This window comes from Colius striatus, chromosome 27 (genome assembly GCF_028858725.1).
Source record: "Colius striatus isolate bColStr4 chromosome 27, bColStr4.1.hap1, whole genome shotgun sequence".
Classification (NCBI taxonomy): Eukaryota; Metazoa; Chordata; class Aves; order Coliiformes; family Coliidae; genus Colius; species Colius striatus.
The window spans coordinates 2,151,318-2,221,779 of record NC_084785.1 but is presented as its reverse complement, the minus strand read 5'-3'; the positions used below and the strand labels follow the sequence as shown (position 1 = coordinate 2,221,779).

General features: G+C 53.4%; 1 protein-coding gene across 1 annotated transcript; it reads right to left on the bottom strand.

The window, feature by feature from the left end:
- Nucleotides 1–31,777: 31,777 nt before the first annotated feature.
- ZMAT4 (zinc finger matrin-type 4) lies at nucleotides 31,778–61,409 on the bottom strand. Its single transcript, XM_010202260.2, has 5 exons — nucleotides 61,308–61,409; nucleotides 49,917–50,006; nucleotides 42,757–42,913; nucleotides 39,111–39,335; nucleotides 31,778–31,929 (listed from the first exon to the last, which is right to left on the bottom strand). Exons 1-5 carry the CDS (start codon nucleotides 61,407–61,409, stop codon nucleotides 31,778–31,780), a joined length of 726 nt encoding a protein of 241 aa, XP_010200562.2.
- Between the last annotated feature and the right edge of the window lie 9,053 nt (nucleotides 61,410–70,462).

The following is a 70,462-nucleotide window of genomic DNA, read 5'->3' as shown; positions in this document are numbered from 1 at the left end:
TGGAGAAGAGGAGGCTGAGGGGAGACAGGAGCACTCTGCAGCTCCCTGACAGGAGCCTGTGGGGGTGAGGGTTGGTCTCTGCTCCCAAGTGACAGGACAAGAGGAAACAGCCTCAAGGTGCTCCAGGGGAGGCTGAGGCTGGAGCTGAGGAAGAGCTGCTTCCCTGAGAGGGGTGTCAGACACTGGTAGAGGCTGCCCATGTGCTCTGCATCAGTAGCTGTACTCTGATCTCAGTGTCCTTATGACTCCAGACCACACACATGCTGCTGCTTCATTCTCTCCTGCATTACTTCATCCCACTCTCCCAGGAGACGAGTGGGTACCAGCAGCAGACAGCCTCTCCCCAGAGCAGGGAAGGGACACACGCTCAGACCTGGCAGCTACTCATGACAGACATCTGACAACGGTGGGACAGGTACCAGCAGCCTCTCAGCCATTCTCCACTGCTCTAACATCCACCAAAGAGAAATCAAACCCCTCAATCACCCCGGAGAGCCTGGAAGAAGGATCTGCCACTGCAGCCAGGCAGGTGGCAGCCAAATGCTCAGCACAGACACTGAGCTACACCCCTGGCCCTGGAATGAGCTGGGGTTGCTCTGCAATAAACCTGATGCTGGGCAGGGTTAGTGCCAGCTCTCTGCTGAATTTAGGGCTTGTCTCTCTCTCTCTCTGTCTGACCAGAGCTGCAGCAGCCATCCTGTTCCTGCTATCCAGTGAGAGGGTTCTCCTGGAGAACTGGTACCCAAACAAGTCCCTGTGCTGCATTTCCCAGGGACAGCTTGTCCCCATTTGCTTTCAGTAGAAGGGTTTTGCTAACAGCCCTACCTGGGTAAAGCACAAGGCATTTCCCATTAAATGAAGCAGGTGAGAAGGAACTGGATGAGCTGAGAAAGGAAAACCTCACCCAACCTCTGCTGCTCAGCAAAGCCACAGAGCCCCTCTGCAAAACACTCATGGAGCCACTGGAGAACCAGGGCAGAGAGGAACAGGGTGTAGGTAAGGAACAAGCTGTAGGTAAGGAACAAGGTGTAGGTAAGGAACAGGGTGTAGGTAAGGAACAGGGTGTAGGTAAGGAACAGGGTGTAGGTAAGGAACAAGGTGTAGGTAGGGAACAGGGTGTGTAATCCTGGGAAGCAACTGAGGAAAAGCACCTCGATGCTCCCCCAGGACCTGTGCTCTGTGGTTGCCCATCAGCTTTGTTTGCTGCCAAAGCCCTTGGCAGCTGTGCAGCATGCAGAAGAGGGATTTGTTGATGCTACAGAAGATGAAGTCCTGCACAGCAGTCAATAGGAAATAATGGCTAGCAGTTACACAGCTGGAAGTGCTGACTTGATCAGATTTTATGACTCTTTACTCTAGGGGTCTTCTTAATAAATCCACTGAGGGAAGTGTCATCTCTTTTATGGCAGCCTGTTCCAATGGTTTATTTTCTATGAAGGAGCAACTGGCAGTTTTACAAAACACTCCTTGGAGTCCCCAGCAGCCTCCTGTAGGTCTGAGGATGGCTGGAGATGGACAGAGCCCATCTGGTGTGTAATGCAGGGATGGCTTTGCTGCATCACCTGGAAACTGCAGCTGGATTCCTCCCCTCCTGCTCCAGCCCTGCACAGGGACAGGCTTCCCTGCAAAGCCACACAGCCAAGTGCTGAAAGGCCAGGTGACCTAAAAGCAGATGGAGGAGAAGCCTGGATTTTGTGGCAGCCAGGAACCAGCCTCATCCCCTGGGTGTGTGAGCAGAGGCCAGGCTTGTGCAGCTCCACTCACACCAGCCTGAGATTCCCCTCACAGGGCATTAGAACAGAGCTCACCTTTGCCTGTTGTATGCAGCCTTTACCTGCATTGTCATTCCAGCCACCCACCCTCCCCAGTGCTGAAAGCAGCCATGCAGCCTTTGCACATGGCATCCTCCCCATGGTAAATCTAATTAAACAGCCATTAAAATGTGTGTTAGCTTGATGATATCAAGGTGACCTGGAGCTGCTGCTAAATGTTAATAACAGCACTCCCCACTAACTGGCATTCAACAGGGAACAGGCAGTACTGTTTCTACTGATGTAGCCTTTAGATTAATATGGTTATTAAAGTGCTTTGTGTACTACAGATTCCCAAATAAATGAGTATCTCATTTTCTGGCAGCTGAAGTGTTTCGTGTGCCCCTGCAGCAATCCCAGCCCAGGCTGGCATCCAGCTGAGCACCCTGCCTGAGCTCCTGCTCCCACAGAGCATTGAGCAGGACACCAGTGGCAGCAGGGGATGCTGAAAGAAAGACACTGAGGGGCTGGAGCATCTCCTGAGCTGGGGAAGGGGCTGGAGGACAAGTGTGATGGGGAGCAGCTGAGGGAATGGGGGTGTTGAGCCAGGAGGCTGAGGGGAGACAGCAGCACTCTCTGCAGCTCCCTGACAGGAGGTTGCAGGGAGCTGGGGGTCAGTCTCTGCTCCCAAGTGATGGGACAAGAGGAAAGGGGCTCAATTTGCCCCAGGGGAGGTTGAGGCTGGAGCTGAGGCAGAACTGTTTCCCTGAGAGGGGTGTCAGCCCTGTGCCAGGCTGCCCAGGGAGCTGCTGGGCTTGAGCTCCATCAGCTTAAAGGTCTTTTCCAACCAAAACAATTCTATTAAATCCCCAAACCTTGATTCAGATCAAAAGCTGGAATCAATTCCCTGGGTCACCCCAGCCTGGCCTCAGGTGTCACAGCCACACAGAGCTCACCTTGGTGTCTGCAAAGCTGTCAACCAGCTTCCACACCCCCATCCAGAGCCAGACCTGCAAGTGCCCAACACAGAAACAGCCTTTTCTTTCTAATAAGCAGACAATTTACCCTGTGAAGGTTAATGACAGCAACATGCTAACTATGAGCCTGACAGCAGGGCACAGGGTCTGGCTGCTACTGCAGGATTGTACCCTGCTCTAACACATGTCATCATGCTGAAGCAAACCTTCCCCATGTCCAGCCAGGCAGAACTGCACCTAAAACACGATTGCCTTTGCTTGTCACCTGCTGTTTGGCTTTACAAGTTTATGCCTTTAACTGCAGCTGCAGTCAAAAATAGGAAATAAGGCACCAAGCTGCAAAGTAGCTGAGCAGGTGGGAAACATCCCACTTTCCCCTTGCACGTGGCAGCAGGCGTGATTTGGACACTTGGGCTCCATGGCTGCAGAAATCTCCCCTCCATCAGTAATCACCAATGACAACATCCACTTGCCATCACTCCCAACCATTCTGGGGCATCACATTGGAGCAGAGGGGATGGTTACTGTCTGCAAAACCTCCTCTGGAGGCTGAGGGGCCATTTCACACCTGCTTATAGCTTTACCTGAGGACAAATGGGTATAAAACCACCCTGTGGGCAGCTCTCCCACCCCCTCAGCACGTCATCCCAGCTCAGGTATTGGCACCCCCTCTGCTGAGGCATTGCTTTGGACATTACTTGCATGTGATGCTGCTGCTGGTAAAAGCAACCCCATTTTCCTCAAGGAGCAGAGATTGTTTTGCACAATTATGCAAACAAGCAGCCGTGTAACAGCTGAGGAGACAAACACATCAGGGAGATCAGTGCTGAAGGACTGGCACTAATGAACTGGGCTCAATTTCAGTGCTGTGCTCTGGTAGTGTGAGGAGGGAAAGCTGTGAGCCCTGGGGCTGCTGAGCCTGGAGAAGAGCAGCCTGAGCTCAGGGGCAGCTCAGCAATGCTGCTCAGTCCCTGCAGGGTGGGTGTTGAGATGGGGCCAGGGGCAGGACAAGGCGTGATGGGCACAGGCTGGCACACAGGCAGTGCCCCTGGCACAGGAGGAGAAAGTCCTTTGGTGCTGAGGTGGGGGAGCCCTGGCCCAGGCTGCCCAGGGACGGTGTGGAGGCTCCTTCTCCTTCCAACCCCAGCTGGACACATTCCTGTGCCCCCTGAGCCAGGGGAACCTGCTGGAGCAGGGGCTGGGTGAGCTCTGCAGGACCTTTCCAGCCCCCAGCACTCAGGGATTCTGGATGCAGGGGTGCTGAGTGACTGGGAGACAGAGGAATGATGAACCCCCATCCTGGGTCCAGTGTCAGAGGAATGAACTAAGGTTAAAAACAACAACAAAAAAGAAGGGAGAAGTGGAGCCAGGCTGTAACACAGAGGGCTTCTGTTCCCTGGGCTTTGGCAACCTTTCTAAAGACAAGTGTGCTAGTTCCAGGCCTCTTTTCACTTTCCCTTTCTCCTACATCCAAAAGAGATTTGCTGGGAGCACTCAGAGTGGTCAAATACTGAACTCTGTGCTGAGCACAGGCTATGAGAAATGGGCTCAGAGAAGTGACAGTAAGTCAGGGCTAAGCATTGCAGAGTCACTGTGAGCCTTGGGGGCAGCTTGGCCAATGCCCTTCCCAATGTCAGGGTGTCTGCAGAGGATGAGCCACTCAATCTGGCATTAGCCAGGTCAGGGCTGAGGCTTCTGGCCAACGAGAGCAATTCATCAGCTCCCTTGGAAGGGAAGCACCATGTGCCTGGTGCAATTGCATCTGAGCCTGCTTTCAGGTCTGTGTTTATTTTCAGATCTCTGTTGCTCTGACTGATTCTGAGTTGGAATTTCTCTGTGTAATACATGCCTTTGCATTAATCCTTCAGCTACCAGGACAGATTCTGTCGAGGATGGAAGGCACTAATGAGATAGCATCCCAGAGCCTGAGCAGTGCCCATTTATTACAGCTACAGAGATGCATTCAGCTGGGAGGAACTGCTCTTCACAAACCACTGCAAGGGGTGCACAACTGGCTCATTTTTCCCATGAGGAACTGTCTTCTTGCACACAAAGGGGTCAGGAGAGAGTGGCCTCATGGACAGACCTGCATGGCATGGGCACCTCGGCTGGCAGCTGGGGAGAGGACACATCTGCAAGCTCAGGATCTGTGCAAGGAGGCAACAAAGGGGATGATTTAGAAAATCCCAAATCACTGCTTGTTCAGCTACAGCCCAGGGTGAGAGCTGTTGGCAAGCTGGGTACAGCATTAACCACCCCACTGCCTTAATTCAGAGCAGAGGTGGCCCAGGCTGCTCCTACCTGCTTCCACCCAACTGCTCTGCCAGTGCCAGCCAGGAAGGCTTTGAAGAACAAGACTGAAAGAAAGAGAAGGGATAGCTATGGAGGATTGCTGTTGAGAGGGACACATGTGCCATAAATGAGCAATTCTATGCAGAAATCTACTGAATTTCACAGTGGGTAATGAATCAAATGAAGTGGAAAGCATGGCATGGACTGGAGACTTGCTGTAGTGACTAATGTAATTAACCTCTCTTGAAACAATTAAGCTCTCTAATTAGTGCTGCATGAGCAGGGCAACCAAAAGGGCAGGTGTGAGCCAGAGCTGGGGCAGCAAGAGGCAGGAGGTGCCTGACCACCCCAGGATGCTCCACCTCAAGGACAGGCAATTGCCCCAGCAGCACCACAGCAGCATCTTGGGGCAGTGTCCTGTGTCCTTGTGAGCAATTGATGCTCAGAGGGAAAAGCAGAGGCAGCCCAGGCTAAGACTCCTCCCAAACTCCTAGAACCACAATAATCAGGTTGGAAAAGCCCTTGAAGCTCCTGCAGTCCCTCCCCTGACACTGCCAAGGGGTCAGGATGCAGCCTGGCACAGCCTCTGCCTGGTGCCTGGCTGGGAAAGTCAAAGGTTTCTGTGTAACCTGAAGGAAAAACCCTTCTGCCAGTGTGAGCTACTTGGGGATAAAGTGGGGAAAGGCCAATAAAAGGAAATTAGGAACCAGAGACAACAAAGGCTGCTGCACTGCCTGGCACAAAGCAGCCCTGTGCTGAAGGAAGGAACCTGTCACAGCTCTTGAGGGGACTGGCCAAGACCAAGAGGAATGGGCCACAACATTCTGAGAGGTGTTTGCAATCAAGATCTCTTTTTTTTCCCTCTAAACCAGGGAGGTTTGTTGCCCCTGTGCCACAGGCAGAGCTGTGGAGCAGCACTGCAGCACACCCAGAGATGGGCAAGAGCTGGTGAAGGGTCTGGAGCTCAGGTCAGGCAGCATTCACACGCTCTGCTGAGGCAGGTGACAGCCTGTGCCAGGCTGCCCAGGGAGCTGGGGCAGTGCCCAGCCCTGGAGGGATCCCAAAGCCCTGGAGCTGAGGTGCTGAGGCTGTGGGTCAGTGCTGCAGCAGCTTCAAGGGCTTTAACAACCAGAATCATTCCATGAGAGGCAGAAGTGGGCAGGTCACTGAGTAAAGAGCCACCCCTGTTCTGCTGGCAGTGACTATACCTGTGCCCAAACCACGAGGCTGTTACTGCAGACTGATGGATGTCTCCTCTTTAGCCAGGTCTGGTTACTGCTCTGCAGAGTCCCCCCTCAGCCCTTGGGCAGCAGGAACAGGCTGCAGATGCCTTGCAGCTAGTGTTTGCTGCTGTGTTTTATGAATGCCTCTGGTTTAGCCAGCACTGCAATAACTGCAGAACATAAACCAGGCAGTAACAAAAGGAGTTTGCTGGGGGTTCTCTTGATTGCTACATCTCTCTTTGTCATCCAAAGGACTCTTCATGATTTGTTTCAGTGGCTGGATGAAAGGTTTTACTCTCCCTCTCCTGCAAGAAGTAGTGGGATGCATTGACTCTGTCAGGGTGAGCTGGTTTCCCTGCTCAAGGCTGGCTGGTGGCAGAGGAACACTGCAAAAATGCTTTTCCCTCCTTTCACTGCCCAAGGCATATGATGGAAGACAAGCTTACAGGTTACATGGCTCTTTCTTCATCCCTAAAAACATGCTCTGGGAGGCTCCCATTGCCAGAGTGTTGCTCCCTGGGAGAAGGCACATTCCCCCTCTATAGCAATTATTCTCAGCACTTGCTATTAGATTGATTGTGAAAACCCAACAGCATCACAGAAGGCTCTGGTGCTACTGAAACAAGCAGCTTCCTTCAGTGCTCCTGAGCTCAACCTCCTGCAGCACTGTCACACCCAGGGCTGTGCTCAGTGCTGAGCCCCTCACTCACTGCCAGAGACACCGAGGGGCTGGAGGGTGCCCAGAGCTGGGGAAGGGGCTGCAGCACAAGGCTGGGGAAGAGCTGAGGGAATGGGGGTGTTGAGCCTGGAGAAGAGGAGGCTGAGATGTAGCTCATAGACCAACACTTTATCCCTTGCCTGTGTGCTGGGACAGAAGCAGGAGCCTGGCTGATGAGGGTTCATCAGCATTCACAGGGGTTAAGTGACAAATTGGCACCTTCTCAGCAACCAGAGGCAGGGAGCTGGATGGTCCCTGAGCATGAAACCTGTGGCACTTGGGGTACTGAGACACCACAAGCTGAGAGCACCGTGGAGCAGCCTGGGATGGACAGTGGGCTTCTCCAGCCCAAGAGAAGTTCTTTATCCTTTCAGGCTCTGGCAGATATTTTGAGGTCTGTGCTCTGAGTAGGAAGGAGCAGAAGTGCCTGGGCTGTGCAGCCATGGGGCTGCTCCAGGGCAGCTGGGTCTGATGGAGGCTGAGACACCCACCCAGCCAAAGCCCACTGAGGTACATGGTGGGGTTTAAAACTGACCTGAGAGCAGTGGCTCATTCATAATCCATATTCTGCTCAAGCCCTGTGGCAGTGATGCTGGAGACACTTAATGCCTGCAAGGGAACAGAGTCCTGCCTGTATCATTTGCTTCTCTCTGGCTCATGCACCTATCATTTTCCTGTAGTTTGTTAACAATAAGTATCCACATGACTCATTTCTCTAAGGACAAAACACAGAGTGTTATTAATGTCTTGTTTCCCTTCACATATATGTCAGGCATTTACTGAATACAAACTTGAATAAGTAGGTGCCATCCAGAGCTGTGAAGCAGTATGTCACAGCAAACAAAGCCCAGCTGCTGGGAGCCTCACAGTAATTTTACAGCATTAAACTCCCATCAATTGCCCATAAACAATGAAGTTGTGGGGATGGCAGCTCACAATCAGGAGTGACTCATCTCCAGTTGCCATGCTGGGACCTATCTGCCACATGCAGACCACCTCAAGGTGATGCTTTCTGTTTGTTTCCTGCTAAAATTTGTGCTGACACCACAAGGGCTGAGCTCTGGCAACCCCCCAGCGTGACCCCAGCCACTCCTCTGCACTGCTGGGGGGGAAGATGCTGCTTGACTGGTGCTGAGCCTTGTGCACAAGCAACAGGACAAGAAATGGTCTCAAGTTGCACCAGGGGAGGTTTAGATTGGAGATGAGGAACTTCCCTGAGAGGGTTATGGGGAGCCCTGTGCAGTTCCCTGTCTCTTGTGGAGAGCCCAGAAGTGGAGGCAGGACTCCAGATGAGCCTCCCCAAGGCAGAACAGATGAGTAACTTTCAGCAGCAACAAGCCCTTGGACAGTTGCTCCTTCAACCCCCAGGCTGAGGGGCAGCTCCACATCTACCTGCCAGGGACCTCAGACAGAGCAGATGCTGCTTCAGGGCTCTGGGTAGATATGATCCACCTCAGAAACTGTCCTCCAGGATAGTGCTGGGGACAGGCTGGGGAGCATCCCTGGCATGTGAGTGTACTGTCACCTGCCTGTCCCCAGGCTGCCTCTGGCACCTCTCTCCAGCCTTAGCAGTGAGATTTCCATCTGCTCCCTGGGCACCACCCCAGTGCTTGCCTGGAACACAATGCTCATTATCAGCAGGGGCTGATAAGCAGAATTAGAACTGGGGCAGTAACAAGGTGTTACAAGGGACTCCTTATCAAACAAGTACAATTCTTCAACCTTTGATGTGGACAGTGCTCCAGAACTGGCAATTAACTGGGAGCATATCAGAGTGTGAGCAGCCAGTGCAGGAGGCTCAGCAAACCCTCCTGAGACCAGCTCTGGGGTGTCCTCATTGGAAATGCATGTCCTGGCCTCCCCTCACACCAAGCATGAGCAGGAGAGACAAGTGATGGACAAGACATTTCTTTATCTCCCTGTTCTGTGCCTCAGTCATAACCCAGAGACATCTCCCCAGGGAATAAACTCATTTACAAGCAGATGAGAGTGATGAGGAGACAGGCAGGGATGCAGGCCTCTGAGGAGCAATTAAAACAGTGAGAGAGTTGCTGCAAACCCCAGAGCTCAAGCTTCCATTGTCAAAACCCCCTCCTGGTCCATCCAAGTGACAACCAGCTTCCATCCCCTTCATTTAACGGGACCATGGACAAATTTGTTTCCCTGCTCTAACATATATTGGCTTGAACAAGCACCCTCCTCCCATTAGCAACCTACAAGGGGATGAAACAGTTAAGCAGAAGCTGATGAGAGCTCCAGGAGAGATGGGGACACCAGGAGAGGGTTCAGAGGGCTGGGTGCACCAAGGAAAAGGCACAGCTGGCAGCTCCCACCCTACACATGGCCAGATGTTGCCAGTTTCGGGGGCTTGCACCCTGCTGCTGAGCCTCTGAGCACCACATGAGCTGCCAAGCACAGCAAACCTCTCAGTCCACTCTGACACAGACCCACAAGAAGCTCCCCACTGCAGCCCATCTGCTCCAGGCTCCCAGGCAATGACTGTGCTGGCCACGCTCCTCCCAGCAGGCAGCTTCCACTCAGGGGCTGCTGGCATGGCTTCCCCCTTCCCCATGGCAAAGCACCACTGCAGGGAAGCAGCCACACTTGTCTCACTTTCCCCAGTGACAAACAGGCAGCCTGAGTCATGCTGGGCGAGCTCACGAGGCGCTGGCTCTCAGAATAGCTGTGCTGCACTGGCTCTGGGGTGCAGAGCCCAGCATGGAATCAGCAGCACTGACACGTGGCCCGTCTCTTCTTCTCCCCCTCCTCCTTCCACACAAGAGGGATGGAACATTTGGTGGAGATCCTGGAGGTGGTGTGCAGTGAGAGCCTCAGCAAGGGGATTGATTCCAACGTGAGGAGCAAATGAAGAAGGATGATGTGCTTCGTGTTATTGATCCTGTCTAAGAGCAATAATGGCAGGTCACTCCATCCTCCCCAGCTGCCTCACAGCCATGGAGAAACACAGGGCAAGGTGCTGTGTGACTGATAGCTGTGGGCTTCTCTATTGCAAGAGGGCACAGATTAAACACCCTGCAGCCACACAGGCTTCTGTCCCCCAGAGCCCAGGGACTGCTCCTGGGGTCCCAGCCCGATGCTCCCTGTGCACATGGGGCAGATGCTTCCCCTGGCAGGGTCATCTCACAAAGTGCAGACAGAGCTGTGTCTGCACCACAGGGCTGTTTCCCTTCAGTAACACAAATGCACACAATCTATTTCCATCCCCCTCTTGGTCCTGTCACAAGAACTGAAACTCACACTTATGGAATCATGGAATCTTTGAAAAGACCTTTGGGATCAGAGTCCCAGCCCTGCCCAGCACTGACCCCTCAGCACCTCAGCTTTGGGGTCCCTCCAGGGCTGGGCACTCCCCCAGCTCCCTGGGCAGCCTGGCACAGGGGCTGACACCCCTCTCAGGGAAACAGCTCTGCCTCAGCTCCAACCTCAACCTCTCCTGGGGCAACTTGAGGCTGTTCCCTCTTGTCCTGTCACTTGGGAGCAGAGCCTGACCCCCAGCTCCCTGCAGCCTCCTGTCACAGAGTGCTCCTGTCTCCCCTCAGCCTCCTCCAGGCTCAACACCCCCATCCCTCAGCCCCTGCCCATCAGACTGGTGCTGCAGCCCAGATCAGAAAGCAACTCATTTGTGACCAGCAAGGTGATTTTGCTTCACAAACCACACTACAAGCTGCAGTTCACACCCCAGGGTTTCATTGCCTTTGCCCTCCAGCCTTTCAATGGCAAACAAACCAGAAACCAGCACTTTCAGAATGGAGATGAGAGCGAGAACAACTTCTGATGGAGAGGAAGAGGAATTCTTGCCACAGATGGCATAAGGAGGGAGCATCATGCTGTGCACATCCAGGGGCCAAACCTTCAGCCCTTTCAAAGCGAGGTGCCAGCATCTGTGGAGGCAAGAGGAGAGCTGCAGAGCTCATGGATCACACTGCTGCCCCTGAAGCTGGGATGCAGCCATGACAATCATTCCCTGAGCTGGGAATAGTTCAAAGGGATGATTTTAAGGTACTTCCCCTGGAATCTTACCCCATGGATTCCCCAAGACTGAGGCAGCAGGAGCCTCTCTGCCTGGCTGCTGCTCAGCCTTGGCCTTTGGGGAGGGCTGGGATGGATTTCCAAGCTACCAAAATGAACAATCCTCACAACACATAATGAATAAATACCAACTGTGAATAAATAAGCCAGTGCTATTCCCCCAAGGGATGATCTCTCAGCCTTGCCTCACATTTCTACAGCAGAGAAAAATCAACCTGCAGAGAGTTTTGTGCACCACACTGAGCACTTGTCTCCAGCTGCTTTCTACCACCTTGCTCTCAGGTGGGTTTCTCACTAGCCTTTGCTGTTGCCATGTGGGGCTGCTGCTGTGTGCACCTACCATAGAAGTAGCCCCTTTCCCCATTCATCCCCAGCAGCAGCTGCTCCCCAGCTCTCTGGCCAGCACAGGCTGCTCCTGGGCCACTGTTTCTCCCCAGTGGCTCATGACTGATGGCATCATCCATTGGGTGAGATCCCATCACCTCTCCACCAGAAAACCTTTCCATGAGAACACTTTCTAGCCTGGCTGGCCAGCCCCAAGCCACAGCCAGGAGCTGTGCCTGTATCCCCACACACTCTGGCTCCAGCTCACACTTGAAGCTGTGATTGTGACCCAAAACCCTGGAGGCTCGTGGCCCTGCATATGAAGCAGCACAGTCCCTGCTTCTCCAGCTCTGCAAGATTAAAGAGTCTGATTGTACCTTCAGACAAATTGTGCCCCACTTTCTGCAGAGCTATGAATAGAAGATATTCTCCTAAGAAAAGCAGAGGGAAGACACCCATTCTGGCTCTATGAATAATGCATCTCATCCCAAAGCTGGACCTTGCAGAGAGAAACAAGTCACTGAGCTCAGACACAGAACAATCTCATCCCAATGGCTTTCTAATCACCCTCTTCCCTCCCTTGCTCTGGAGCTGATTCTGCTCTCATTAAATACCTTCAGAACACTAACCTGGGACTTCTCCACCCCACCAAAGAGCCTGGAGGGATGTCTCATCCAGGAACAGGGCCCTTCCCACACTCCAGCTGAGCCACACAGGACCTCCCATCTTCTCTGGGAGAAGGTCTCAGCAGCAAAGGGAAGGGCTCAGAGACCCCAAACCCCCTGGAATAAACCCTGTGGGGAGCAGTAAGGAACAGGGAGCCTGCCAGAGGCTCCAGCTTTGGTTCACACCACTGCCAAGCTCATGCTGGATGTGTCCTTTGCAGATTCTTTGTGTTTTCCCTGCTCAAATGGGATCACACAGGAGGAGCCCAGGAGATGCAGATGGGCAGTTTGGGGTGTGCTCCATCCAAACTGGAAAAGGCTGAGCAGGCAATCAAGCCCCAGTCACCCACCCCAGCACCCCAGCACTGCTCCCATGAGGTGGGAGCAAGGAGGCATCACCTCCCCAGGACATGGCTGCACCCTCCCATCCAGCTCTTCCTCCCTGCAAGAAAGCCTGATGTGAACAGCAGCAGCACCTGCAGCAGCTCTCCCAACTGGGTTCTCATCCAGCAAAGTGGGATTCATTAACACAGGAGGTTTAATTAGCTAATAAGGAGCTCTGAGAGCCTGAGGTGAAAGACAGCAGCTAACTGCAAAGTGTCACCATCCCACCTCAGCAGGAGTGCTCCATTGCCATCTTCACACTGCTTCTCCCATCCTTTCCCTGCTCCCCTGCCTTAGCACATCTCCCTCATGCAACAGCCTCCCTTCTTCTCCCCAAAGTCAGTGCCTGTCCTTGGCTCCTTCTCCAAACGTGGCCAGTAACAGAGAGCTCAGCTTTGGGTGCATTTGGGGTCGTTTATTCCATCATCAATATGTGCTTAAGCCACAGGGAGCTTCTGAAGACAAACTCACTCAGTTTCTGCTCGTGACAGAGCATTTATTAAACACACACTTCTCCTTTCCTCCTGACTCAGCACCCATCTGGGCTGTTTCAGACCATTACTCTGTGAAGGAGGCACCAGACTTGGTAAAACAAAAGGCAGCACAGCAGGATGAGGGGACAGGGAGCATCAGCTTTAATGGATTGCAAGGACACAGAGCAAAGCAGGCTGCAGAAACTCCTTCTGCTGCATGGGCAAGGCTCAGACAGTGCATTTGCAAACTTTTGATGCCCAGAAAGCAGCCAGAGAAATGCAAAGGCAACCAGCAGCATCCAGTTTGTGCATCTCAGATGCATGTTCTGAACCACCCAATTGCTTTGGTTGGAAAAGCCCTTTGAGCTGCTGCAGTCCCAGCCCTCCCCTCATTCTGTCACCTGAGGGAGCAGAGCAATACATTCCCCCTGACACAGCTGCAGGGCAGAACCTTGGAGTAGTTCTAAAACCTCCCTTCTCCCACCCAGCCACGACTCCCAGTTGTCAGGGAGAGGCACAAGCTGCACCCCAGGGCAGGATGATGAGGCTCAGCCCCTCAGGTGGGATTTTCCTTCCACTCCCAGGTGTTTCTCTACTTGTTCTTGCCAAGAAGTGACCTGTGCCTGTCCTGCTGCCTGTCCCAAGCCACCACCATTGCCACTCCAAGGACTTTCCAGCTCAGCCATCTGCACCCTCACACTCTCCCCTCCTGAGAGGTGGTTTGGAGCATCAGGAGGCTCAGGCACGTTCCTGTGGTGTTGCAACAGTTGAGCATCAATGAGGAAAGAGCAGGAGCCCAGTCACCCAGCTAACCTGTCCACAGGCTACAGCCAGAGCCACCCACAGAACAGACTGACCTGCTGGAACTGGGAGAGGTGAGCAGTCAGCAGCTCTTCTGCCTCCTCTTGCAATGGAATTTCCCTGAGCATTCTGGAATTGTGCCTTAATTAACTCTCAGTGCTCTCAGCTGCTCTCCCCTGGCTGAGCCACAGCCTGGCTGAGCTTCTGCTGCACATTCCCTGACAGCAAAGACAGACAAATTAATAGATGCTCCACGCTGAAGTTTCCAAAGGCCTTCTTCTGTGTCTTTCCAGCACAAGCCCAACAGAACTGCCTGTGCCAAGTGGTGCCTGCAAGTGCCTGGCAGCCAATGTGCTCTGCAGGCTCAGGAGAGATAAGCAAGTTAATGAGCATTTCTTCTCCCACCTCTGACCACTGCAGCAATCCCCTGTGAACTCTGCCTTTCTCTCTGCTGCAACCAGAGCAGAGCCTGGCTTTATAAACCTGCCCCTCAGAACATTGCTGGCAGAGGTTCTGGCTGATTGGGGTTGGAACATCAACAGACACAACAGCATTTAGCCAGGGACTGTGTTTTTCCTCCCACAGCAGCTCCTGAGGTGGTCACAGCTTGGGAAGCACATGCCCAGGGGGTTTATGCTTTGCAAAGACACTGCCCATGTCCTGGGCACTCTCCAGGGGTCATGGAAACAGATGCAGCTCTCTGAGGGTGCAGCCAGCAAGCACACTGGCCAAGGAAAACCTCCCTTGAGGACTGAGGAGGAGCTCTTCTCTGCCTTTGGATCTGTCCTGAGCACTGACCCAGAGGCTGCCCAGGGACCACCCTGAACACCCCCACAAACAGCAACCAAAGCACAGACTCTGGGCTTCGGGGATTTGGGGCTTTTTTTACCTTTGCTTCACTCAGTGTCTCATCCCCACACAGAGCCAAGGCCACATCCCATGTGCAACCAGCACCAGCTTCCCTCTTCCCCTCCATTCACACATGCTTTCCATCAGCACCAACACACTGAAGCTGGCAGCCAAGGAGGATGCCACGAGGATGCTGCCAATGGCCAAGCCCTCCCTGCAGCCCTGGGACTGCCTTGGCCAACATGGCACAGCTCCCTCCTGCACTGCCCAGCACCTGCCACGTTCTGAAGGGTGCAAAACCCTTCTTGTCCCCTGCTAACAATCACAACACCAACAATTGCCACTCTGGGCAGCACCATCAATAAATAAGATGAATAAACTGAGCCATGAACGTTGCTGAGGAGCCCCCAGTTGTAAAGCAGCTCATGCACCAGCTGCTGGGGACACCACAACAGGAAGAAAAACAACAATAAGGGGGAGAAGAAGTCTCAGTTACTCACCAGGCCTCGTGGATTGAGGTGCAGTGACAGCCCTTGTGTCTGCAGCTCCCCAGGAACCTCAGGGCTCTGCTACCTCCCAGCTCATCCCTCACCAGCCAGCTGATGCCATCCCCAGCAGCACATTGTGCTCAGGTCCAGGCTGAGCTGCAGCATAACCAGCTCTACTTGCTCAGCTCCAGGTTGGGCAATGCTTCCAGCTCCTAAAAGCACTTGGCTGCAGCATCTGGAACTTAATAGACAGAGCTGGGAGTCATCAGTCCAAGAGCCATTTACAGCTCGAGCTGTGCCGAGTGCTGAATGACTGTGGGGCTTTGCCACTGAGTTATGTACCACAGGCTTTTTAATAAGCCCCTGAAAGGGCAAGGCCATCTCATTGTGCTCAGTGCCAGGGCTGCTGCTGGCAGATTGACAGCCCATGTTGGCAAGAGATGGTGCATCCACCCCAGAAAGATGCAGTGCTGGGAACTGGAGCTGGGCCACTGCAGGAGGAGATGCTGCAGCACCATCTGCCCCTGCTGACACCAGTGATGGCAAGTGGGCTCTGAAGGAGAAGCTGACAATGGTGGGGGTTGGAAAGGCCCTCTAGAGATCATCCAGCCCAGCCCCATGGGCCTGGAGGAGACAGGCACTTCCCAGGGCTGAGCTCTGCAGTGTGAGGTAGGGATGTGCTGGGACGTTGGTGGGTCCCCAGCCCTGCAGGAGGGAGTCCCCAGCCACTGCCTCTTCCCCAGGGGAACACTCTGCTCAGGCTCAGCAAGCTCTAGAGAAAGCTTGTAGGTCATCTCCTCTTCCCTCTCCACACTCTGGAGCTGCAGGAGGGAAGGAGCCTCCAAGGACTGTCCACACTCAGGTGCTCCAAGGACAACATTTCACCTCTCCTTGCATCACAGGCTCTGACTCTCCTCTCTGGGGTCTTGCTCCCCCTGCCCACAGGACACAACCCACTTCTCCTCCCAGGGAGGTCCCAGTTGCTTCCTGCAGCCCCAGAGCTGGATCCCTCCCCCTGGCAGGGGAGCCCAGGTCCTGGTGCTTTAGGGCTGCTGGCTGAGCTGGGACCAGAGCTTGTGCCCCACATCACATCACCCCTGTCCTCACCTGCTCCTGAGCAGCTCTGCAGCCCCTCCTGCAGCACCAAGCAGCCCCAGCAACAGGCACAGCCCCTGCCAGGCAGCCAAGAGGACTGGGAGCCTGCCCAGCAGCTTTATGGGCATGCTCAGTGCTGGTGGCAAGGAGCTGGGTGGATCCAGGGCCAGCTGAGCTCCAAGGTGCAGCAGCCTGGCTTTGCCTGGGAGCAACACACAGGCAGCACCGTGGGAAATGCAAAGCAAGCCCAAGCTGCCAGGGGCAGCAGCAAGTGCTCTGCAGCTCAGGCAACCTCTGCTAGATGACATGAAGTGCTGCAGAGGGAAACCAAGCCTGCTCTTTGGGGTTGAGGCACGAAGAGCACAGACAACAGGTAAAAAGCAGCACACTTTGCATCCCAGGTGCATTCATTCTCTGGCCAAGGTTTGCTCTACAGGAGTCTCTCAAGCTGTAGGGAGCATAAAGGCACATTTCTGCTTTGCTGATGGAGAAAGTGGTTTTGCAGCAGCAAAAGTCACACTGGGCAGACACTGTGAGAGCAGCAAATCTGCAGGACAGCAATGGGTTAAAGAGCTATGCAGCAGCTCAGGCACAAAGCCATCCCATTAGCCACTCCTGTTATCCTTCAGGTGCTGTTCTGTGCTGGAGTTATAGGGCCCATGACCTCCAGCATCCCTGTTGTGCTGGTGGAAGCATTAGCAACAATACACTGAATTTCCATGGCATTCCAGGGCGAGATGTGTGGCCATTGCTGTTCCATGAGGAAAGGGGAGACAGGGAGTGACAAACCACAATGGAAGCTGCAGGAGGAATTACCTGGCCAAGAAAAATGAGGTAAAGTCTGAGGGGAGGAGAGCCAGGAGATGTGGGATGGCCCAGACTGACTGTGTGACACAGCATCAGGAGCAATGGCACATCCAGCCCATAGAGATGCCATTGCAGAGCTCCTTAGTGATACAGACAGAGACAGGTCATCTGGACCCTGTCACAGGCATAAATCTTTCCCAAAGGGCCAAATGACTTCATAAGCTTTGGGTCCTTCTCCAGGGCAGCTCTTTGCTGTCTCTGAAAAGAACAAGTGCTGTATGTGGGAGCTGAGCTTTGCCTTGCACTGGCACAGACGGTGCAAAGAGCTGAAAACACACCTTGGGAAACTGTATTTCCACTGAATCACTGGCTGAGCAGGGGCCAGCAGCCTGCCCAGGTGGGCAAGAAGGCCAAGGGCACCCTGGCTTGGGTCAGCAGCAGGACCAGGCAGTGCCAAAGGCAAAGTCCCTGCTCACTTATTGCTCAGTGAGAACGAGCCAGCAACACCCCAGTGACCTGTTAGAGAGCAGAGGAGCCATCAGGCATCCCCCTGCCAGCTGTATAGATTCTTTAACTGTGTTTAATTAAACAGCATACTTGTGCTGTATATTAAAATCACACAGCAGCCAACTATTTAAAACACAGACAGTGAAGGCTGCCAGCAGGGGAATGGCTCTGGAGCTGTGCAGCAGAGCAGCTTCCAAGAGAAAACACTCCTAAATCTCTCTGAGGCTTTTCCAAGTGACCCTCCTGGGATGGGCAGCCTGGTGTTGCTACACAGAGAGAAATGGGTCAGAGCCATCAGTCCTGAACTCAAACTGTGCCTGTGATGCTCACCATGGGGAGCAGAGGGGAGGCAGGGCCAGGCTTGTGTTTGCCACGGTGCCCTCAGCACTGGGAAGGTGGCAGCACTCCTGTCCTGCACACACCTGCCTGATCCCACATTCCCTGACAAAGATGATGATTTCCTCATTAAGAGAAGCTACTGGATCAATAGCACAGGGCTGGGAGTGAATTGAGGTCATCTGTCTGCAAAGGCCAGCAGCAGCCTCATTAAATCCTGTGTGTGTGAGTGGGGCTTTGCAGGGGATGCTGTTCTGAGCCCAGCTTCTCACCAGTTCTTCCTTTCTGGATAGAAAAGCTTGTTCTGATCTATTTCTGCACACCACCTATCTCCAGGCCTTTGAAAAATCCCCTTCCAACCCCAAAGTGCTGATCTCACCCCCCAGAGCTGCATTGCCCAGGTGCTGGGACTGGGCTGGGGGTTTGGCTCCAACCCCAACAGGGCACAGACAGGGGGTCTGTGGGACCCCAGGCAGCAGGAGATGCTGCTGGAGCAGCCCTTGTGTGGGAGGGTCCCACTTCCAACACTCAGCAGAGGCTCAGAGTGGGGATCCAGATGGGGAACAACGTTGTCCTCAGACTCAGACCCAAGGGAAAGCTCCGTGAGTGGTGTCCCAGCTCTGCTCCCCTGCCACTGCTGCTAATGAGACATGAGCCTTCCTCAGCCCAGGGAGGTGCCTCTGGTGCCCATCTCTGAGGGCTCAGGGCTGCCACATCCTACAGGTCAGCCTGGCTATTTGTGTCCTTGGGCTGACGAGGTGCAAACCAGCTCTTTTGTACTTTCAGCCCGACGTTCTCGCTGCTGGGCCAGGCTGCAGAGCTGCAGGGAGAGCCAAGCAGCCTGCCACCAGCTCTTTCTTTACACATGAACTTGGAAGAGGCTTTATGCGTTGGAGACCAGAGCCCTTGTTTCCAGGGGTGAGGAAAATCACCCAGTGTGGGCCTAACTAAGTGCCTCAAGGATTGTTTCAGGTGCTGTTGGACTGGCTGATGGGATAAAGGCTTGTAGAGAACTCAGCCTGTCCTCACCAAGAGGCAGTGTTGTCAAACACTAAATTGGAACCCATTCAGCTATTTACACTTACCACCACAACAGCTATGATTATATAAATGGACTGAAGCTCTGAGTGAAGCATCCAGCCCACACCTTTGCTTGGTCTCGTTCCTCCAGCCACTTTCCCACAGAGCAAATGCTCACAGCATTGCTTTTCCCTCCCTTTGGAGTCTGGGATTCACTTGTTTTCTTTGTCATCTGAGGTCACTGTGTCAAAGGGAGGTGTAAGTGGACAAGACCCACATGGAGAGATGTCCAGCAGCATCAGCTGCTGGTGTCCTGCCCTGTGCCCTCAGCAAAACCCCCCTCTGCAGCCCCTCAGCTGAGGGTGCTGGCAGGAGGACAAACCAGCTGCACCCACTGAGACACACAAAGGTGCTGGGAAAGTGAGGAGGTGATTAGAGAAGGAAGCTTATAGTTAGCTTCAGATCTCCTGTGGCTTAGGGCACAATAGGTAAGGAAGTGGAATAAAGGTGCAGTACATTGCTCTGCTTGAAGAGTTCTGTGGCTGCCTCCCAACCCAGCTCCTTAAAGCCAGGAGATGACATTTAGCAAAGAGAAACATCACCAGGTCAATGGGACCAGCTCCAGCATCCCTATTCTGACATTGGAAATAGAAGCTAGACCAGAAAATGTCTCAAGTCTTGCAGTTGAGCTCAGTGCAGTCATTTAAGTGGGAGTCATTTAAGTCAGGGGATCCTGAGCACTTCAGCACCAAACTGGGTCCTTCCTACCCCTGCAATGGATCTGGAGGTTCCCAGTAGCCCCTCACTGGTGGGAGAGGACTTCCAGCTGGTCCCAGGTGAATCCAGACACAGGCAGAAGCTGCCAGCACAGCCAGAAAGAGGAGCTCACACTTCCACAGGCATAGTTTGAAGGTTATAGAAGGTGGTTTTAAAGGTCAAGGCTTGCTAATTAAGTTGATGCAATAGGAACTTAACAAAGAAAGCACCACTCAGGTTCTAGGGGCATTCTTCTGCTGTGATGAATTTCTTTGTATGAAGCACTTCACACACTGTTGCCATAGAGCTCTGTTGCCTCAGCACAAGCAGCCAGCTGAAAAACACATGTGCTTTGTGCTCTGCTCTGTCTGAGCATCACAACACGACAGAAGGTCAGTGTCTCGCTCCCTTAAACCCAACCAAGTGCCTCAGCACCAGAGCATGAAGAGCTGCATCAGCTATGAGCTGCAAAAGCCTCACTGGATTGTGTCTAAAAGCTGCTGGTTTGGGTGTTAAGCATCACATCTCCAGCTGCCTCCCAGTGCCAGAGGTGTTGCTCTGCTCCTTAGAAGTCTGTGTGTGGCAAGGCACAACCAGACTGACACCTCAGCACTGACATTCACTGTCCTTACAGGAGTCTCTTGCAGGGAGCTTTGAGCTGGGGACAGACTGTTGACTTCTGTGACACAGAGATGTTGTGCATGAAAAGTGCACAGGGTGGGGCTGGGGGAGGGTTCCTTGATGAAGAAAATACATGCAAATGTTTTCAGGCTTCAATTTCAAGGCACCTTGGGGGATGCAATGGTTGCTCTGCATCCAAAGGTCTCTCATAGATGTGCTCCCAGTGTGTAAGCCTGGGTGATGGACTAGTCTCCCCATCAGAGTGTGCAGTCTGGAGGCATTTCTCCAGGGCTCCTTGCTTTAGCACCAGAAGATTTGTCCTTTTATGTCTTGCTTTGAAGGGCTGATGGATTGAGGAACAGCAAGAGATTAGAAGGATTTAGAGACCAAAGCTTGACTGACTGGACCAGGACAATACTGGCAACAAATGCAGAGGTTGTGCTGCTCGAGTCTGAAACAGGACAAAGTGTTCATAGGATCATGGAACTGGCTGGTTGGCAAAGCCCTTGAAGCTGCTGGAGCCCAGCCCTGCCCTCACCCTGCCCAGCCCAGCACTGACCCCTCAGCACCTCAGCTCCAGGGCTTTGGGATCCCTCCAGGGCTGGGCACTGCCCCAGCTCCCTGGGCAGCCTGGCACAGGGGCTGACATCCCTCTCAGGGAAAAAGCTCCTCCTAATCTCCCATCTCAACCTCCCCTGGTGCAACTTGAGCCCATTTCCCTTTGTCCTGTCACTTGGGAGCAGAGACAAGCCCCAGCTCCCCAGCAGCTCCCTGTCAGGCAGAGGGCTCCTGTCTCCCCTCAGCCTCCTCTCCTCCAGGCTCAACACCCCCATTCCCTCAGCTGCAGCACCAGAGCTGTCTCCACACCTGCCTCAGGGAAAGAAATTGTGTTTGTGCTGTAATTAATTTGCTGCAATTAGCTTGTAGTGATTTCTTGAGCACACAAAGTGAGAAGCTTTTTTCCCCTCTCCTGCCCAAATCCCTTTTGCAGCTGCCTGGGTGCAGCTTGGGGGAAGCTGCTGGGGCTGCAGGAGGGAAGAATCTGGGGGGAAAGAGGCTCCAAAAGTCAGCCTGCAGTTGCATGACTGATGTGCCCTCTTTCTGTAAATCATTCTCTCTGTAAGGAGACAGTTTAGCTCCAGCATCTCCTGTTATTAGCCAAAACTCAGTAAGTGAAACAGCCCCACAGCTAAGGGAATGCTTACTCATCTGTGAACAACCCATTCTCCTCCACACACGAAAGGCATCGATGCAAGAGCACAGATTAATCACATGGAGCTTCTTCAGGATCTTTTACTGTCCCCAGAGAGGAAACAATTGGATTCTGCAGCGAACCTGACCCGAGACTGAAGGCACAAGCCCAGCCCAGAGCCCCCCATGGCCCAGGCTCCTGCTGAGCACAGCTCTAGGCACTCTCTGGGATGTGGAAGAACAAAGCTCAAGCTCTTCTCTCTGGTTTGATCCCCTTTATGGCAAGGAAGAGGAAAACAAGGTGCTGCTGAGTGGGGAGCTGCAAGAGAGCTGAGGCACAGTTTGGGGGGGGGGTGACTGTTTGACAGCCACCTCCCCTCTGCTCTCAAACAGGACAAGCTGTAGGTGCAGGAGCCTCTGAACACCCCTGAGCACTCCTGCAACACATCACAGGTGGAAAACAAACCTTCAAAGGGAGGCACACAACTTACCCTGCTGGCACAGAGAATGGCTGTAAGGATGTGAGAGCACTGGAGGGACCAGGCTTTGTGATGAGCTCCATGGGCTCCCACTTTCCCCACACAGCAATGTAAGGGGAAAATCCCCTTCCAGACAGACTGCACCCTAGAGCCACTCATAACTCAATCCCTTTGCCCCTTTTCCAAGCAGGTGATGCTCTTCAAGGCTGTAACAGCACCCTGTGCATGTATTTGAAGCAGGAACAGGGAGAGGTTTCAAAGGCATTCAATGCAAGCTGCAAATAGAGTCCCAGGATGCTGGAAGGACCCTGCAGCCCCCAACCCCTGCTGAAGCTGTTTCAGGGGACACAGGAACAGATCCAGGTGGGTTTAGAAACAAAGACACTTGTATTTATTTCACCAGATTTGAGGATGACCAACACAGATTGCTCTGCTGTGACGAGTGAGTGAGCCCAGCTCTCACACTGGTGTTCCACAGCCCTGGGATCAAATGCCAGATGAAGAGAAACACTGCCCAGCTCAGGAGATGCACAACAGATTTCATACACAGTGGCAACAAAACAACACCCCCAAACCCAAATCACAGGAGTCTCAGCCTACAAGGGTAGCTCAGTCTTCACTGCTGGGAGGCAGAACAACACAGGCAGCCTTGGAGCAACAGCTCTCATTGATTTTCCTCCTGATTTCCAATGATTTCTCTCCTGGAAGATTTGGAAAGAGCCTTTTCAAAAGAAATCTGTTCAGTTGGGGCTCTCAATTGCCTTTGCAATGGAAAACAGAACCATTGGCACCAGCAGAAAGGGGGTTGTTGTCATGACAAGGGGGACCCCAGCAGCAGGCAGGGAGGGATCTCAGCATCCCAGCTGAGATGGGAATGAAGCAGACAGTGACACTGTATGAGCATTGGGAAGCCAAAGCAGCTTTGCCTGCCTCCAGCCCCCACTCTGCTCCAGCCAGCCAGGGAAGATGAACTCCATCCCACAGCAGGGAAGGAGATGAAAAGCAGAACCCCAGCAGCAGCAGATTCAAACTGTTTTTCTTCCTCTGGCACTGGAAGGTTCCCTCCAGGGAAAGGCTGCTCCTGCCTCAGCCCATGGGCTCATTTACCAGCACAACTGCTGGTAGTGGCAGAGTCCCACAGGTACCAGCAGTGCCTTTGGGACAGTTTGGTTGTAGCACATGCTGCTTTGTGACTTAATGACTCCAAATGTTGCCCCACAGTGTGGTTCAGTGGAGGTTTACAGTGAAGCTGCTTTGGTTTCACATGCACCTCTGCCACTCAGGGCTGCTCTGCTCTACCAAGCCTTGGGGTGTTGCATCCTTCAGTGAGACAGATGAAGGTTCCTGAGCAGTTCCCTGCAGCACCCATGGCCACAGAGCTTGCAGTGTATGGGCTGCCCTGTTACAAACACACAACAGCAGCAATCACTCCATGGACATAGGACATTTGCTTCACAGCTGCAGTTTTCCAAGCAATGCACCCAGATAGGTGTGATGTGACACACAGAGTGCTCCTCCACACCAGAGTGCAGAACAAGGGCTTATCCAGGAGTGCAGCAGGGCTTGCAGGACACAGATCCATCCCCTCTCTACCATCTGGCAGCACACTCAGCAGCCTGCAAGCCACAGTGGTGAGCTGGGGGTTGAAGGAAATGTTTCCCCCTATGCAGGGCCAGTAGCAGCAGGTCACTGCTCTTCTTTGAGATGCTGGAGAAGTGGGTTTCCACCTTGCTGGGAAATGCCCCCATGGCTGTGCACACATCAGTGCTCCCTCCCAAACACACCTCCAGCTCAGCCTGCACACAGAGGGGACAGCAAAGCCTGTTATTGCAGAGATGCTGAAGCAGGGAAACAGTCAGAGTCTTCAGAAGAATTGTGCTACTGACCACACACCAAAGCACCAGGTTGCAGTGTGAGAAGGTGCCTCACCTCCCAGCAGCATTCCCCAGGCAGGTTCTCTGCATGCAAGGGGCACAGCCAGGCCTGGCTCGTGTTGCTCGTGGTAAACCTGGCTCACATTTATTGCAGCTCTTTGCTTTGCAGTGCCTGAGGGAACAGACCTGGGGCTTTGTGCTGACTGCAGGGGAAACACAGAAGTCCTTGTGGGCTCTTTCTTTCCAGTGGAGTTACTGGTGCTTCTGCTCAAAGCCAGGGAAGAATAAACACCTCTACAGATGAGCAGCAAACTGCAGCAGACTGGGCCCCAGCTCTGTGCAAACAGCATTCTTCTGGCCCACTCAAAGCTGATTTGCAGGCAATTCTTTCTCTCTTCTTTGAGGTTTTCCCCCCTCTGTGAGCAAGAAACCCTCCTGTGCCCCAGTCCCTGCATGGGCAGTGGGATGGAGGGGCTGCCAGAGCCACCCAGAGCCTGGAGGGTCTGTAGCATGTCCAGCTCCTCGTTGATTCTCCCTCCAGGCTCAGCCCTGAGCGCTTCACCTCATCTTCTGTCGCAGGAAAAGCCTTTGGTCCAAACCCTCTGCCCACATGGCAGGGAGATGCCAGAGCTCAGCAGGAGACACGAGTGGCAAGTGGCTGGGGAGGCCATGCAGTGCTGGCCAGTGCCTTGGCAGAGGTTGGTACAGCTCCAGGAGCCCCAGCCCCTCCATCCTGTGGCACAGGGATCTCTGCCCTGGCACAGACCCACTGGTGCAGCAGCGAGGACTCACCAGCACCCGCCGCCTGGCGAGGGCAGCTCCAGGGACACACGATGCTCATCCTCAGGCTGCTGAGAACTGACTCTGCACACCAGCTCTCCACCACTGCTGCTTCTCCACCATCTCCCTAGGAGCAGGTAAGACCCTCAGAGCCAGAGCTGCCCACGTGGGATGGCCTGGCAAGCTGTGCCACTGCCCAGTGCCATCCTTCCCGCAGCATCCCGCTCAGCCTGGGTTGGCACCGCTGCTGGATCCAGCACCGAGCCTGTAGGAATCCCACCAGCAGGAAAAGGATTTCCCTGCTTTCCTTTTCCCTCTCCTTTGCTCAGGGAAGTGTTTGTTTCTCCAAAGACAAAGAGGAAAGGCAAAACTCGATCGGTGCCACACGCCCCGTGGCTCAGGGGTGGGTTTTGCTGCTCTCTGTGTTGACACAAACCATGCTGCAGGAGGTGAAGGGGGTGTGTTTATTTCTGACTGAAGGCTGATTACATCACTACCATGGATAATGTGATAGAATAACTGTATACTCTTGGGAGGAATCTAAGAACAGATATGAGGAAGGGATGTGGTTTGTTTGCCCCGTGTCTGAAGGTGAGGGGTGTCAAGTGCTGTATTTACAGGGTCCTTCTCATACTCTGGGCTCTGTGCTGAATAAATATGACCTTGAAAGGGTAAAAAAATCCATTGAAATAGTTCAACTCACCACAAAATTAAAAAACCAAACCAAAACCCAACCAAAGCTCCAGGTGTTTGTCCCAAGGGAAGGTTAGTTACAGGTACCCATCCACACAGGATCATTGTCCAGCAAGGCAGCCTCTCCTTCCTGACAGTTCCTCTCCACAGAAGAAGCCTCAGTGGTTTTCCTTGTCTCTGTTGATGAACTACTACTGGTTCTTCAGGCTGCAAGAAGGAATGAAGCACAAGTCAGTCTCTGCCTTGCCACACTGGTTCACAGAGGGTTTCTGTGCAGCTCCTCAGCTCTGCCCACGGAGGTGTCACCACCCTTTGCCCAGGCAGCCTCAGGGGCATCTCACTCCCTTTCCTCATCAGCATCTTACTCCCTTTCCCAGTGGAATGTCACTCCCTTCCCAGCAGCACCTCAGTCCCTTTCCCAGTGGAATCTCCCTCTCTTCTCCATGGACATCTCATGGTTTCCCCAGGAGCATCTCTCTCCTTTTCCCAGCAGTACCTCACTCCCTTCCCCATCAGCATCTCACTCCCCTCCCCATGAACATCTCACTCCCTTCCCCATGGACATCTCACTCCCTTCCCCATGGGCATCTCAGTCCTTTCCCCATGGGCATCTCACTCCCCACCCCATGAACATCTCACTCCCTTCCCCATGGACATTTCACTCCCTTCCCCATGGACATCTCATGGTTTCCCCAGGAGCATCTCTCTCCTTTTCCCAGCAGTACCTCACTCCCCTCCCCATGAACATCTCACTCCCTTCCCCATGGACATCTCACTCCCTTCCCCATGGGCATCTCAGTCCTTTCCCCATGGGCATCTCACTCCCCACCCCATGAACATCTCACTCCCTTCCCCATGGACATCTCACTCCCTTCCCCATGGACATCTCACTCCCTTCCCCATGGACATCTCAGCTTTTTCCCCAGCAGCATCTCTCTCCTTTTCCCAGCAGCACCTCAGTCCCTTCCCCATGGACATCTCACTCCCTTCCCCAGCAGCATCTCTCTCCTTTTCCCAGCAGCACCTCAGTCCCTTCCCCATGGGCATCTCACTCCTTTCCCCATCAGCATTTCTCTCCCTTTCCCATCAGCATCTCATCCCCTTCCCTGGCATCTCAATCCCTTCCCCAGCTGATGGTTCCCCCCACTCCTGCTGCCACCTCCAGCAAGAGCCAGCACTGAGGGCACATCCCAGACCAACCAGTTCTGGGATAAACCTGCAACATTTCTCCTGATGACTAAAGCAATGTTTTATGTGAGCAATGAGGAAACTTCCATTCTAAATATATGTCTATATAAATATAAAAAGCTCTATAAATAAGTCCCTGCCTAAAGCACATTTGCAGTTTTAAGGTCAGATTTGTATTTTATGAGGGAAAGCTGCTGTAACCAGTTGAAGACTCTGCTTTCTTTAGGTCCTCAGTCTAAATCTGTTGAAGAGCTCACCAAACCCTGCAGAAGTTGCCTGGCTGCTGACCCCAAGGCATTTTTGGCCCATGAGGAGTTTCTCACTCCACAAGCATCGCTGATCTCAGCCCAGAGCTTCTGCCCTACGTCACTGTAATGGATCTGTACACCAGACACCGTGAAGCAAAGCTGCAGGAGACATTCTGGGGCTTTCAAGTGATGATCAAAACAGAAGATAGCAGGGAGACCTTTATTTTCACTCACATTAAAAGGGAGGAGAGACAATTTAATCCTATAATGAGGGAAAATATGATACACTCTCTCTTCACAGTGTAATTACTCAGCTGCTCTCTGGAACTGAAATAATGACAAATTAAAATGCCTTTCAATCCCATCTACCTTTCATAACTATTCATCTTCTGGAGTTATTACCACTCTAAAGGCTTCTGTATATTTTAGGCAGCAGCCAGTGTATGTTCCAGCAAGCACATGGAAGATGCTGCTGCTCCCACTAAAAGCTGCAGCCATCAAGGTACAAAGGATGAATTATTTGGCTTTGTTGTAAAGTACCTGGGACCACTCAAGTATTTACTATAATTTCCTGCAATTTATTTGGAGTCTCCTGTCACAGAGTGCATTCATCCCTTCACTCATTCATTCATTCATGTGAGGATGTGCAGGAGGGAGGCTCAGCCTCCCAGCTGGAAACAGCCAAGGAGAGAAGGAATAGTGTTTGGCATAAAAGCTGACACAGTGTCAGGGCAGGATCCACCAAAGCCTTTCTCTAGTCCTGTCCCCTGGGTTTTGGCATCCCAGGGGTTTGCAGGGCCCTGCAGAGCTCTCCCAGCCCCTGCTACATCAAGTTCCCCTGGCTCAGGGGGCACAGGAACGTGTCCAGATGGGGCTGGAAGGAGAAGGAGCCTCCACACCCTCCCTGGGCAGCCTGGGCCAGGGCTCCCTCTGAAGCTCTGATTCCTCAAGAGCCAAGCAGCTTCTGTTAACAGCCAATCCCAATTAGACATCTGTGTTCTCAACCAGGGGATAAAAACATCAAGGAAAAGAGCAAACCAAGCCCATGGAGCTCTGCTGTCATTTGAAGCTGGCCACTGACCATCTGCAGCTGGAGTCCCCATCCCTGCAGACACTGAGGTGCTGAGGGACGTGGGTTAGTGCTGAGTGGTTGGACTCAATGGTTTTAAAGGGTCCTTCCCAACCAAAACAACTCTGTGATGCCACAATCTGGGCTTTCACAGAGGGCATCTCAATGCCCTGGGGAAGGGCTGTGCAGAAGGGTCTTCAGAGGACACCTGGCAAACTGGAAGTGACCATTCTCCATCCCTGGGAATTCCTTTGCCTGAGAACTGCCCTCCTTTGCTAGCTTCAACTCACCTCACCTCACTGGCAGCTCTAAGATTGGGGTCCTCCCTCTGTAGAAATCTCAAATCCAATGTATGAGTTTGAAAGGGAAGCCTGGAGGTGTATTAGCATCTATGAATGTGCAAATGAGCAGTTAAGAAAGCTCAGAATACATTTGTGAGCTCTGGATGTGGCAGAGAGGTCTGGCTGATCAAAGACACAGAATAAAAGCAAGGAGATACAGTTCTTCTTTATGGAAGTGGGAATCATTATCCCCCAGAGAGCCAGACCCTTAATTACTGGGGCTGGAGCTCAGCCTCTGATTGCTGCCAGCCAGAGCAGCAGAGGACAGCTCACAGGGCTCACTGCCTGGCATGTTATAACAGGGTTTGAGATGAGCACCCAGCCTAGGGACAGCCCTGGAATCAGCTGTGGGTCTGGGCTCTGGTGCACAGCCCTGGAATCACCTGTGGGTCTGGGCTCTGGTGCACAGCCCTGGAATCAGCTGTGGGTCTGGGCTCTGGTGCACAGCCCTGACAGCAGCTGTGGGTCTGGGCTCTGGTGCACAGCCCTGACAGCAGCTGTGGGTCTGGGCTCTGGTGCACAGCCCTGGAATCAGCTGTGGGTCTGGGCTCTGGTGCACAGCCCTGGAATCACCTGTGGGTCTGGGCTCTGGTGCACAGCCCTGGAATCAGCTGTGGGTCTGGGCTCTGGTGCACAGCCCTGACAGCAGCTGTGGGTCTGGGCTCTGGTGCACAGCCCTGGAATCAGCTGTGGGTCTGGGCTCTGGTGCACAGCCCTGACAGCAGCTGTGGGTCTGGGCTCTGGTGCACAGCCCTGACAGCAGCTGTGGGTCTGGGCTCTGGTGCACAGCCCTGACAGCAGCTGTGGGTCTGGGCTCTGGGGCTCTACCAACAGCACCTTTGCTCCTGGCATCCACAAGCCCCTGAAGAGCTACTGCAGAGCTGGGACTGGGTTCCTCCAACACAGCTCTTTCCTGCTGGACACCCTGATGGGCACAGCCACTGCTCCCAGCTGCTCCTTAAAGGAGGGAAATGCTTTTTGCAAAGCCCTAAGTTAATGTTTTCTGCACAAGCATCTCTTTGACCCTGGAATTTGAACATCCTCAGCTTTCTCCCACAACTACCTGGGACTTAATTCTCTGTTCTGTGTTGCAAATCACTTCTAGCTGTGACTTCTCATCTTTCCAGGTTACATAAACCAGAAATGAGGGTACTTTGGCTTCCTTCAGCCTATAGCAAGCAGTGAGGAGAGAGGCTGGCATGGGCCCTTCCTCCTGCAGCTCCTCACAGGCTGGTGTCTCGGCTGCCACTGGTCCCCACAGCTCCAGGGCACCTTGCTCACCCTTCCACTGCTCTTCTGCTCATTGCAGGGAGGGAGAAGGCAGAAGGGGAGACTAAAAAAACCAAACCTCACATCTATTTCTGGAAAGTAAGTCAAACATTGACTCAGTCATCTCCACACAGTTCATAAATCCCTAATTAAAGGCTCAGTGCTGCTCCTGCTGCAGATGTCCAGCCATGGTTCAAACCTGGCTTCTGTGCTGCTGTGTGTGGATGCAATGTTTAGTGCCAGAGCCCTGAGCTGCAGCTCCACTCTCCCAGCACATCTCAAAGCAGCCCTTGCTCAGCTGCAAGGTGTGAATGCACCTTCCCACCAGGGCTCCAGTGAACACTGCCTGGCCCCTGACACAGGCTGGATGGCAGACTGGTGATGCCTGCAAAGGAACAACTCTCCTTCTCTGCCTCTCAGCCCAGTTCCTGACTTTATGGCAGGGCAGAGAAAGGATGCATTTCTCCTTTAGCTCCAAATATACTGTTCCAAGCACATGCACCCTGGATTAGTAAAGGGAGTGAGCTGACATTATCTTGCTTTGCATATTCATTGGCCAGAGGGATAAAGACTAGCTCAATATTAGCTACCTCCTCCTGCATCTTTTATTCAACACCAAAATAACAGCCAAGATACTTTCAGCTCTCACAGCATCCCAGCATGGTGGGGGCTGCAAGGGCCCTGCAGAGCTCCCCCAGCCCCTGCTACAGCAGCTTCCCCTGGCTCAGGGGCACAGGAACGTGTCCAGATGGGGTTGGAAGGAGAAGGAGCCTCCACACCCTCCCTGGGCAGCCTGGGCCAGGGCTCCCTCACCTCAGCACCAAAGGAGTGTCACCTCCTGTGCCAGGGGCACTGCCTGTGTGCCAGCCTGTGCCCATCACCCCTTGTCCTGGCACTGGTCACCAAACCCTGGCCCCAGCCTCTGACACTCAGCCTTTAGGGACTGAGCAGCATTGCTGAGGGTCCCTCTCAGCCTTCCCTTCAGCCCCAGGACTTGCAGCCTTTCCTCACCACAGAGCACAATGAAGCTGCCAAAGCAGCTTTAAACAAGGAGAGTAAAGATCTGGTTACATACTAATTACAGGGTGGGAAGAGCTTTTGTGCACAACCCCAAGCTGCCAGTCTTTTGTCTCCCATGCCTCTGCACTTTCCTGTGGGCACTGGGGGGATGTGTGCTGTGCTTCACACCCAGCCTCAGAGAGAGCTGTGGAAGAATGAACAGTGCATGGAGCAAATAGAATAATCAGAGCAATTTCCCATCGAAATTGGTCAGACAAATGCCTCTAATTGGCATTCCATTATTACATTTGTAACATGCTTTCTTCTCAGTGTAGCCCTTTGTTTCCTCTTGTACTCAGTGCCCATGACAATCTCCTGTGACCAGATTGAAGTCATTATGAATAAATGATAAGAACCTAAATTTAGAGAGGCTGATAAGAATGTTCATTTGCACAAAGGGAAGGTCCTTAGAAAAGAAGGGGGAGTCCTGCAGGCTTCTGTGTCACCCTGGTGCTCCCTGCACAGGCTGGCTCCATCCTCACCAAGATGAAAGGGGAAGGGACCCTCCTACCAACAACCCATCTGCCTCCAGAGCTCTGGGGACCACTGTGAGTGCCACTGAGCCCTGGCACTGACATAGTGCTGTGTTGTTTGCCTTGCTGGTGGCCCTGGGAGCCTCCTCCCCAGAGCAAAAACCAAGGCTCTGCTCCCAATTCACAAGAGGAAAAGTCCTCAAGCTGCACCAGGGGAGGTTTAGATTGGAGAGGGGGTGGAGGCTCCTTCTCCAGAGGTTTCCAAACACAGCTGGACACGTTCCTGTGCCCCCTGAGAACCTGCCTTAGCAGGGCTTGGGCTGGAGATCCCTTCCAGCCCCCACCATGCTGGGATGCTGTGTGAGATGGAGGCAGTGTCTCTTCTGAGGTTTAACACATGAAAGGAGCTGCACAGTCAGTATCATTAAGCACAAACACTTGTGGCATCAGGACCAGACAGGATGAATGTCTTGGGGCTTTGCTGCCCACCTCTCCTTCAGCTGTCCCAAAGCAGCAGGCACTGCTCAGTCTGGGCAGGTATTTGGGTTCCCCAGCAGCCCCTGAGATGCTTTGGTGGGGAGGGACAGCACATCTGGCTATTGCAAAGCCCTGGAGCTGAGGTGCTGAGGGTTGGTGCTGGGCTGGGCAGGGTGAGGGCAGGGCTGGCACTGCAGCAGCTCCAAGGGCTTTACCAGCCAAAAGCATCTGATGATTCTGTGGCCATCCCAGAGTCTGCAGGCAGAAACCCAGCAAACCAGCACAACAGCAGCAGCAAAGGCAGCAGGCTGTGTGGAAATGGCAAGGAGGTGACAGCAGGTTTCCCTGTGCATGCTGAGACTGGCAGGACATTAAGAGCCAACAGCTTTGTCAGGGCTCTGGGAAGCCCAGCTGGGCTCAGCCCCGTGTTTCTGAAGCTGCTGGTGCCTCCAGGATCAGATGAGAGTCACTGGAGGGTGAAGTGTTTCTGTGTATGTATTCATCTAGGCAGGCTCAGACAGGAGCCCAGAGGGGAAAGGCAGAGAGATACCCACTTGGTCTGGTGTTTGGAGCCCTTCAGGTGTGCGTGGTACTGCTCTATGGAGTTGAGGGTGACGCTGCAGGTGCTGCACGTGTAGCTGCGCTTCAGCCCTGTGGAGAAAAGGCAGAGTGAGACAGAGCTGCAGCCCTGCAGCTCAGGGCCAGCTCAGGGCCAGCTCAGGGCAAGCTCAGGGCTGCAGCAGGAGGGAAAACATCTCTGTGTCTGGGCTAGGGAGTATTCAGAATCCAAGTGGCACCTGCAAAGTACAAATGAGTGAGGATGAGCAGAGCATCAGCCCTTGCCCACAGCAAACCTCTCTCGTGCATCACAGGCCACTCAGCCCTCCAATTGCCTTTCCATTCTCCCACAAGGGGCTGGAGCTGGGGAAGGGGCTGGAGCTGGGGAAGGGGCTGGAGCTGGGGAAGGGGCTGGAGCTGGGGAAGGGGCTGGAGCACAGGGGTGCTGGGGAGGTGCTGAGGGAATGGGGGTGTTGAGCCTGGAGGAGGCTGAGGGGAGACAGGAGCCCTCTCTGCAGCTCCCTGACAGGGGGAAAGGATAAGAAATGCTCATTTAATGCTACCCAAGTTCAGGTTTTTCCTGCAGACACTCAGACTGGCTTTTCCTCTGCTGCCACCCTTTCACCCCACATCATTTCAGACCTTCTAATGAAGGGAATTGTCCTGGGTGGCTCTCAGGGAAGGGGGGAAGGAGCCCAGGGTTACAGATGCAACCAGAGTAGCCTGAGAAAAACAATCTCCTGAGGTGCCCAAAGAGAGACAAAGCCACTATTTTCAGCTCTATTTATTGTACTAAATAAGCAAATGACTTCTTCCTCATTTAACAGCTTGCATCCCTCAATTATAATTTAATGACTTCAGGCTGAGAGTGTTTTCAGGTCTCAGCAGGACAAGGAAATCAAGCCTTTGCCACCTCTGGAAAGCTGAGCATCTAAAAATAGGAAGGCAGCAGGCAGGCAGCAATCAGGCTCAGAGGTGAGGGAGAAAAGGCCTTTTCCCCAGCCCCTGTGCTGCCCAGTGCCTGCCAAAACAGCCAAGATGAGTTTGGATTGGTGTCACTTTAGATTTCCTGTACAAATGCCCAGCATGGCTCATTCCTGAGGCATTTCTTGTCAGTGCCTGCCCTGCTGCACTCCTCCTTTTCCTCTGCAGAGGATGGCAGCCTGCTTAGCACATGCTGGGCCAAGCAGCTCTTTACACACCAATGCTCTGCTTTGCCTTTCTAGACAGTTTTTCACCCAAACCATCCCTCAGTGACTTTGGCAATCACAGGAGAGGATGCTGCTGCCAGGGATGTTCCTCCACACACTCAGTTCATCCCTTTCTCCTCTTTAAAACCACATTCCCTGAGGGAATGACCTGGGCCAGGAGACAGAGCAGTGCCTGGGTTCAGGGTGTGTGAGAAATGAGGAGCCTCTTTTAGGAACTGTTACAATCAAACCAGAGAAATGAGAAGCTGCTGCTTTTAGCAACTACTACAACCATCCCAGCTACTGCAGAGGGGAACAGAGTGTGGCTGAACACACATTAAAGACTTGTTTCCCTTCTGGACATCCCTGAGAGGGGGAGAAACCTGAGGGCTCTTACTCCTGCTATGTAGGGCAAAACCTGACATGAATTAAGCATCAAAATGCAGACCAAAGTGTTTCCAGCCCCAGATTCTGTTGCCTCCCTTCCTCTGCTGAGTGTCAGGAGAGTGGTTTCTCCTCTCCTCCCCTCTTTTGTGTTTTACCATCCTAATAACTCCCTTGGCATCACAGGCTGCATTAGCATGGCTGGCATTACACATCCACTGCACTGATGTTGAACTCACTTCTGTCCTGTCCTCCTCAAACAAAAGCCCACAAGGGATTGCCATGGTAAAGCCTCTGTGGTGGGGTTTCTGGCTTGCACTGATTCACCTCCACCAAGATCTGAGCAGAGCATTTCAAGCTTTAATTGAAGGGCTCAGCTTAAACCCACCAGAGCTGAGGGATTCTCAGCACAGGCTGCTGCACTCTGTAGGAACAGCTTTAATGCACCATGTCATAGTCTCCCCTGACTTTCTGCAGCAGTTTTTCTTTGCAGAGACTGTTAAAACAATTCCTTCAGAGCAAGTATGGCATTCTCAACTGAGCTGGTGCTGCCCATGATGAAGAGCACAGGCTGTACATGTGTACTCCCAAAAGCCACTTGTCCCTTCTGTTACACCCACAGACCTGCTCTTCTCCAGCACCTCACACAGCTCTCACCTGGGAACTCAGCCCAACAGAAGGTTCAACATCAAAGATCTCCAAATATCTCAAGATCACTGCTCCTCTGTGCAGAGCAGCAGGGGAAAAGAGGAAGGAAAAGCTGCTGCAGTACTGAGCCACTCACCTGGAGTTGATCTGCAACAGAACCACGCTGCACATAAGCTTCTGGCTGCCCTGCTGCTGAATTTATCCTTGATGCAGCAGCAGTGGCTTTATAGCTGAAGCCTCTGCCTGTACCTGGCAGCTCCTGCTCCCTTCATTAAGCCTACAGGTATCAGAAGCCACATCACTCTGTGCCACAGCACAGGGGAAAGGCTGGACCAGGCAGCACAGGGCTGACACCAGCCCCCTGCTGCAGCCCCAGCCCTCACTGTGCTGATGGTCACCCAGCACAGACCAGGACTGGGCAAGTAAGGGACTGGTGATACCTTAAATTAAGGTAATAAGGTTCTAATGCTCAGCAGCTAATTTAACAGCATACATTAACAGCAGCCTGATTGAATCTTAATTACTCGTGTAGGTGGAAGCACCATCAGCAATTACAGCTCCTAACTGGAGTCACTGATGGGTTTTTTTCCCCAGCAGTGTGTCAAGGCTGCTTATGATGATGAATAAGGGGGAATCCTGCCCCCACTGCCCACATCCAGCCCTGGCAGGACTCGGTGCTGCTCTGCAGGTGATGGAGTGCCCAGCCCTGGAGAGATCCCAAAGCTGTGGAGCTCAGGTGCTGAGGGCCCTGGGTTAGTGCTGGGCTGGGTGAGGGCTTAGATTTTGATCCTAAAGGTCTTTTCTAACCCAAACAATTCTATGATCCTGTGAAAACGAGATGTGGAGAAAGGAAAGCAGCCTCAAATGAGCTGCAGGATGAAAGCACAGGCAAAAATCACCTCCAGCACATCAAACCTCCCAGCATTGCTCTCCCTGGAGCTCACTAAAGCTGCCAATTTGGCTGAAACTGTAGTTTCATAAAATGCACCCAAACAAAGGGTGCTGGGAGTGGAAGCAGCAGCACAGCAGGCAGCCTGCAACAGGCAGGTGGTCCCAGGCACAGCACTCTGTGCCAGCAAATGCTCTCTCTGGAGTCACAGCTCCTTTTTGGCATCCTCCCTCCCCTGCACCATGGCATGCAGGCATGGAAAGCTGCATGTGCTCCCATGCACACTCAGTAAAACATGAACAAGGCCAGTCACTAATGTGACTCTGCATGAAATGCATTCCAGCACCTCCCAGGGCAGCACTTGTTCCATCACTCTCTATTAACCCAACGTGACAGCACCGAAGGAAACGTGTTTCTGAGGCACTGAGAGGAGCCACGAGCTGGGGAGGAAAATGAGACCCAGCCCTTGGCCTGACTTTGCAAGACAGCACCTGCAACTGTGACAATTGCCCTGAAATCACAAAGGCTTCAGGTGACAGCAGCCCTGTGCAGCCATCCCCATCCCACCCTGCTGCACTGGCTGCTGTGCTCTGGGGATTCAGAGCCATTCCCTGCACAGGCACCACGTTCTGCTCCAGGTCCTGGTGCTTTTCTTGTTCACCAAAGACCAAGTGCCCAAGAAGACCTCCACTCCTGTGGCTTTACAGCATCTAACCAGCTCCAGGTACAGAAGACTGGTCCAGAACCTGTCTCCATCCCTAGCTTGAATGCAGGTTTTACTGGAGAGCCTCAGAGGTGCTTTGGCAAGTTGCTTTTGGCACAGAAAGTTGACAAAGCCCAAGTTACAAACAGTGACAGGAGGGAGGGTCTGTCTGCTTGTAAAGCCTCCTGCTTATTTTGTTCATTCAAGGGGAAGGGAGAGGGAGAGGGAAAGGGAGAGGGAAAACAGGGAGAGGAAGGGGAAAGGGGGAAGAAAAGGAGAAGGGGAAAGGGAAAAGGAGTAAGAGCAGAGGGGTTTCCAGGCCAGCCCTTGAGCAGGGGTTTCTGGGCTGGCAAGGCCACCACAAAGCCACACAAACCCACCCAGAGCCTGAGCTGAAGCCTGCCCAGAGCAGTGCCATGTGCTGCCTGTGTGCCTGAGCAACTCGATGCATTGCAGCCCTAACTCGATCCAGACAAGAGAAATGCTGTCACTGAGGGGTTCCTTGTTCCTCCTTTTCTTCCCCCTCCTCTTTCTCATTTCTGAGAAGAAACTCAGACTTCAAAACAACAGGAGGAGCAGCACTTGGTGAGGAGCATCAATGCTTTTGTTCCCTATAAATATCAGCTGCCCAAAAATATCCCTCTCTTGTTATTTCTCCAAGCCCACATTCCTGTTTATCAATAAATATTTCATTACAGCCATTATCAAAACATCAAAAGCTGCTGAAGTGTTGTGGTGCAAGTGCCACAGCTCCTCCCAGGCTCACACAATGCCATCAAGTGCTTGTCTCCCTCAGCAGTCAAAATAGAATTAATATTTCAAGCTGTGAAGGCAGAAGGCACCAGGGACAGAGTGGAAAGGGAAGGAGTTTGAGCTCCAGCAAACAAGGAGGCAGGAAAACAAGTGCAGGGCAGAGGGAGCACAGGGCTGTGATGCCCAGCACCAAAGGCACCCACAGCCAGGGGCACACAGCACCCTGCTGACAACCTGGGGCTCACCAGCACTGGGCATCTCTGAACTGCCACTGCTGGCACTGCCCTGGGAGTCAGCTCTGACTTTCTCTGCCAAGGGAAGGCTGAAGGCAGATCTCACCTGTGTGGGCTACTGCAGCCAGGTGTCTTCTGCATCTGTAGAGATGTGCTCTGGCCTCACAGTTAAACACTCCCAGAGCACATCACAGCCCTGGAGTCATGGAATGATGGAATTGTGGTGGTTGGAAAAGCCCTTGAAGCTGCTGCAGTCCAGCCCTGCCCTCACCCTGCCCAGCCCAGCACTGACCTACAGCCTCAGCACCTCACCCCATGGCTTTGGGATCCCTCCAGGGCTGGGCACCCCCCCAGCTCCCTGGGCAGCCTGGCACAGGGCTGACACCCCTCTCAGGGAAGAAGCTCTTCCTCATCTCCAATCTCAACCTCCCCTGGGGCAACTTGGGGCTGTTTGCTCTCTCTGTCACCTGGGAGCAGAGGGGGTGTGCACAGCCACAGCACAGCTCTTGGCTCCCCTCTCCTGCCATGGATGGGCACTGGCAGGACCCACCCAGCTTCAGCTGCAAATCCCAACCACACACAGACCCACTGTAAAGCTAAAAACCAAGCTGATGAGCATGCAAAGCCCTCCAGTTTCAACTCTCCTAGGCACAAGCTAAATGAATAAAACACTTCACAACTGATTTATTTACAGTTAATGACACCCTCAGCCACTCTTGAGCTTGGCACAGTTCAAAGCACTGAGCACTTCCATGCTATTGTCCCAGGTTTGATTTCCAACAGTGGGCAGTGACTCAGCCCCATGAATCATTTATGGCATTGTGAGTCACACTGTAGGTAGCACATGAAGGATCTGGATCACCATTATAAGGTTTGAGACCAAGCCACACACGAGGCAGGTCACAGTCATTAGGATGGAGAGGAAAGTGATTTAATTTAGCAAAGGGGGAAATAAAGAATGTAGTTGACAGTGTCCCTGCAAGGTGGCCCTGGCAGAGCAGGCTGCAGCTCCTGGGGGGTCTGAAACCAAACCTGCACTTTCTCCTCAGCCTGCTCCAGTCAAACACTGCTTGTGCACACAGGGTTATAATCACAGAATCAATTTGGTTGGAAAAGCCCTTGAAGCTGCTGGAGTCCAACCTGTTCACTCCCCCTGCCCAGCCCAGCACTGACCCACAGCCTCAGCACCTCAGCTCCAGGGCTTTGGGATCCCTCCAGGGCTGGGCACTCCCCCAGCTCCCTGGGCAGCCTGGCACAGGGCTGACACCCCTCTCAGGGAAACAGTTCTGCCTCAGCTCCAGCCTCAACCTCCCCTGGGGCAACTTGAGGCTGTTTTCTCTTGTCTTGTCACTTGGGAGCAGAGCCTGACCCCCAACTCCCCACAGGCTCCTGTCAGGGAGCTGCAGAGAGGGCTCCTGTCTGCCCTCAGCCTCCTCTTCTGCAGCTGAATGCTGATGTACCCTCATCAGCCAGGCTCCTGCTTCTGTCCCAGCACAGAGGCAAGGGATAAAGTGTTGGTCTGTGAGCTGCATCTCAGCCTCCTCTTCTCCAGGCTCAACACCCCCATTCCCTCAGCCCTCCCCAGCCTTGTGCTGCAGCCCCTTCCCCAGCTCTGGCCACACTGCAGCCCCTCAGTGTCCCCGTGGCAGTGAGTGAGGGACCAGCACTGACACAGCCCTGGAGCTGCAGCCTCCCCAGATCACACCATGACCACAGAGAACGTTCAGGAGGAGGCTCTGAACTCTCCTGCCATTGCACCTCGGCACTGCTGAGGGCTCAGCCACATCCTCAGCTGCTGGGAACCAGCCCAACAGCCACACGTGATGCAGCCCGTCCTCCCCCAGCTCCTGCTGCAGCCACAGGGGCCCAGGGCTGTGTGTGGGGGCTTTGGCTGCAGCTCAGGAGGGGAGATCCCTCCAGGAAAGGCTCCAATCTGGGTGACCCCATCACCTGCAGAGCTGTGAGTGCCTGAGCTGGGACAGACACACAGACAGACCCTCTCCCTTCAGCAGCAACACAGAGGGAGAACTTTTTGCTTAACATACCCAGAGCAAATGCTGGGTCCTTGTGCTGTGCTGCTGGCCTGGGGCTTTTGCAGTGTTTTACAAGCACTAATTAAATCACAGAAGACAGCTAATGCCCCTCTGCCCATCAGGGAGATGTAGGGAGTGCTGTGACTCCAGCAACAAACATCCCCATCCCCGTTTGGTGCTGTGTTCTCCTCCCTGGGCTCCCAGGGACAGCCGGGTTTAGCTGGAGGGCAGGAGCGTGTGCTGATGGAAGGGAGAGCCAAAAGAAATCCCTAGGAAAGCAGGCTGCTAAAGCTGCAGACTGGCATCTCAGAGGAGGGGATTGCTTTTTGTGGCAGCAGGAAAGCAGAAAGCAAAGCAGCAAGAAGCAGCACAGCCTCCCCTGCACGGCGGGCAAAGGCGGCAGCGCTGCCATCCCTGCGCCCCACACACCTCTGCTCTCACCTCTCAGCTCTCCCAGGTCCAAGGTCTTCCCCAGCTGCTCCAGCAGGTCAGCCCTGGCTGCGTTCTTCTTGTGCTTTTTGCCATCGTAGTGCTGCTGTGCCATCACGGGGTTGTTGAACCAGGCTGCACAGAGCTGGCAGTACCTGTCCGAGTCCCGGCGCTGCGGCGCCGCCACGACCGGGGCGCTGCCCGTGTGCGGCTGCTTCAGGGAGCTCAGCGTGCTCTCTGCAAGGAAACAAACGTCCAGCCAGGAGCTTCTGCCAGCTGAGGAACAGCTGAGGCACATCCCACATTAGGCACAGGGAACAGGGGTGTTTGGGGTGGGACTGCTCGGGAATCTAGGGCTCCCCATTCAAAGAGCAGCAGGGAGGGACAGCACAGGCTGATCCTCAACTGTCTGCACACTCCTGGCTGGGAAAGGAGGATGCTCTGATGGCAGTTACACAGCTTATCACTGTTGTGACTAAAGCTGATAAACTTAACTCCACTTAAATTGCTGCTTCCAGGAAAAAGCTGCCAGTGGAGAATCAACAAAGGGCGTGCAGACAGCTCCTTCTCCACTTTAAAAGGCAGATTTGTCACCATCTCAGGACTCTGGCTGCCCAGTTTGGTCTCAGGAAGAACAAGGAAAGCTGCAGAAACCGTTAACAGTCACAGATAAAATCAACCACTCAGCAGTCAGTCCCCTCCTTCCAGCACTGTCACCTTGTGACCTGCCAGGTACCAGCAACCCAGCGCCTGGATTTCATCCCCTTTCCCTTCAGAGTCGTCTGGGAAGACAAACACTGGCCCCAAATCATTTCAGAAGGCAACAGGTGATCAGCCTTTGCATAAGGGAGCTGCACCTTGTCTGCCTGTGCAGTGGCAGTCACAGAAGCCATGGAAAAGCCACTTTGAAGTTTGGGGTAACACTGGGACACAAAAGCACCCAATGATGAGCCCTTCATCACCACCCCCAGGCAGAAACTCCCTTCCATGTGCTTTTCCTTTTCTCCTCTTGTGGTTTCATTTCCAGATGACTTGGCTGCTACCTAAATAATGAACAAAGCACAAGATGCAAGGACAGGCAAATGTGAAGGTGGGGAAGAGGAGCTGGGTGGCTCTCCTTTGATGAAGAGGCTCCAGGTTGGCAAGTGAGGAGCCCACCTCAGTGTCTGCCACCAGCAACGGCAGCACAAAGCAAAGCAGGGGTATATTTAGGTGTGTAATTATGACTAAAGGCCACTGTGATTGACTTGGGGAAGTCAATATTGGCAGAAATGTGCTGACCTGCTCAGGAAGGGATGGCCATTAGCTTCCCCTCAAGGAAACTGTATCTTGCATATAATGTTACTTCCAACCTGATCAATTTCCAGGGGTTTATGAGCTTCTATTGTTTTGGATGACAACTGCCAAGGTATCAGAGTTTCACAGCCTGCTGAGGCATCATCACCCTCCTCACCAGGCTGCCTGTGCAGAAACACCCAGGGAAGAGTTCCATTGCTGCTGCTGCTGCCACGAGCCAAATGAGCTCTGACTGGGGATTAGTTAATGAAGAGGTCACACAGCTGGCTCCTGTGGAAGACACCTCTGCTGTCTCACAAACCACCTGCCTGCTCGTTGGGATTTGCTTCCCCCCAGCAGAGGATTCCTCTACCTCATCCCTACCCAGCCTCCAGTTAACTTGCCCACTTAGAAACCCAAAAGCTCAGGGATGCTGGGGGGTGCTGGCCCTTTGCTGCTCCCTGGGACAGGGCTGAGCAGCTCAGGGGCATGGGCCAGACCTGGGACTGGGCATCTGGACCATTACAAACAACCAGCTCCTGTGGCAGCCCAGCAGCTCTGGGATGTATTTTACTCACTGCTCCACAGACCTCAGGCTATAAAGTTAAATCTATCCAATCTTTTGGTCAGCTCTCTCCTTGTTTATATGTTATCTGCTGCCAGAGGGGAACCAGGGAGGCTGAGGTTCACAGAGCTGGTGGTGTCTGAAGGATTTATATCTTCCTCTCACTAAAGAAATATGACTGAAGCATCCTCTGCTCCTCAGCCAGCAGCTGGACCAGCAGCCCCACGGCCCCTCTCCACGAGATGAGGGGCTTGTGCTCAAAATGCAGTGCAGGAGGGATGCTGCCAGTGGGACCAGCATCCCTGCCTTGGGAGATTGCACCAAGCCTCACCCCAGCCCTGCTCTGAGCCTTCCTGCACACCAACCCCATGAGCTGCAGCCCCTACAGCAGAGACCCCCTGCCCACAGGCACTTCCCTCACAGTACACAACCTGCTTGTAAAGCCACATCCCTCAGGTTCCACTAACAACTGCCACCAGCCCCAAGGTGTGCTGAAGCCAGCCTGCCAATTAAAAACACCCCAATGTCTTCCAAATCCTCCTGAGGAGAAGCAGATGGAAGTGGAAGCTCCCCACTAAGGCAAACATCTCCTTCTGAGCTGTGCCCCAGCAGCTCAGCACACCAGCCCACAGCAACACCCCCAAACCCTCCAGTGGTAAAAACCACACCTCCAAAACCTTTCTCCATCTACAACACAAACACAAAAGCTGCTGGGTTTGGCTATTTCAAGTGTTTGGAAATGCTAACTGGCTCATGCCAGCCTGCCTTACGTTCCCTCTTGCTGTGGGAGGGAAGTGAGAAAGCCTCACTCTGCTGCAAGAAGCAAAATACAAAGTTAGAAACACTTTAGCACTCTGGCAAGGAACTCATGCTGGACTGATTTCTTGCATGGAAAGGGGTTTTTTTCCCTCATAGCTGGGCTGAAATGGCACCCAGCTCTGTGTCAGTGGCACTCGCTGTGAAGGGAGGGGGAGAATGTTCCTGAGCCACAGGGCAGGGCAGCAAGTTCCCTTTCCTCAGGAGACAAAGCACAGAATCAGACCATAGAATCACACCATGGTGGGGTTGGGAGGGACCTTTAGAGCTCATCCAGCACAACCCCCCTGCAGAAGCAGCTCCCACCTAGATCAGGTCACACAGGAACGTGTCCAGGGGGGTCTTGGTCTGGGATTAAGGCAGAGTGCTGGGTGCATCCTCACACCCAAAGCTGAGACTCCTCTGTCCATTTAATCACATCTGAAACTCCCCACTAGGAACTAAAAAGCCCAGAGCTGGCATCTCCTCTTGGGGACTGGGCACAAGCCAGCCCCAGCCCTGAGGCTGCTGCACCCCCAAAGCCACAGCAGGTACCCCCACTTATTAAAGTGTGGAGACCCATCTGGGCAAAACCCAAAAGACAATCAATCCAAATCCAAGGGGTTTTTAAAGACCAAGTTTCCCTCTAAGGTAAAAGCAAATGATCTTCTGGTGTGTACAGTAACAGGAATTAAACATCTGAGCTGAGCTGAGGAGTAACTTCTGCTAATTAAAGCCAGGCTGGCTGTTGGTGCCCAGAGGAGACAAGTTGCCTTGCACCAAGCACATCTCAGGCAGCCAGAGCTAGGGCAGTGGTACAAAGGGCAGCCCTGGCTGCTAAACCACTCATCTCTGTGAACAAAGCACACAATAAGGAGCATCAGCAATTCTTTTCAAGCTTGTTATGCCAGCAACACAAATGCCAAGCTGCTTCTGCCAGCCCTCAGCATCCCCTGCCAGGTCCAGCCAGCCTGCCTCCCCCAGCCAGACCCTGCTGCTCCAGCTCGCTGCCTCGGGACCTACCTGTGGCTTTTAATGCTGGTTGTTCACCCAGCAACAGTTTTAACCTTTTGGCATGGATTTTTCCTTGGTAATGCGATTCAGCCACCACAGCTGAGGTAAAGGACATGTTACACAGCGTGCAGCATTTGTTCTTATCCACTGAGTCACCGTCACTGCCCTGGGTGGAGACAAAAACACACACAAAGAAACAAGAGAAGAGGTGTATAAGCCCACCAAGCACAGGCATGGAACAAAGGAGAGAGAGGAATCCAGGTTGTTATGCCAAGGCCATGGTTTACAAGGGGTTTCCAGTCCATGTCTCCCCCCTCCCAGCATTGCTCCTGCCTTGCTCAGCCCAGGGATGACTCCTGAGACCCCAGTGCCTCTGTTCTCAGCCACAGACTGGGAGCTCAAGCTGCTGTTTCGTGCTCCCCACAGCTGCAAGGCTCATGTGCCACATCCACACCAGGCTTTACTCCTGGTGTCTGGCAGAACACACAAAGCTGGTGCTTTCCCTGCCATCAGTGCTTCCTCCTGCCAGGCTCTGTGTGAGCCCCCAAGGCAGCTGTGGGGGACAGGATTTGAGGGAGGGGTGAGGGGAAGCCCTCTCTGCAGGTAGGAGAACCAAAGGAATGAGTTGGACTCATGTGAGCCCTCCAGGCATGGCCACACACCAGCTCCAGACATCTCCTGCCTTTGCTCTGCTTTCTTCAGCCCTGGGAGGAAAGTCCCTTATCCTCCCATCATGCAGAGAAGGAGAGGAGGGAGGAGCCCCAGATTTGGGGATTCTGTGACAGCTCCCAGCATCCAGGCTGGAAACACAACCAGGCACAGACACATTCCCTGGGACTTCCCCTGCTCTGACCAGGGGGTTGGAGGCTGAGCACAGAGGTTCCCCTGCCCAACACAGAGGAGCTGAGCAGCCAGAAGAGGCTTGGCAGAAGAGCTCTGAAACAGCTCCTGGGCTGAACATCTGTGAGCAGAACATAAGTGCTGCTGCCAGCAAATGTTTACCAACAGCTTCCACAGATACAAGGGTACAAACAATGAACAAGCAAGGGGGAAGGCAGGTTTGCACCATTAGTCACAATTAGCCCTTCAACCCATTCCACAAAGGGAGCTGGACTCACACTCAGGGCCAGCTGTATACATGGCTTTTCCAAAGGTCTCAGCACATTGTGCTGCCCACTGAGGAGGATTTACAAATGCTGTCTTTTGGAAATACTCCTCAGTGCAGAGCAAGACCTTCCCAAAGCTGGGCAGTGAGCCCCTGGGAGCAGGTAGCCAGCATCCCAGCTCATCCCCTGACAGATCTGGCCCCTGTGCTGCAGCAAAACTCCCTCCAGTCACAAACCATCTGGCAACAGTCATGCACTCTCTTCTGTTTTCTTTCAAGCAAGCATTCCAACTGCTGGTGCACAGTCACAACAGAAAACAGTCTGCTTGAGAAGCTGCAATCTTCATTTGACAACAACTTCACAACAAGCTCTGAGAGCATCCTGCAGCTTGTCCCCAGGCAGCCCCTCGCTCTCCTGCTGCACACCAAGCACAGGCCACGGCTGCAAAGGGTCAGCAGAGCCCAGGAGCCACTCAGGGGGCATCCAAAAGCCACTTCTCCTTTTGCACATGTCACACAGCCCTTCAATATAAACAGGGGGAACAGCTCCAGCACCTACCCCTGCTGTCCTCCCACCCAGCCCAGGCTAACACAGCCACTAGCCAAAAGCCACCAGCACATCCCAACCTACCCCCCAGCAGCTGACACGAGCCCATGGCATCACCTGGCACAGAGTGGGCAGCTGACACGAGCCCATGGCATCACCTGGCACAGAGTGGGCACACAACTGGCAAGGGCTGAGCATCCTGGAGGCTGGATGCCTCCGAGGCTCCCAGCAGCTGTGGGGCAAGACAGGAGCTCTGCAACACTTGCAAAGAGGAACCCACCAAAAGTCAACCCCAGCCCCACTGCCAAAGGTAATTTTCTCCCCTCAAATGGGCACAATTAGAGGCAGACACGTGCTCTCCCTGCTCTTTGTGCTGTTGTTAACTACAAATCAACTTCAAGAGCTGATAAAGCATTTGCACTTCTCTTAAATAGGTTTCTCTCCAGATATTTGATGCCTTCAAAGGGAAATCACTTGAAAGTTAAGAGCAAGGGGGAAAAAACTCCCAGCCTCTCTTGATCCTCACAAAGAGCCTCCAACAGAGCTGGTGTGAGGAGCTGCTGCCCCCATGGTCACACCCCAGGGTCTTCCTTTGCCTCAGCTGCTCCTCAGTGACATTTTTGTTCTTCTCCAACCTCCTTTCACACACTGAAGTGAATTTCAACTCGTGAAATCAAAAGCCTCTCCCTCAAACACCCTTCAGATGCCTCATTTAGACTCTGAGGCCCCACTTACACCGACCCACACTTGGCTGTGCAGCTGATCCGAGTTCAGCCAAGTCTCTGGGTAAGCATCTTGAGGCTTGGATGGGAATTTGCCTGCAGGAGAAGGGTGTCCCCATTTATCTGGTCACCCTGAGAGTCCCAAGCTCTGTGCAATACACAACAGACCCTCTGCTCTCTAACAGACAGCTATTTTTCATGCACTGAATGCTGCTCTCATTAGTGGGATGCAGGAGGCTTTTGGGCTCGAGTGTTATTAAGCATTTACTTTGTCATTCATCACCAGAATTGCCTCTCTTCCTCCTCCTCCTCCACTCCAACTTGCCCCAAGCCACCCAGGCACTCAAGCTGGATCTAGCCCTGAAGGGTAATTATACCTTCTCATTTGTCAGAGGCTGTTTTACCTGTAACAAGATGGGCTGGGGGGGGGGAACCTGAGCTGGGTGTCTTTTGTCACCCGTTGAGTGACACAGTGTTGACAGGATTGTGCAGCCAGCTGGTAAAATAACATGGCTTGTGGATCAGGATGCCTGGGCCAGTGCTGCTGGGCCAGGGCTTAGCCAAGCCACAGCCTGCTCAGGGCAGACACTCACTCTGGGGATGCTCTGCACCCCTGGCTGCAGTCAGCCACCTCCCCTGGCTGCTTCCCTTGCTCCCAGCCCCAGCTCAGCCTGAAGCACCAGCAGTAAACAGGCACTAACAGCTCAAATGAGCTCTCGTAAAACCCACACAGGCAACTCCCTAACCCCACGCTGCCTGGAGCCAGCCAACGTGCACAGAATATTTCCACCACTTGTTTTCTTGCAGTCTCCTCCAGGCAATCCCTTCTCAGCAACCTCTGCAGGGATGCAGCACTGACCAGGCAAAGGGACACACTCAAACTGAAGCACAATGACAGACCCCGTGGGCTCAGAGGTAAAGCATCAGCTGCCCAAAGCTGATGGGGCTTATCTTCATAGGATCAGTTTGGTTGGAAAAGCCCTTGAAGCTGCTGCAGTCCCAGCCCTGCCCTCGCCCTGCCCAGCCCAGCACTGACCCCTCAGCACCTCAGCCCCACAGCTTTGGGATCCCTCCAGGGCTGGGCACTGCCCCAGCTCCCTGGGCAGCCTGGCACAGGGGCTGACACCCCTCTCAGGGAAACAGTTCTGCCTCAGCTCCAGCCTCAACCTCCCCTGGGGCAACCTGAGGCTGTTTCCTTTTGGTACTTGAGAGCAGAGACCCCCAGCTCCCCACAGGCTGCTGTCAGGGAGCTGCAGAGAGTGCTCCTGTCCCCCCTCAGCCTCCTCCAGGCTCAGCACCCCCATTCCCTCAGCCCCTCCCCAGCCCCTTGTGCTCCAGCCCCTTCCCCAGCTCTGTTGCCTTTCCTTGGACACACTCCAGAACCTTCTCCCCATTCCATAGCTGTGCCAAGCCTAATTGATAAGGCTTCTTTGTTGTAATACTATAAACTTCAAAGCAAGTTTGGTACATCCAACAGAATTCAGTGCAGTGGTTCAGATGCCTGTTAACAAGCTGCTAAAAGGCATCATCCCCACACAGGACCAGGCAGTTGCTGTCCTTTGCTGGATGTTCCTTAAGCAATCCTCAGGAAAAAAAGACAAGAGAAGGGTTTTTATTCCACTGATACAAATCTGCTGCCTTCATTTCCTAGGTTTTACTGAGAAGAAAAGATGATCCAAAGCCTGGAAACACAGCAACATAAAACACAGCACTCAAGGCACTGCAGAGTGGCTTTTAAATGCCAGTTAATTGTCTGTGCATGCAGAAGGGGCTGCTGTTACAGAGATATTCTCTGTAATGCTCAGTGAAAAACTGGGATTGCCTTGCTGACTGGGAGCTTAAAACTGGGAGAAGTGGCTGATTCACTGGAAGACTGAGAGATGGAGTTGGGTAGAGAGGAACCTCTGGAGGTTCAACAAGGGCAAAGTGCTGCACCAAGGGAGGAACAACCCCGTTGTTCCTGTGTCCCCTGATGGAGGGGAACCTGCTTGAGCAGGGACTGGGCTGGGTGAGCTCTGCAGGGCCCTTCCAACCCCCATCATCCAGGGATTGCATGGAGCTGAGCTTCCCAAGGCAGCCTCTGGCACCATTTAGCTCAGAGGCACAGCTCTCAGCTTATCCATCTCCAGAGCTGACTGGCCACACATGCATTACCCTCAGCAGCCAAATCTAATATCCTGCTATCTTCCCTCCAACAACTTTTCCTTCCTATTACAGCTCCTTTCTCTTTTCAAGAAGATGATGCTGGCTGAATCAATCCCCTGCCTTATAGTACAAATACAGACAGAAGGGAATGGAAAGCTTTTCTCCCATCCCCCCTACCCCCCAAAAACATGTGTTTCACAGCACATCAGGGATTTTTGTCATGTCTGTCCTGACCATCACCAGGGCTCCTGTCAGAAAAGGCTGCTTCAAACTGATTCACCAACCCTGGCACTTGAGGATATGACTCTGAGCATCAGTAGGGCCCTGTCACAGGCTGCAGCCTGCTCAGCTTCCCTCCAGCTGAAATGCCAAGTGGGAATCTGAAATAAAAGGTCAGCAGTCACTCAGTACACCAGAGACAGGAGGGTTTTCCCCTCTTCCTCCTCCAAAACCATCCCCCTCCCCCCAGCAATGAAGCCCATCGAGTCGTTATCCAGAGCATGAAGAACTGTCTCAGCACTTCCAGGCTGGTTGTGTAACTGTACAAATGTAGGGAAGGAGAAGGGGTGTTTGGGGAGTGCAGAGTGCTTTTACAGCCCTCAAACAACAAGCAGCCTCACTGTCAGGTCAGGCAGCAAATGCTCTCTCAGCCTGTTGCATTGAGCTGCAGCAGCTTCTGCTTCCCCTTGGCAAGGAGACGAGTTCAGTGCTGTGGTCAGAAGGACACAACCCCCACTGCATGAGGCCATGGAACAGCACAGCTTTGGATGAACAAAAGCCTAATATTCCCCTTTTAGCTGCAGGTGCTTCCACTGCATTGGAATCTAATGGGTTTTGATGGGTTGTAGCTGGTATTTGTTGAAGTCAGTATACCACACACAGCCATCACTGCCAGCCACCTCCTGCAGCACCAGAGCTGGCTGAGGCACTGCTCTGCTCTTTAAATGCAAAGGCTTGGGGAACAGCTGATCAGCAACAGCCCTGCTTTGAGTTGGGAACGTTGGCACATCTTCCCTGCTGTATTTTTATAACACCAACACTTTGGGTCTCACGTGGCTCATCAGTCACCTCCTGCATGAGGACTCAGCTCATCCCCCACCAAGGGCTGCCCTTGGCACCAGCCAACAGCAGCAAACACACAATCACACTCCTCACCGTTGCCTTTCACACACACAAAGGGAAATGGCTGAGCCTTGACTTCTTTGAGGTCTGCCTGGTTCTCTGCTCACCATACCCTTGTGCTGAGGTGCACATGCAGCTCTCTGGCAGAGGTGATGAAGCCCCAGCCCTGAGCCACTCTGTGCAGGACCACTGCACCTTTCATACCCTGTAACTGAGAGGTCAACCAAAATACTGAGAGCTCCCATGGTTAAGAGGTAGATTGCATCTGCAATTACCCTGTGTGCAACATAACAGCTCCACTACAATTGTAATGACTGTGTGAAGGAGCTTTCAGATTCCTCTGGCAGAACCTGCTGCCTCCTCCCTTCAATGAGACTTCTCACTAAATAGAGAGCATTAAGCCACAGTCACAATCCCCTAGATGTGAAATGGCTGGGATGCTATCTGCTGGGATCCTCATCACCAGCTCTCACACTGGCCCTAGCACATGGGAAAGAGCCCAATGAATAATTCACTGTGAATCAGTCCCTTAGCAATGTAGGCTCCCTCCACTGCCAGACCAATGCCTGGGAGCTGGGCTGATTTCCCCACGTTCATTCGTTTGCCTGGATGCCATGGAGGAAGCTGATGGCAACTCTTTGCACTCACAGCCTGGCCACAAAGCTGTTCTGAGGAGCCTTTTGGGGGCCAGCACCTCATTTGCATCAAGTCACAGTAAAAAAATAGGGGAAGAAGAGCCCTCAGGACCTGCAGAGTCATTGACAACACCACAGCTATCCCCTGACCCCCCTGGGCACCAGCACAGGCTGGGGGTGACCTGCTAGAGACAGACCTGGGAGAGCACAGAAACACGAGCAGCAACGTGCCCTCGTGGGCAGGAAGGTCAGTGGCATCCTGAGGGGCATGAAGAGAGTGTGGGCAGCAGGTGGAGGGAGCAAGTCCTTTGGTGCTGAGGGGAGGGAGCCCTGGCCCAGGCTGCCCAGGGAGGCTGTGGAGGCTCCTCAGGAGGTTCCCAACCCCACCTGGACACGTTCCTGTGCCCCCTGAGCCAGGGGAAGCTGCTTGAGCAGGGGCTGGGGCATCTCTGCAGGACCCTCACAGCCCCCACCATGCTGGGATTCAGTGAAGTCCCAAGCTGCTGGCAGAGGGGCTGCAGCACAGCCTTTGCTTCCATCCCAGCTGAGAAGCCTCCAGCAGCCATGGCTCTGCCTCACCTATGTGCAGGAGCTCCCCAAAACTGCCCACTGCATTTCCACTGAACAATTGCCATCAGCACATTTACCACCAGCATATTTCTGCCTTTCCCCTCTGCAGGAACATTTGAGCAAGTAAAACCCCCAAGTGCTGCTGCTGCTGCACATCATATTGCTTGTAGGGCTCATTGGAAATGAGTTCCAGTTCCTCAGCATCTCAGCTAACCTAGGTGTTACCTCTGGGTACCTGTGGCTGGGACACACAGGGAATGGTGGTAGCACAGCCAATGGCTCACACAGGCAGTTGAGTGAGCAGGGCTTGAAGGGATACCCACGTTTTCTGAGCGGAGCTTTTTCGCTGGGCAGCCTCCGTCTATGGGGTGAAGCATGTAATAGAGACGAACCTTGCTGGCATGTTTGCGGCTCTGGAAGAGAAGAACAAGGGCAAGAAGAAAAGAAATGAAGTTATAACAGAAGGCAGAGGCTCCATTGCTGTGCACACAGCACCAGTCTGCAGCAGCACACCCCCTGGCTGAATGTACCCAGCACGGGAGGAGAAAGGGAGGCAAGAATGGGGTGAGGAGCGTTTGCATCTCACAGAGGTTCCTCCTGGGCTCAAACTGGGGAGTTATGATGACACCTGCCATGAGCAGGAGGAATGGTCCACCCACACCTCTCCTGGTTAAGTCCTGCAGCCCCTTGAAGATCCAGCAGGGATCAAGGTGGTGAGAGAAGAGCAACGTTTGCTGTCAGACCGTTTCCACAGCAGGAGAGATGGCAAAGGCCAGGCTTGTGTAGCTTCAGGAGGGGACAGGGTGGCATCACAAGGGATCAGAGGCACAGATCCAGACAGCAATTCATAGCTCCTGCACTTACAGAAGAATAAGGGGTATAAAACCTGACTGTCATGGCAATGAGCCCACTGCTACCTGCCAAAGGTCTGAAGGAAGATTCTCCTGTGGGTTTAATTATCAGCAGATTGGGCATTATGAAATCTAATGAGTTCCTCAGCCCCAGCTGGGGCTGGCCCTGCTGAGAGGGGTAAGGACTGCATGGATCCTCAGCTCCTCTTCCTCTCTCCAGCATTCTAAGGGGAGTAGAACACTAAAACCTTCCAGACAGCCATGAAAACAGAGGCTTTGTGCTCCAGGTTAAGCAGAGCAAAGCCCAGGCTTGACCTGATACAGAAACCATCCCTGGAAGCTCATTCTGCTTTCTGGTGGCATCACCCTCCACCACCACACAGGCCAGATGCAGACTGTGTTTTCCAGCACCAGCAGTGGTCACCAGTCCCAAAACCTGCCCTGTTCCATCCCAGATTCCAACAAGCAGCCCCCACTCAGCAGAGGGCTGAATGCTCTTCCCCCAGCACAGCACAGCACAGCATCCCTGTGCTCCCTCCCAGGAAAGGGCACACACTTCTGAAACATTATTTATGCCACAACAGGGATCTGTAGGTTTGTAAAGGGATGAGGGAGAGATGCCTGGGGGAGCCTCTTCTGTGAGGGCCATGCTGGGCAGCAAGGGCAGGTCTCACACTGCCTTTGAGCATGAGCAAGAGCTCAATAGCAGGTGAGGGCAAGGAGGGATGGAGAGGTGTCCTGCTCATGTCAGCATCAACACACAAAGCAATCCTTGGGATGTGCAAAACACAGAGGAGAGACTTAAAAGCTTCTACAGCAGCAGCACAGGCATAAACCTTCCAGCTGCTAACTTACAGCCAGTTCTTACCTTGCAGGAGATGTAAAGGGGAAGGAGGATACTCCAACTGCTCCATCCCTGCACCCAGGACCCAGACATGCAGGGCAGCTATTGTGATGCAAATGTTTCCTCTGGATCTCCATCTCTGATTGCCTCTCAGAGCAATGCCATGCTCATGTTATCATTTCAGATCACAGATTTGCAATTTGAAGCTATTAACTGATCATCAGCACGTTCTGGAACACTCTTTCTTTCCTGTGGTGTGAATTTGGAGCTAAATTTGCCAGAGAGCTGTATCTGCATGCAGAAATGTGACTGTGCAAGAATTCTTCTTAATGGAGCAAATCAGTCAAGATAAATAATGTCAAATAGCTTTCCCTAACTTGTCCTCCTGCCTGCATTTAGACAAGGAGACCTGCTGAAGGCAGAGCTAAGCACAGGGAAGCCCCAGAGCCTCAGCTATGGGTGATTAGCAGGCCAGGCAGGGATGGCATCATGAAGGAATGACAAACCAGGGGTTTGAAATGCAAAGGAGGAGGGTGAGAAGACAGCCTCAGAATGTGGCAGTGCTCTGCTTGGCCACCTGAAGGGAGGCTCAGCTGGTGTCACCTCGGGCAGCCTTGCACACTGGAAGAGCATAAGGACAGGATAGGGGGCAGGATGAGGCCCGTGGTCCTTTGCACAGTGTCCTGTGGCTAGAGGAGAGTCAAAAGTAAAGGAAATGTGGACAGATTCTCAGCTGAATTCCTTTACCAAACCTTTACAGCCCTTGGAGCAGCCAGACAGCCTCAGAGCATCCTTCCCACAGCCACAGAATCGTTGAATTGTTTGGGCTGCAAAAGCCCCTGAAGCTGCTGCAGTCCCAGCCCTGCCCAGCCCAGCACTGACCCACAGCCTCAGCACCTCAGCTCCAGGGCTTTGGGATCCCTCCAGGGCTGGGCACTGCCCCAGCTCCCTGGAGCAGCTCTGGCCACGCTGCAGCCCCTCAGTGTCCCTGTGGCAGTGAGTGAGGGACCAGCACTGACACAGCCCTGGAGCTGCAGCCTCCCCAGGGCCCAGCACAGGGGCACAATCCTGCCCTGCTCCTGCTGCCACCCCACTGCTGAGCCCAGCCAGGCTGCCCTTTGCTTCTTGCCCCCCTGAGCACGCTGCTGGCTCCTGCTCAGCCTCTGTCACCAACTCCCCCAGGTCCTTTCCCTCCAGCAGTTTCCAGCCCCTCTGCCCCAGCCTGGAGCTGTGCATGGGGTTGATGTGGCTCAAGTGCAGGACCCAGCAGTTTCCCTTGTTAAACCTCACCCCACTGCCCCCAGCCCATGGCTGCAGCCTGGCCAGAGCCCTCTGAGTTCACACAGCTCTTCCCTCAGGTGAGTTCCTCCAGCCCTTCAGGATAGCCACAGGCACACAACCCCAGGCTACTGAATTTGAAGGTTAAAAAGCTTGCAGGTCTGTTTCCCTGTGAGATGAGAAGGCAAGATCTCCACAGCCATCATCTGTCAGTGCTCTTTCTGGTGCCACTCAGCTGTGCCACAAATGATGTCCAAATGTCAGCACCAAAAGGCAGAGAAGCTCCAGCTCTCTCTAGCACACTCCTCACCTTTCCTCATGCATTTGTTTGGATTTATGAATGCTAAGGTAAAGAAGTAACTTATGCTTGGCATAATTTAAAGCCACATGGCTCCTTATGCAGCCTTATTATCCCACAGTGATAAAAACAGAGCTTAAAATCATCCCTGGCCTTTGCAATACATAGTGCACATCTCACTCCCTCTCTGGGAGAGGAGGTAGCTCAGCCCATTTGTCACCCACTTTATCTCTGGTATTTTCTACATTTACATGTGTATTTATCATCCTAACACCACAGCAAGAGCAAAGTGATTATTCTCAGCCTGCTGCTTGCAAACAGCCCTGTGGGTTTTCTGTTCCCTGCACACAAAGCAGACTTGGAGTCTGCAGCTCTGAGGTGTGAGAAGGGCAAGTGGCAGGGAGGGGGTGGCACAGACCTTGCTGGCACACTCCTGGGCTCCAGCCAGCCCTTGCCATCCCACTCAGAGGTCCTGTGTGTCTGGAGGAGCTTTGGAGGACACAGCAGCAGGAGGATGGCTGAGACACAGGCAGGAAGGTGGGCTCAGGGCACAGCCAGCTCCCATTCTGATCCATCTCACTGCATGGACGAGTCTTAGAAAAGGCAAAACCTCGACCCAGGTGTAAATCCAGAGTCTAAACCAAGCTGCCTGTTCATCATCAGCCACCACAGTTTGATCCCAGGGGCCACTGAGCATCTCTGTGCCTGTGGAGATTTCCTTTGTAGCTCCACAAAGTGTTAAGCCAAAAGCATTTGCACTTCAATTCCCTCTCTCCAGTGTCTGGAAACAACTCCTTCAGGAGGCAAGAAGTCCAGCTTAATGCTTTCTGCTTTAAAACCAGTCCCCTCTATGCAGGGAGGGGGGAAAGCTTGGGAAGAGCCTGTTTTCACATAGCAACTGCAGACTTCTGCACTGCCAGCTCCTGTGCTATTGTAAGGAGGCCCATCAATGAAAGGAAATAAATGGATCATTTCTATCTCTATCAAATCTATTTGAACACATTGTGGCAGAGGCAGCAGAGTCCTGCAGATTCAACCCTAAAACATGACAGGGCAAAGCAGGGCTGAATTGTGCTATGAAATGCAATTTGCTCTTGCATAAATCAAGTTGTGCAGCACACTCCTGCCCAGAGCACACAGCACAGGAGACAATCACATCCCTGCAGGGCCCATGGCACAGCTGCTGCAAGATGCAGCAACTCCCATCACCCTGGCTTAGGGAGGGTTTGCTCACCACTGTCCTCACTTCTCTGTACATTCACCCACAGCACAACGGCTCTGAGACCTTCACAAGGCCAAAAGGTCCCAGGGGAGGCTTCAGCCCAGGGGAGGCTTTAGCCCAGGGTTTGCTGAGCTGCACAGAGATCCCTCATCCCCCGTGGTCTTCCTGGGGGTGCTGGGAGCCCTCCTGCCAGGCACAGCTCAGCAGCCTGAGCTGGCCCCAGCATCTGCTCCCACTTTGCACCGCTGATTTAAGCTGAGCTGACAACCTTGAACATCTCAGCATCTTGTGAGGGATTTCTTGCCATACCCCCAGCCACCTCACCAGGGCCAAACCATCCATTGCTGCTGCTTTCCTCACGCTCTGCATGCATCTGGTCCAATTTCTCTGTTCCCCACAGCTCCCTTTATCATCTGCTTGCTCACTCCTCTGCTGGCAGCAGCCTGGTTTTGGGCAGTCTGCCTCTTCCTCTCTTGCTGTGCCTCCTCTGTCCCCTGTCAGAAAGCCACCACACCAAGGGACACGTGTCCATGCCAGGCACAGGCAGAGGCACAGGGGTGGGAGGTGAAGGAATGGCAGCTCAAGTGGCTGCAACAAACCCTTTCTCAGGAGCCTTGGGGCTGGCTTTCAGTCCTTTCAGTGTGTGCTGAGCTCATCTCTGTTTGTGTGCTGGCATTTGATGACATCAGCTTCATCACCTGTATGGGCTCTATTTGTGCTGTCATCAGAAGAGATGAAGTTATTTTGGCCAGCCCTAGTTCTCCAAGCCTCATGCACAACACCCATGTCGTTGTCCTGCTGAAGCTCCATCCTCCAGTCCCCTTCCAGAGCTTGCTCTGCCTGGCTTCCCTGGCACTGCCACGCCTGGCTCCACGCTCACCTTCACCTAGAAACCTCCTCCCCTTCCCCAGTGGCCTGGAGGAGCAGCAGTGAGGGTGCAGAGCGTGGGGCCAGCTCGTGCCAACGCTGGGACCTGCTGACTGAGAACAACAACACTCCCCATCTCACACTCGCTGCCTACCAAAGCTCCTCATCCCTGCTGGAACAGAACCAACTCCTTCCTCCTCCTGTGATATAACAACACCCTCTGCTTTTGATTTAAATAGAGGACAGGGGTATTTTCAGCAAGCTCCTTCCCTTTTATACCTCTCCTTCCCACATGACCAGCAACCACCATTGTCAAGGTCCCCACCCACACAAACTCCCGTCTGTTATTCCAGACGCTGCTGGGTGCCAACGGCCCTTTTCTCCCTTTGTGGTTTCTGCAAAGCCTCATTTATCATTGATGCCCATTTCTAGCCACTTCCCCTTTTCCCTCCCTCAGTTAATTCTTTCAAAAGCATCTACTGCAGCTTGTGACTTGTGGGGCACAGGGATGGTGGTGGCTGTGACTCCCAACTGCACGCTGATGAATTTTCACCCCTGGGTTCCTTAAATCAACTGGTAGACTTGTTCCTGGTTTGGACATTGATTTGCTTTTAGTGATGATCTATTCAGCCAAGCAACCACTAGCTCACTTCATTTCTTGTGGCTGCTTCTCCCTCCCTGCCAAGCTGGGTCACCAACAGCCTCACACGGCATCCCGTGTGGCCAGGAGCATCTCCCAGGCTGCAGCAGCTTCTCCCAAAGCTTGGTCATTGCCATCTGAAACGTGACCAAAAACCCCAGACTTCAGAAGCTCCAAGTCAAACAAGCAGCAGTGAGCTGCTGCATCCCAAGGCAGAGGCTCACAGGGGATAAGGGGTGCTGCTCTGCAGTCACACAGGGTCCAAATGTCAGCTGACAACTCGAATTATAATCAACATTGTTGTTGCTTCAGTCATCATCATAGGAGAGAAATCTCACCCACTACATCCTCCTTTGCAATCTGAGCTCAGAGTACAGGAGAATCCCAGGGCCCTGCAGAGCTGCCCCAGCCCCTGCTCCAGCAGCTTCCCCTGGCTCAGGGGCACAGGAATGTGTCCAGGTGGGGTTGGAAGGAGAAGGAGCCTCCACACCCTCCCTGGGCAGCCTGGGCCAGGGCTCCCTCACCTCAGCACCAAAGGACTTGCTCCCCCTGGGCCAGAACCTGTAACAAACAGGTTCTCCCTTCCTGTGCATGAGGAGAAAAGGGCTGCCCTGGGAAGGAGAGGGGCTTCTAGGGGTGCCTGGGTAAGAGCAATGCTCCGCTGCTTCTATTGCAGGTAGGCTTAACGTGACATCCCCCTTGCCTCTCCAGCCCAGGGTCTCATCCCTGGTGCATCTCACTGCTGCTCTGAAAGAACCTTTGAACTCCAGCTATTTTTAGCCAGAAACAGGACTGTGCACAGAGGTTCCTGGGAAGGGAGCTGCACAATAGGGCTTTATCTGCTCTGCTGCTGCTGCTGGTTAGTGACAGACTTTGACACCGAGAGTGCATTAAAGCTAACGTTTAGCCATTCATGTTGACAACAGAGCAATAACACAGAGCCTTGTAAAGCACCATTTAGTCTACATGGGTTTCCTGAAGCACACTGCAACCCAGCAGCTGATGCTGCCCTGCTGCCTCTCTCCTCACTGCATGCAGGGAAAGGGAAGAGGCAGCACGAGCCCCTCGCCATGGAACACTGGCACCTGCCACCTCCCTCATCCACAAAGTGTGGCCACATTTACCTCAGGGGCATGACATGAGCTGGGTTCCAAGGCAAGCTGCAGAAGGTCTGTGCATGCACACAGGGAAAGCAGAACAGCACCTTCACCACCTTTGCAGCCAAACAGCTTTCTTTAAGCTGGTTTTGTTTTCCCCCTTGAGCTGAGGTTCTCCCAACTTGAGCACAACCTGCAGGGTAACAGTGGTGTCTGGGCAGACACTACAACTGGTGCAGCCTGTGAACACCACAGCAGAGCAGATTGCCAGCAGTTGTAGGGAAGGACAGAGGAATGACAAGTAGGGCATCCCTCCCTCCTCCATCCTCTGAAATACTTGCAGGTTACTGCCAACAAAGCAAGCCAAAACCCAGTAGGTATGAGCAGCAGTGGCAGAACACACGAGAGAGCAGTGCCAGCAAAACACTGCATCCCCTCCAGCAACACACAACCAGCCTCAGCAGGCTCCCTGACACCCCAGAGCCCTGCAGAGCCAGTATTGCAGCTGAAGCATGTCCTTCCCACCCCTCCATCCTGGAACTGCCTGCAGCATCTCATGCAGCCAGCTGCCACAAGGAACATTGCAGCTCCTTGCATTCTAGTGCAGCGTTTCTGCTGTTGACTGGAGGACGTGCTCTTCCCCTGCATGAATATTTCAGCCCCAGGATTGCCTTTCTGAGCACACACATCTCCATCCTCACCGTGCTAATGTGCCAATAGTAAACAGGGTTTATTATTCCTTCAGACAAGCCATCATTTCATGCAGTTTCTCAGAGAAGGACAGCCCAACTGGAAGCAGATTAACCTGAGCACCACTCCAGCCCTGCTCAGACAAAGGCTATTGATGAGGCTGTCGATATCACTGCTCAGGAGACAAGCTGAGCACTGGGCTCAGGAGAGGAGCCAAAGGGCACTGGCACTTTATTTGTTCCTCCCTCAGTTTGCTCTGCATTAGAATTTTAATACACTTTGCCTCTGCCCTCCCTTTGCCCCTCAGGCTCCACCACATGCCTTTAAGCATCATTGCAGCAGCTCACAGGGTGAAGCAGCACTCACACAGCACCATCCTGGGCTTATTTCTCCATTTCAAATGAGGGGGTGGGGGTGGGGAAAAAGCCAAAGTAACATCTGAACACCTGAAGCAATAAAGATTACAATGGAGAAAAGTGTTACAGCAGCTTAAGGAGCAAATGTGGTGATGAATATGCAGCTCAGGGGGGACTCTGAGAGCAACTTTGCATATTTGGTAATTTTCCTGGAGGATTTTCAAGGAGAAACTTGAAAATAAATGGTAACATTCATTTGCTTCAAGAACTAAAACACTCAGACTCATGATCTTTTGGGCACTGACAGCAAGCAATGAGATCCATCTCCTCTCTTACCTACTGCTGTGTGGAAGCAAAACACCACCTTTCAAGCCCCCTGCTGTGATCCTCAGCACCAGGGTATGCAGAGAGCTTGGTAAGGCATGTTCTCATTTAGGCACCTGCAACTTCATTCCAAGCCAATATCCCAAGGGCAGCTCCTCAGACCAGCTCTGGCCTCAGAGGAGGGAAGAGCAGTACCTGGCAGTGTCACAGGGATGCAAAAGGAGAGCAAAGGTGCAGCAGACAGACTGGACACAAAGCAGAGAAAAACAAGGGCAGTATTTTGCTGTGCATCAAGTTGGAAGCAAAACTGTGCTGCAGACACACTGATCCTTGTGTCATTTGCCCACTGCACTTGCCCTTGGAAATCAAACAGCTCCATGTTGCACCACTGACAGGGAATGGTTTCTTTTACTCCTGGCAAAATAGTGCAGAAAGAAGAGTTAGTTATTGGTTGATGGTTTGGAGATGGAGACGAGACAGCAACTGGAACTGACTCTTCCTCTTTGGCAAGATAAAAACATCCCCCTTTCACAGGCTGCTTCCCTCTGGTTCCTTACAGAGAGATGCTTTGTTTTGCATGCACAAAGGAGCCAAGAGTTCAGTGCCTGGCACAAAGGCAGGGGTTAGTGGTGGGCTTGGCAGGCTGAGGTGAGTGGTTGGACTCCAGGAGCCCTTTAAGGCTTTTCCAACCCAAATGATTCTGTGATTCTATGAAACAGCATCAGAGCAACAATTAACTTGCAGCAATTATTCTCCAGTCATTTGCCAGGATTAAAACACACCAAGTTCACCCAACAAGTGTCTTATTACAAATGCTCAGCTCAGGGCTCTCAGCACCCCATCCAGGAAGGAGGCAGGAGCAGTGCAGGGCACTTTGCTCATCACATTTGCAGTCCAAGCACATGGAGTCAGGAGCCTCCCCCGCAGAGCTCGATGCTGCACGAAGGCTCTGCGAGGAAAAACATCCAGAGCACGGCTCTGCTGGGGCCAGGGAGAGCTCCCTGGGGGCACAGGGATCACCCAGCCCCTCCTTCTCTCAGGGGGCATTTTCACCCCTCTCACTGGGGCTGCAGGTTGCTTTGGTACAAGGAAAACGTGCTTTGTGTGAGGAGCAGAATGCCCCCAAGCCACGAGCAGAAGACAGGGCAGAACTGTGGGGCTGAGGCACCTTCAGCCTTTGGGGGGACTAGAGGAGACCCTCATCCAGGGCTGGGCTGATGCCCCAACCCATCTGGCTCTTCCTTCCCTCAGCTTTGCTTCCCACAGCCCAGCAGGGCGAGGGCAGGCGGCGGCAGGACTGCGCCGAGCGTCTGCTGGGACGGCGCAGGGGATGACAAACGAGCACGACACCTCGTGCTGGAAATGTACACACAAAACCCTGTTGTTTTCCACATTTCCCAAACATCTGCTATGAATTAATGATTCAGCTCATCCCCAGCATCAGAGGCACGGGAGGGACGGCGCTGGCTGAGCTGCAGCAATGCCTCTGCCTCGCGGAGACAGCGCTTGGCATCCACGCTGCCCGCTGCCAGGGCTGGGAAGCTGGCCCTGAACCTGCAGCCTCTGGCTCTCCAGTGGCTCCCAGGGCTCTCTGCTGCACACCCAGGGCAGCATCTCACAGGGGATGTCTTCAGAGAGTCACCAACACAGACATGCAAAGGGACTCACAAGGAAACGTGTGTTGCTGTCTATATTCTTTCACAGAGTCCCAGAGCGCTGGGGGCTGGAAGGACCCTGCAGAGCTCACCCAGCCCCAGCCCCTGCTCCAGCAGCTTCCCCTGGCTCAGGGGGCACAGGAACGTGTCCAGCTGGGGTTGGAAACCTCCTGAGGAGCCTCCACACCCTCCCTGGGCAGCCTGGGCCAGGGCTCCCTCACCTCAGCACCAAGAAGTTTCTCCCTCAACCTGCTCTTCACACCCCTCTCCATGCCCCCAGGCTGCCATTGGCTTCTTGCCCATGAGCCCACGGTGCTGCTCATGGTTCTTTGGTGCCCAGCAGCACTGCCAGGTCTCCTGGAGCTGCTCTCCAGCAGGTCCCCCCCAGCCTGTGCTGGTGCTGGGCTCGTTCCTCCCCAGCTGCGGGACTCTGCCCTTGCCCTTGGTGAACTTCACGAGGTTTATTGATGCAGCACAGCATGTTTGGGTACTGGATAGGAAGCTTCTTGTGTGTCTGCACTGGCCACACTAAGAGAAACATCTCCCCTGTATATATCCACTGCTAAACACTGGAATCAGAGCACAAGTGTGGGGACTCTTCATCTTTCAGGCCTCTTAGCACAGGCTCTGGCTTTGCTGAGACACTGCAGACACTGATAACCTTGTGTGCTCAAAAGAAGGAGCAAAACCACCCCAGCTAAGCCACACAACCTCCATGAGCAAAGCACCACTCCTGCAGGCACCCTCCAGGTGAGACTGGACCGTATCACACCCCATTCCTCTGCACATCACAGCCAAGCATCACTGGGGAAGGATGTCCCACAAAGGGTGACCAACCCCACTCTAATCCCTTCTGCACAAGAACACAAAGAGCTCCTGAGCCCTCCTCTTCATCTGAACACGAATGACAACCATTCTCTTCACCTGAGGGGTGAAGGCTGGGGCAGCTCCTCATGGCCAGGAGGATTTACAGCAGGGTGCTGCAGAAGGGCTGGGTGTCTGGTTCCCAGGCAGGCAGCAGGTTCCTCTCCTGCAGGGTTTCCCAGCAGCACAAGCCCTCAGGCATTTCCTCCCTTGGTTAATAGGGAAGCATTCAATTGTGTTTGTGCCCTTAATTGCTCTTCTAACATGTCTCTAATAATATATCCTTTCTAATTGTTTGTTGCTTGCCTACCTCCTGAGTGCCTCAATGCATTCACAACTGCTAATCTGCTCCCTGCACCATCAGTGATTCCTGCTCAGCAAAGCATCCTGCAGCACACACAGCGTGAAAACTCCAGTTCATTTTGCTGAACCCTTCATTGATCTCCTTGCTAAGTGTGCAGCTTTGACAGGCAGCCTTCAGTCAGCCCCCACTTGCAGCCTGACTTGGCAATTTCAGGCAGAAGACAAACCCAGGCAGGCAGCAGCAGTGGCATCACTGACACGACGAGGTGCCAGCAAAGAACAGCCCTGAGCTTGCAGAGGGGAGCTTGAAATCCTGGTCTTAGCTACTTGCTGGGAGGGCAGAAGGTGATGGCAAGCAGGCAGCTGGAAGAGGCACTGGCAGCAGAGTTCCAAGCTAAGGGCAGAGGTAGCAGAGAGCATCCTACCTCGTAATGGGCCACGCGCTGGGACTCGGAGATGAGCTGGGCGCTGCACACCTTGCAGTAGCTCTCAGTGAACAACTCCTGGTCGATGTCAGAGGATTTCATCTGCTCAGGACAGACAGGAGAGACAAGAAGCAGAATCAGTTACCAAAACCAGGCAGAGAAGGAGATGCTTGGTGAGGATCCTACAGAGACATGGGCTTCAGGGCTGGGAGCGAGTGGTTCTTGTGAGCTGAGGGAACGAACCCAACCTCACACAGGTGCAGATGTGCAGTGTAGAATCTTTCTGGTTGGCAACCAAACACCCTCCAGGTCCCTCAGATGTTCCCCATCAGATCTGTGCTCCAAATCCTTCACAGAATAAGGGCTGGAAGGGACCTGGGAAGCTCATCCAGTGCAACCCCCTGCCAGGGCAGGACCAGCTAGAGTAGGGCACACAGGGACTCATCCAGCTGGGGTTGGAACGTCTCCAGAGAGAGATTCCTTCCCCAGCTCCCTCACTGAACACCCTCAGCCAAGCACAGATTCCTCTGCTGCTCAGCAATTACATTTCATGTGAGCTACAGCTGTAAATTGCTGTTCTTCTCCATTACCTTTCAGATCTAGAAGCACCATGTACATAACCAGCAACAGCACCTATCACTCACGGCTCAAAACACACTCAACCATTTGTCACACAACCCAGAAGGAGCTGAGAAAGGGTTTTGCATCAAACACAAACATCACTGCAACCTGCAGGGAGGTGTTTTTCAGCTGGAAAGCTGCTCTGCTCTGTTTCTCCCCTCAGACACAGAAGGAAATTGCTTGGGTGATTTACTGGGCTGGGCTGTTCTCAAGCAGCTCTTTAAATATTTGTGTGTTCCCCATAACTTCCAAGGAGGGCACTTGCACTTACCAAACCAGATCTGGTTCACTGGAATACTTGAGTTCTCTGCTCATATGTTGCTTGTTATGCAAGCCCTTGCAGGTGTACAGATAACCAAGGTGCACACCAGGAGGGCTGAGCCTTAGCACAGGCTGAAGCCAGGCAGAAAACACCAAAACCAGCACCAGCACCAACCACCTCATGGCAGCTCAAAGGGGGAAACAGAGGCTGACACCTGACAAATGCCCAGATGAAGTCTATTCATTCCCAATCACAACGAACCTGGGCATCATAAAGACTGATAACACAGTTGTTACAGAGCTTATTCCACTGATTAGGAAGAAAATCAACATGGAAATGAACAACTTAGGAGGTGTCATGAGCAGCAAAAGCAATCAGGTGGAGAAAGAGCTGTCAGTGCTGGGCTGTGCTGCAGGGCTGGGGATGTCCCAGCCCTCCTGGGTGCTGTCCTGTGCCTGTTCCCTGGGGCATGAGGAATGAGGCTTTCTGGGCACTGCCAACCCACAGCAAGAGCAGCTGAGCTGGAGGTGGTTGCACTGAGCCCCAGGATGCACAACAGCCTCCCAGTAATTAACATCCCTGCATGGTTTATGGAAACAAGCAGCTGAGTCACCAGGGGAAGGTCCCAGGCTGCAGAGACCAACGTGCCCCCAGCTCCTGGCAGAGGTTTATTCGGGTGCTCATGGTCAACCAGACAAAAGACACAGACCTGAGCTCCTCAGAGCCCTTGCTCTCTGATTCCACAAAGGCATTTGCTTGTTTTCTCTTGCTAGCAGCCTAGATTTAATCTTCATGTACTCACTCTGGAGAAACACTGCCCTGGGAAACTTTCAAAGCCACCAAAGGACCCTTTTAGGAGCACAAGCAGCAGCATGAAATTGCATCAAAGGCACAAGGAAGAAGAGGGAAGAAACCTCCCTGAAACACAACAGATTGGCACGAGGCAAAGCAAAGATCCTCATTAAACCTCAGCCCAGCAGCCAGGTAATATCACCTTCATTTGCAATGCTCACAGTATAAAGTCTCATGGTACAGATCAGGGGAACTCCAAAGCTGCTCAGCATCAGCTCAGCCCTTCATGCTCTGATAACACACAACAAGCTGCTTCTGCCTCCAACCCACGTGCAGGTGAATGGAGTTGTCTGTCCCCCCTCTTCATAGCAGCAGGAGCTACAAAGGCTTATCCAGGAACAGGATTTAAAGTCTTTTCTCTAAGCAGCAGCTTCTGCTACATGTATAGGGTTGGTTAACCTCAACACTGCCATTGTTGCCAGCTGAGGATGCAGCACATCCCAGCCAGGGATGACAGCTACTGCACAGAACAGCTCCTGAAGTACCCAGGGGCTGGTGTTCTCCACAGGGCTGGCTTCTGGGCTCACTCTTGTTCAACAGATTCATCAGTAACCTGGATGAAGGGACTCAGTGTACCCTCAGCAAGTGCCCTGATGGTTGCACTCGATGAGCTGGAAGGTCTTTGCCAACCAAAGGGGTTCTGTGGTTCTGTGACTGTTGCCCCCTGTGCTGGAACTCAAGTGTTGAGGTCCCCTCCCCCTGCCTCAGCTCTGTAACCCCCTCCCACGTCAGCTCAGCATCTCCAGGAACAGAAAACCCTGTCAGAAGAGACTTCATTGCAAACCCCTTGTGCCATATGGCTGGGATTCTTCTCAGCAGCTCCAGCGACTACAACAGCTTAATGAAATTCACTTTGGTGGGGCTGACTCTGGTTTTTGGCAGCTGCTGGGACGATGCTAAGTTGCATTAAATGTCAAGAGGCCAGCAAATCCACAGAGTGACATCAGGGTGCAAAGCCAAGCTCCTGTTTAAGGACAGGCCTTGCACCAGCTGCCTCCCACCAAACAGGAACACATGCTCCATGTCTGTCTGTCACAAAGGAGAGAAGGGGATCTCTTGCAAGGAATCCTTTTTCACTGACAGTAGAAGTGCCACAGGACCTCTGCAAGGTCCAGAGCACCAGCTGCTGCAGCCCTTTGCTGCTGTGCCAGCCCCCAGGATCCTCACTCACAAGGCAGGAGCAGAGGCACAGGCTGCAGTCACTGCCAGCAAACGCTTCCCATCATGTCTCTGATAAATACTGCTGTCATCTCCTTTCCAGCAACCTTCCCTCAGCAAGCCACTTCTGGTTTGATTGCTTGTACCCCTCCTTATCCAGTTCATCAGCCCTTTTCTTGAGCAATGCACCCAGGGAATAGGCAAATAAGTTCCTTTGGTAAGGAGAAAGTCCCCAGTGGCTGCAGAAGTTCCACAGCACAGGAGAAACACAAGCAAGACAGTTTTCCTAAGCCCACATTTGGCCTTTTCTCTCCCTGCACAAGCTCCCCTTGGTATTGTTCTCTGTCAACTCTTTCGACAACAAGCAGAAAACCACGAAGAGCCCCAAAAGCTGCAGGTGACCTCGTGTCATTTCAGGGTTAGGAGCCTGGAAAGGCAGCACTATCTCTCTCCTAACCAGCCTGTTGCCAGAGCAGACAGCCTGCAGCTTTCCCCAGCATCCCTCCTGTGCTGCTTTTGCAGGCCCCTGCTCCAGCACATCCCACAGCAATAGCTCAGGAGAGAAATGGAGACAGCAAAGGAAGCATCACCTGCCCTGCAGGGACTGAGCAGCATTGCTGAGCTGCCCCTGAGCTCAGGCTGCTCTTCTCCAGCCTCACCAGCCCCAGGGCTGCAGCCTTTCCTCCTCACACACATGTTCCATCCCCTCAGCATCTTGGTGTCCCTGCCCTGGCCTCTCTGCAGCAGTTCCCTGTCTCTCTGCAGCTGGGGAGCCCAGCACTGGATGCAACACTCCAGATGAGCCTCCCCCAAACCACCCCTTGTGCTGGAAATTTCCTATTACAAGAAATTCATCACCTTCTCCTTGTGATGCACCAGAAACTTCTCAGGTTCCCTTTCCCTCTTGTGCAATCAAAGCCAGGGAGTGACAGGAGAAAACCCTGAACTCAGCAACTTGGTTCCTTCCACTCAAGAGGAAAGAAACCCAATTGTGGCCCATTATCCAATTTACTCTCGAGAGCCTTAATCACCTTTCCCAAAATGAACAGCTCCCACCAGCTCTGTCTTGGAGCACTGGAGAAGTGGCAACTGAGCACGTTCCTGGGGAGCCAAATGCAACCAAGAAGCCAGAAATGAAAAGCCCCAACTTTCACCTTATGAATTATTTGTGGCTCCTGCTGCTGTCACTCTGCCATGGATTAACATCTTGTGTAACATTGCCTGTTTCCTTCTGTTGTTTAATTTGTCTTGCAATAAAGGGGGGGAAAAGTCTGTGCTAATAATTAATGTGCTTTCAGCAGCTCTGTCACTGCACTCACAACAAAGCATCTGAGGCAATGCAAAACAGTGCCTTGTGAAGTGCCTGACTTCCCAGCACTATCAGCCTGATGGATGGCTCAGCCTGTTCCACCAGAGCAATTCTTCTCCTGCTTTCATTGCCTTGAGGGAGGAATGCTCTGGGTGCTGGACACCAAAACAGCCTCCCAGCACCTTCCCTCCAGCTCCCAGGAGAAACAGGGCAGGGGGTTGAGGCAGCTGGTGAGCAGCACATGGGAGGGGAGGGGAGGGATGTCCTATCCCACACTGATGTCAGGACCCTTGATTCAAGACAAGGGGTAACAGGCACAAGCTGGAAGAGCCCCTGGCACAGGAGGAGCAAGTCCTTTGGTGCTGAGGTGAGGGAGCCCTGGCCCAGGCTGCTCAGGGAGGGTGTGGAGGCTCCTTCTCCTTCCAACCCCCCCAGACACGTTCCTGTGCCCCCTGAGCCAGGGGAACCTGCTGTAGCAGGGGCTGGGGCTGGATGATCCCTAGAGCTTCCTTCCAACCCTCACCATTTGGGGCTTCTGTGGTGTAAGAGGCCACAGAATCTGCAGCCTCCATCTGTACCAGCACCCAAATCTGCCTCCTCTCCCTCTGCAGCCCTGGCAGACACAGGACAGGGTGCTCAGCAGCAAATGATGTGACAGCTTGGACAATCCTGCATCCCAGAGGTGATGGTGGTGCTGCCCCTACCCACAGAGCCACATCTCTGGGAGATGTCAATGCTCCTTTCCCTTTTTCCTGCTCTCCAAAGGTGCTGTGTGTCCCTCCAGCTGTGCAGCACATCTGCAGCCTCTGCCCTTCCCACAGTTCTCGTGTGCTTTGGGGTTTATCTGCCATCTCCCTCCATTCCTGGAATCCTCTCCAGAGCCAATTGGCTTCACTTCTGCTCCCAGCCTTTGATGCCTTTTGACATGCCTTACTGTAGCCTTGAAAACCAGAACAGGATTGTGTGTGGCATGAGCTGGGGAGCAGGAGGGATCCTGCACGTGTCTGCTGCATGTGGCAAAACACAGAGAGCAACATGGAGGAGACAGAGCCTCTGCTCTGACAGGTCTCAACCTGAGCACACCAAACACCCAACTTTGCACAGCTTCCTCCAGTGTGAGCAGCCAAATCCCTCCTTTTGCTGGGAGACACCTCTTGATGCCTGCCAGCACTAAGAAGGGAACACTCAGCCAGCACCAGTGACCCCTCAGCAGGCAGAGGGTGCTTTTGAAAGGAATCTCACAGCTCCTGCACCGTGGTGGGGAAAAGTGTCCACGTTGTTCCCTTATGCTGGGAGAGCCCTGCTCCCAGCCCCATGGGACCATGAGAGCAGGGGCTGCTCACCCCCTGTCTGTGTGGGGCTCAGCCACAGGAGCAGCATCTCCTCAGGGATGTCTCCCCAGGGTGGAGCTGCCAGATGTCCCCACCTCCTCACCTCATAGAATCACAATTGTTTGGTTGGAAAAGACCTTTAAGATCATCCCAGACACCAGCAAGGCTCTGCTCAGAAACACAACCCAGCCAAACAAAACCTAATGAGCACAGGAGGAAAAGCAGTGTCCTCTGGCCAGAGGGGAGCCATGAGGGCTGGGTGGTGCCTTCCAGGCAGAAAACCAGCAAGGCCAAGGCTCCAGGTGCTTGGGGGCTGCAGAACACCCCACACAGCAGCACAGCACCCGCTTGGCACGGGAGCAAAGATGAGACAGGAGCCAGACAGTGCCTCTTTGACCTCCTGCCTGTCTGAGGTGGGAACAAAGGGCCAGCTGAGGAAATTACACTCTGATTTAGAGAGCAAGCCCTCTGTGCCACGAATTGCCTCAGGGAAGGGATGAAGGAAGGATGCTGCCAAGTTTAAAGGGAGCTACAGTGTGATGGAGAGAGCAGCAGCATCATCCCTTCCCCACAACTGGGTGTATCTGGCTCGGCACATGAATTGTTCTAATTATTCCCACTACAGTGTGTGGCAGGATTTAATTGCAAACATGTGCTGACTTGAATAAAAATATATCATAGAAGGGAGATTGATCTATTGTGACTGCTTTTAACAAAGTCTGTGGGAAGTGAGCGAAGAGCAACCACATCTCGTGCCTCGGGGCATCGGTTCTGCAGCCTGCACACTTCAGGGATGGGGCTCCCTGGCACTTTTGGTGGCACAGCTCAGCCCCTTAACAGCTGGGATGACCCAGAAACCTCCTGAAAGAAGGGGTTAAACCAGACCCCTGCAGGCTCAGGCAGAGGCTGCACTCTGAGACGAGGGGGGCTCATTTAGTACTGGGATGCAGAGAGTTGGTGTGGGCAAGAAATCAGGTGTCTCTGGGATGTCTCTGCTGCTGGCACCTCTCTGCAGAAACAGATTCCCCCCCACCTAAAACCTGGGGAGGAAACCTGTTCTGACATAGCCTGGCACAAAGCCCTGGTGCCCACTCCTTTCACTCCTGCTCACCTTCCCATTTAAATCCCCCCACTGCTCCCCCCTCTTTGTGCTTCTTCCCACCCCTGCCACAGAGGGATTGGATTTTGGCAGCTCTCACGGTGTCCCAGCCATGAGCCCCAGCCTCTCAGGGGACCCACACTCCCCCAGGACCCTGGGAGGGACGAGACTCACATCCCCAGGGCCCCCAGGAGGTGTTGTGGGGCCGGGAGCTGTGGGTGCAGCAAGACCCCTCGCTCCCCTGCTGCAGAGCCAGGGCTGCCGTGTGATGCTCGTGGTTGCCATGGGAACGGGAGTTTCTCACCACCACCCCCCTAAAAAAACCCACCATAAATAGTCTCTGAGCCTCCCTGGAGCACAGCCTGTTGCTGCCAGGCTGTGGGCACCCCAAAACCCAGGGGCTCGCTGCTGCCTTGCCCTGCAGGTCGGCTGAGCAGGAGCTGGGGAGGGGGGAGAAGCCAGAGCAGCTCCAGCACAGCCTCTCTCTGCAATTCCAACCAGGACACCACGTTTATTTTTGGATAAGCAGGACCTACTTTTATTTGTTTCCCTCCCTGTGCCTCCCTAATAACGTCCAAAGCAGCAGGGAGCTGGGGAGCTGCATCCCGTGCCTGCAGCCTCTGGTACTTTGCATAATCAGGGCTTGTCACTCCCCATCAGCTTCAGCTCAGAAACCCAAGAGGCAAAGCCATGTAAGGTGGCATCGAGCTTAGAAGAAGCCTCCAGAGAACAAATCTGTCTGTCACTGCTGGGGGATTATTTTACTACATGATAAAAGCCTGCACACTGGCCCAGCTGCATAAAGCAAAGCACCTCTCACCAAAAACCAGCCTCAGCCTCCACTGCACGAACCCCACAGCAGTGGAACCTCGCTGCTTGCCTGCCAGCCACACTCACAGCTCCCTGCCCAGCAAAGGTTAACTGAGTTAGTGACAGCAGAAGATGCTCCTGCTTATCCAGGATGCCATCTGAGCTCCCTCCCCTCGCTGGGGTGGTTCTTCATCCCTCTGTGACACATCCAACACCAACCAGCCGGAGCTGCCTCACCCAGTGCCACGCAGGGAGGATTTATAGGAGGCTGGGGCTCCCCAGAGCAGCCAAGCAGCCTTGGCCAGGAACCCTCCCTACTTGCAGTGATTGATGGACTCTCTCCCTTTCAGCTACAGCTCCCCTGCTACAGCAGAGCTTTTTGTAATCAATGAAATGATTTAGAAACAAGACACCAGGAATGCAAATGCTTTGTATCTAAGTCTAGTTAGCACGGAGCAGCTAAAGCCCTGCCCTACTTTAACTGCACACCCAAATTCCTCATCCTCTAAAGGATATCAGCAGATCTCATTAAACTTCTTCATATTTCCATGTAATCTGTCAGTTAGCTTTGTGGGCAACAGCAAACAACAAGCAGCTTCATCTTAAAACATGAAACAGTTCCATCCCTCCTACAGCCTCTCCTTTTCCCTTGCCCATTCTGGATTCAAAACAGCAAAAAAGCCACCACCCCACAACCCTTCTTCTGTTTGCCTTTGTTCTCCCCTAAGAAGCAGGAGCACCTCCCATGCTCCATCCACATGGAGCAGAAGCAGAAGACCTGCCCTGGACTGGTGAGCATTTCAGCAAAGCCACTCAGAGATCTGATGCTTCAGTTTGGAAGAGAAAAAACCATCACCCACACAACATTATTCTGTCCCTTACCAGCAACTGAAGCAACAACACACAGTTCATCACTGCCCACTGTACTGCTCCAGCTCCACGTGCAAAAGGGTCTCCAGCAATGCAAAGTGGCCTATTTTTGGCAGGGAGGAATCCAGCTGCTTTTGCAGAAGGGGCCAGAGCTGGGCATCAGCTGCTCCTCTGGGGACTGGCTCTGACTCCAGGCTTAGGGGAGCTCTCCCTGGGTAGCCTGGGGACTCCTATAGCTATGGTATTGATTAGGTACTGAGAAGCAACAGAAAGGCATGAAAAGAGGTTAACACATCCTACCCAACTTCAGCTGTCAGAGTGGGGTCTGTCAGCTCTCCTGCAGCCTGGCCACCAGCCTCCCGTGTGGCTGGAGAGGAAATGAGGCTGGAAAGGGCTTTCTGTGTAGGCTGCAAAAGCAAACAGCAACAAAACAATCCCTGTGCTTTGGCAGGGGCAGGAAAGTGCCTTTGTATCACCTGCACACAGACTCAAAGAAGAGGTGCAAGAGAGCAGGCTGAGGAGATGTCTCAGCTCTACCCCCAGCCAGGAGCAAAGGGGCCAAGACCTGGCAGTGGAGGACTTCTGAGAACCAGGAAAGCATCCATCAGGGAACCCTCCATTCTGAAAGGACATCACCAGTGGTACACTGACCTGGCACACTCAGAGCCAGAGGAGAAGGAAAAAGCTCATTGAGACATGGCTTAGTCCAGAGAAGGTTGAACACAACAGGGTTCACCATGACCTGCAGCAGCTGGCAGAGATGACAGCCAACAGCCCCATCATCTCCCCAGCACACACAGCAGCAAACTCCCTCTGGAAGCACAGCACAGCCTGGGAACTCCA

Coding starts and splice junctions, on each gene's coding strand:
- ZMAT4 (XM_010202260.2), bottom strand. CDS start 61,409: ATGAAATCCTCTGACATCGACCAGGAGTTGTTCACTGAGAGCTACTGC. Junction 42,914..49,916: donor AAAAGCTCCGCTCAGAAAAC/GTGGGTATCCCT, acceptor GTCTCCACCCAG/GGCAGTGACGGTGACTCAGT. Junction 39,336..42,756: donor ACCAGCATTAAAAGCCACAG/GTAGGTCCCGAG, acceptor GTTTCCTTGCAG/AGAGCACGCTGAGCTCCCTG.